Consider the following 72,089-nt stretch of genomic DNA (forward strand, 5'->3'; position numbering starts at 1 on the left):
ATTAACTTTTGAATTCAAATTTTGAGATACTTATTATATTGGTAACTTATCTAATCATTTAAGTTAGAGATTAAACATTTGTGATTTACGTAAATTGAACTGAGAAACCTGGTTATAAAAAAAAAAGGATTTGATCAAATAAAACTATTTGTAGAAAAACCACAAGTAGCAGTTAATTGGTTTTGCTAATACGGCGAGTTTATTAAATCTCAAGCATTCTGTGACTGTACATATCATCAAGTTGATGTCAAATCGAAAACCCTATAATAAAAAAAACTATATTTGAGTTAAAGGTTAATTGTAATTTGTATCCACTTAATTTCTTCAAGTTGTCGGTGAAGGCCGCAGGAACCTTAAAAATTAAGTTTATTTGACTTGTTATATTAATTATAAGATGGGTTAGCTATAATAGCCGTCATTAAAGATAGATTAATTAAGGAAGTTAAGAATTTATAATTCTGGACCGCCTAGATGTCACTAGATATGTCTAAGTTTTATATTCTCCTGGGTTGGTATTAGCCAAAGTATAGACAAAACAAGCTGCATATATTTAATTACTAAAAACTAATAATATTTAAATTCCTCATAGCTAACCACAATCGTGTGTGGCTTGTTATACATAATATTATAGAATATTGTAAGTCGCAAAGCACAAATTTAATTATATCTCAAATGTTCAATTTGTAAATAAAAATATTAAGATTTCAATAAATGGATTTTGAACAAATGTTTTATAAATCCATAATTGTGTTAAATTTTTATTAATTATTTGTGAAAATTTTGTTCGTTTTGACTGGGTTGATACATATAATATAAAAGAATCAACCTAAGGTGGACATCATAATGCAATAACGTCAAGGAGGGAATTAAAGAAATATCTCACCGACATCCCGCAAAATAAATTTGAGACAATTAATAATTTATTTCCTTGTGGCTTCAAATTGATGGACATGGACATGCATGGTGCTTTGAATATTTTAAGGCTAGTGAGTGGTACTGTTGAAGCTTTTTATTATTATTTTATGATTAAGTGTCTCAGCCAGTTTATAAGTACTTCAACCAATCTTTAAGATTCATTAAACATATCCTGGTCAGGTAAGTCACAAATGTAATAAATGATCACTTAATGTAACTCGAACACAAAATCTTTAGATAACCTAAGGTCTTGTCAAGTGTTACCATCAGGCTACAAGCCAATTGGTTTGGAGCTTTAATTTGATGCTAAAGTTTGTGTTTTGTGAATATTGGCCTTAGCGAAGATTAGGGTTTATAATAAAAAACACAATTAAGACCTATTTACTTTATCATTTGAGTGCATATGAAAGACATTGTATTTTGATCTTTTTATTTAGGGATTCCATCTAATTTAACCAAATTTTAATGATAATATCTATATGTATAGTTGTACACATAATTACTCAACTCATTTTCTTATTATCAAACACGTATTAGATAGTAAAATGAGGTGAACATTTTGATGTAGATATATGAATAATGAATTTGACTCAAATTGAAGTGTATTTTTTATCTCACCGTCCAAAATCATCATTTATGGTGGACTCTCCATCCACATTTAAGTAAACTCGCGACACCTAAAAACAGAACCAATTCACTCGTGTTAAATTAACGTTTCACACCTGCAACCAATCACCAAAATCCACGTATTATTACAACTGTTACTTGCCAACTCTTATTTCAACCAGTCATTCCCTTCCCAACCTGAAGGTCCTGAACCTAACCCCTTCCTCCTCCTTCTCTTCTCTCTAAAATTAACAATTAAATTACCAAAAAGCACTGAATGATTCTGATCATCATAACGGTCAACGATTATGATTACCGCCAAGACTTTAACCTACTATCTCTCCGAACACCCCTCAATATCAACTTCCGGGGAGCCACACCCAATCTGGGGCTCCACTGGTCATTCCTTTTCACATCCATAACCTCTATCTCGCCCTACCATCCTCTCACCTCTGTTAGCTCTCCTCATCCACGTGGTCGTCCCGTTTCACTTGGCAATCCCCGCTCTCCACAGCCTCCATGTCCGTATATTCCGCTACCATTTTCGCCGGAATCCTTCTCTCTAGGCTCCGAAATACGGGAGACTCGCTGGTTTTGGCGCCGCAGCAAGACGACTCCGCTTCAGTGGCTACTTTGCTTCATAATAGTGGTTGAAATATACTAGGTCAATCTGCATGATATTATCTGAGTGTTGCAAACTGTGTGAATAAGGTGAGTAGCGAATTGAGCGGAAAAGAGAAAGAGCATCGACTTCTTCTAGGGTCATCCACTTAAAAGATTGAGTTCTAATAGGCCTTCTATCAAACATTTTTTTCCTGTTAATTTACTTTACTGGATCCTGCAACAGATGCCAATGGTTTTATTAGTTTCTCTTCACTATGTATGTAAGCTGAATGGTAGGTTGTACATTAAAAGGATCTTTAATTATTCTCTTGGCACATCACATTGACTCAAAAGTCAGTGAGATGGTGAATTGTCAAAACCAAAATCAAAATCAAAGACAAGCTACATAATGGAATTCATAATTTCATAGTGCGAACTGACAAAGTGCTTCCATCAAGGATTTCCAATCTGTCTACACAAAGGACAAAACAACTGCTCATATTCATGGCTGTCAACAATCTTAATTATTATTCTCAAGGCTTTTCAGATCCACGTTTAAAAGAACGGTAAAATGAAAGTTTGACCAGTTACCACTACTTAATTCCATCATAATGAATATAGAACGTTTAACACGATTTAATGGGTGATTTGTTGAAGTTTTACTTTATATGCTTTACCTTCCACCCAAATGAAACAAAAACCTTAAAGCACCTTTCAACTTTTTTCACGCCCACCAATTTCATACGTTCTCTTCATGGCTCTATGACGTAGAACATATAACATATTAATTTTTAGAGAGGATTAAGTGTCAAAAGCTGAAACGCAAATATATTAACTTAAAATAGTTATAACTTTTGATCTGATAGAAGTTATAGGCTCCATAAAATATCAACAAAAAACTCACTTATTTTGAGCCTGTCGACGTGCCAACCTGGTTCTCCCATTGAGAATCATTTTCTGGCCTAAAATTCACTATTTTGACGCGTCTTGGGGTTGTTTAAATTTTTTGCCCCTTTTTCCTATTTTATTTAGGGTCATTTCTTATTTATTTTATAATTAATCAACAATTAGGATTTTATTTTTTAATTAATTTATATTTTATTTTCTTGTTTATTGAGAGTCTTGTTAGGGTTGGCTGTCACCACCCTATATAAACATATTATTCGTTTTTTTAAGATATAGAACGATGATTTTTAATTTTTCCTTCAAATTTTACAAATTAAGTTTCTATAATTGAGACTTGTTTATCAACCTTAACGATATAGTCATGTGCTAACCTTATTTTTACGCTAACTCGCTACATCACTCCAAACAACCTAGTTGTCGGAACTAATGGATAACTAAGCTACAAATATAAAACCATTATTTGTTGAGATGGAAATTATTTGTGAAAGTAAATGAAACTTTAATTTCATGCCTATCAACTTTGAGATAACATATGCCTACGATTGGGAAAATTTTGTTTGTAAATAACACGTAGTTGAGTTGTTAATTCAAGATTAGCGTGCTTATTGCCCGCGCAAGGCCATATTCAAGATGGCACGGAAGGGCAGTTGTTTAACTAATCTTAACCGTATGTCGGATGCTTACTTTAAGTTTGATTTAACTTGCTCATTTAAAATGCTTGCCATAAGTTTGTATTTAACTTGCTTCACGCATTCAACACGTTTTTAAAATGGGTGCTTGCTTTTAAGTTTTTCTCTTTTATTAATATTCTTTTGCCTTCGTCAGCTAGAATGATGAAACGGACATATTAAAAGACTAAGTTTTTTTTTTTTTTTTTTTCCTTTTTCACCTAAGTATATTTAAACTAGTTTACATACATTTCAACTAATATTTGAAACTTTAAAACTGTCGATCAGATAAAAGATTCAATGGTCATTTTTATTAGTTTTGGAGAGACTCAAATGCAAGAGTTCATAAAATTTTTTTTTTTTTTTTTTTTTTTTTTGTGTTATTAGAACATCTGTAATGGTTAAATTGTTCATTCAAATGATGTAAATCAATTGGTGAGGACGTGTCGAAAGTAGTTGTGCCACAGGCAGGAGTACTCAAAGGTAGCTATAGTCATTACTAACTTTCTTAGATCTTCCATCGATTTATATATTTACACTCAAATACATTATATTGTACTGCTAGCTAAACCACAAGGAAGAGATTCCTGCATCAATTCACAACACATTGTAATTTTCGAAAAGCATGAAACAGTCTTCAGGTGTTGGGGAAGATGCTCTTGCTCAACAATTTCCAAGTTGGTTGATTGTGACCCTATGTTGGCATATTTCTCCAAATTCTGAGAGATCCACTGTCACCAAACCCCGTTTTAAAAATTGCATTACCAATTGGAACAACAAAGCAACTCGTTATTGACTTGACTTGCTTTGTTGCCAATTACGACTGTTTAATTGGACAGTGTTTTCAGTGTACTTCAACTTAATCAATTCAAAAAATATTTGGATTTAACGAATTTGTCTGGCAGTAAGAAGATTGGTTCTTTTATTTGACTTTTTGAATTTAAATTTGTGATTACTTATTATTTATGACTTATCTAATTATTAAATTAGGGATTAAACATTTGTGATTTACATAAATTAAACTTGATAATCCGGTTATAAAAAAAAAAAAAAAAAAAAAAAATAATTGGATTTGATCAAACAACTATTTGTAGATTACCCACAACTAGCAGTTAATTGGTATGCAGACTACAGCGAGTGTTAATTAAATCTAAAGCATTCTGTGCAACTGTACATATCATCAAGTTGATGTCAAATCGAAAACCTTATAATAAAAAAAACTAATATTTGAGTTAAAGGTTAATTGTAATTGTTTCTCACTTAATTCTTCAAGTTGTGGGTGAAGGCCGCAGGAACCTTAAAAATTAGTTTATGACTTTATATAATTAATTATAAGATGGGTTACCTTATAATGGCCGTCATTAAAGATGAAATTAATTAAGGAAGCTAAGAATTTATAATTCTGGACCGCCTAGATGTCACTAGACATGTCTTTAAGTTTTATATTCTCCTGGGTTTGCTAGATTAGCCAAAGTATATGACATAACAAGCGCTGCATATATTTAATTACTAAAAACTAATTAATATTAAATTCCTCAAAGCTAACCACCAATCGTGTGTGGCTCTGTTATACATAATATTGATAGTAATATTGTAAGTCGCAAACACAAAATTATAATCTATCAAATAGTTCAATTTGTAAATAAAAATTAAGATTTCAATAAATGGATTTTGAACAATCATGTTTTATAAATCCATAATTGTGTTAAATTTTATTAATTATTTATGAAAAAATTTTGTTCGTTTTGACTGGGTTGAGTACATATAATATAAAAGAATCAACCAAGTGTGACATCAATAATGCAAATGTAACGTCAAAGAGGGAATTAAAGAAAATTTCTCACCGACACTCCGCAAAATAAATTTGAGACCAATTAATAATTATTTCCTGTGGCTTCAAATTGATGGATGTGACATGCATGGTGTTTGAATATCAAGGCTAGTGACTGGTACCAATTGGAGCTTTTATTTATTATTTTATGATTAAGGTGTGCGAGCCAGTTTATACGTACTTCAACTAATCTTTAAGATTTATTGAACATATCCTGGTCAGATAAGTCACAAATGTAATAAATGAACTTAATGATACTCGAACACAAAATCTTTAGATAACCTAAGGTCTTGTCAGGTCTTACCATCAGATACAAGCCAACTAGTTTGGAGCTTTAATTTTGATGCTAAAGTTTGTGTTTTGTGATTATATTGGCCTTAGCGAAGATTAGGGTTTATAATAAAAAACACATAAGACCTATTTACTTTTTCATTTGAGTGCATATGAAAGATATATTATTTGTCTTTTATATGGGATCCATCTAATTAAACCAAATTTTAGTGATATATCTACAGTAGTGTAGTCTTACAAGAAGCTTACAAAGGAGACATACAAGTTAACCTCCACCTTTATCTTCATCATTTCTCTCTCTCTCCCTCTCTTATCTATTTTCTTTTTCTTGTTTTTTTCTTTACTTTGTAGCTTCTTGTAAAGTTTTTGTAAGATAGACTTATTCTATATATATATATATAGTTGTACATTAATTACTCAACTCATTTCTTATATAAAACACGTATTTATGAGTAGTAAATGAGGTGAACATTTTGATGTAGATATGAATATGAATTTGACTCAAACTGAAGTGTATTTTAATTCACTTCCAAAATCATCATTATTGGCTGGACTCTCCATCCACATTTAAGTAAACTCACGACACCTAAAAAACAGAACCAATTCACTCGTGTTAAATTAACGTTTCACACCTGCAACCAATCACCAAAATCCACGTATTATTACAACTGTTTTTGCCAACTCCTTATTTAAACCAGTCATTCCCTTCCCAACCTGAAGGTCTGAACCTGAACCCTTCCCCGGTCCTCCTCTTCTCTTCTCTCTAAAATCAACTAATTAAATACCAAAAAGCACCTGAATGATTCTGATCATCATCAACGGTCAACGATTATGATTACCGCCAAGACTTTAACCTACTATCTCTCGAACACCCCTCAATTATCAACTTCCGTTGGAGCCACACCCATCCTGGGGCTCCACCTGGTCATTCCTTTTTACCTCCATAACCCTCTATCTCGCCCTCCATCCTCCTCCACCTCTTGTTAGCTCTCCACCGACGTGGTCGTCCCGTTTCACTTGGTCCAATCCCCGCTCTCCACAGCCTCTCCATGTCCGTTATATCCGCTACCATTTTCGCCGGAATCCTTCTCTCAACGGCTTCCGAAATACGGGAGACTCGCTGGTTTTGGCGCCGCAGCAAGACGACTCCGCTTCAGTGGCTACTTGCTTCCTCTGGAACACGTCCTTCCGGGCGTGTCTTCTTTTGGTCATATATTTTTCTACCTTCTCGCTTCCTCCACATGTGGCGTACTTTCTTCACCATCCTACGACGTCGAAAACTGGTGTTCTTCCGTTATTCTACAATTCAATTTTAACGCTTACGTCGTTCTTGTGGCTGAGTATTCTCAGTCCATTTCAGGTTTTAGTGATTCTGTTTACGACGTTGGTATATTCAGTTGTTTATGGGTACAGGTTTTGGACAGGAATAGGTTACCAAGAGCTTGTTTTCCGTTGGTTATAAACTGTCAAATGGTGCTTTTGGGATGCAACTTGGTGTGCCATATTGGAGTTCTCCTGCTGCATTTATGAAGAACGGAGGGTGTATGGGATTGGGGCCTGGGTTTTTAACTGTGTCTTGGATGCTGCGATTTTGCTTCTGTTTTGAAGTTCTATGTCCAGATGCATTTAGAGAAGAGAAAATTTGTTTAATGCAACCAGAGGGGAAGACAATGTCCACTTAAAGTTATTAGATCTTTTTTGCTCTCTAAATTGGGAAATCCAGTTTGTCTTTTGAGAAAAAGAAAAAAACTAGAAGACGATATTGTATGTAATGATGGGCATGTTGTAAGATTGTAAAAATTAATCTCTAGGCAAATAGGTCTGTTTGTTGAATGTTTGTATGTGGTATGTTACAGATAAAATTGCTGATTGTTGTAGTTTAATATCTTTCTTTCATTTAGAGACATCATTTATCCCACCACAAGTATAGGAAAGAGTAGTTGATTAAGGTGTTATACAGTATTAATTGGTCCACATCAATACCAATTAAATTGCAGAGTGGAAAACCAAATGTCTCAATCAAGAAAAAATTAATCTTGTCAATAGTGTTATCAATCGCGATATTGTGGGCTAAGCGTATACCAAGGGATAATAAGGGATCTAGCTTTTAGAGGGTGGAATAAAAAGAGACAATAGATGGTGGCCAAATTAAAAGAAAAGTAACAAGCAGACTATGGTAGTGGTCTGCCATACCAGGTCCACACCCATCTCCCTAGATTTCTCGAGCCCAGCTACAAGTTCCAATCTACGTTGTGAAGAGTGAGACTGATCGATTGAGAAAGTCAAGAATTGTATTTCTGCTATATCAAAAATTATTTACACTTGTAAGCATGAGCATGATTCATGTATGAGAGTTTCTGTAACGGGGTGATGATATTCCAGGATTCAGTCACTCACCACTCCGCATTACAAAACAACCATAAAGAAGAAAAGCTAGGTAACATTATCATTATCATTCCGGCAACATGATCTAACATAGTTAAACTCTGTATGGGTATAATTATTAGATTCATGGCCCGGAGGTTTTCTGACGAAGATCAAGATCATCATCATGATAATGCATCAAACTACCAGGAAAAAAAAAAAACAAAAAAACCAAGTGGGTCACAAAGGATAGCAAGCTGCTGATTCTTAATTCACAGCTACAGCTATGCCTTATCTAATTACTTTCAATGTTACAAGGGGCGTTCCGTTAACTTTTTTTTCTTTTTTTGGTTAACTGAAGTGTTGGATACAGTTTGTACATATCTAATCTTAACAAGTCCGAAGGACAGGTAAGCTACAATGTTTGTGGTAGATAGCCCAAGGTTTAAACCTATAAACTTAAAAAATTAGCAAATCTTCTTAACATCAAACAACTCTACGGTAGTTTCGTTAACTTTTTGGTGACAACTTCTAGGGAAAATCTACACATGTCATAGTCTCTCTGTCTGCTTGAAGAAATATTGAAATTGATATTTTTCGAAAAACCAATTGAAATAGGAAGAAAGAGACATAAAATTACACATTTAAATGAAGGGGCAGAAAGAAATAGACTTAAAATTACCATTTCTCATGCTATATTACTATAAATTTTAGGTTTTATATGGTGACAATTGACAAATCCCACTGCCAGTCATCTACTACAATGCGGGCTAGGGATGGCAAGACCCTGGGCCGCCAAGCTTGGTTTTCAAATACTGGGTCTGGCCGCATTTAATTTAATCAATATAATTAATTATTTTATTATATATTTTTTGATTATCAAATCTGGACAGGTCCGGATCGAGTTCTGGGTTTATTGTGCCCGCGTTCAGCAAGGTAATATAATCCTGTTGTAGTATTTCGGCCCAGGATAGCTACCCGATTGGGTGATGCTTTCCTTTTTCATCCCGGTTCCGTCAAAGATCATCGCTATTTTCAATGTTAAATACTCTCTATTTATTTTTCAAAAAAATTCTCTTAATCATATTTACTAGAGTGTTTTATTTGCATCCGTTTTTCTCCCAATTTCAAATTTAATTAGGGTTTATTTTACATCACATTTTCCCAATTTCTTAATTAGGTTCTTTGTTTATACCATTTTTTTTCCCAATTTCAATTCAAACTACTTTTCCTCTTCAGATTCATTCAGTTGTGTAATTAATTTTTCCTAGCATTAGGTATATATATCATCAAACAAAAATTTATTTTGAAGAAAAAAACATTTAATAATTAAAAAATTAGATTTAGGGTTTGGGTAAGAATTAAAATAGAGGTATTGTATTTAGAAATTATAATGTCAGTAAGGTTAAACTTGTCAAAACAAAATTGATATGGGGCTTAAAAATCTGTTCCTGTTGAGCAACAGTGTTGCTATTGAAGCCCAATTTAATGTGTTAGTCCCAGTTATCATCTTTTAAAAATTGAAATATAAAATAGTTTAATTATTAAAATAGATATTACTCTCCAAACAATACGTTCTTCATTTTCCTGATATAATAAGTAGAACCTTCATAAGAGAGACGGATGAGTATTGCCATTAGGAAAATTCTGCAAATATTAAAATAATGGTGTTGAAGCTTTTAGTGAAAACAACCGGTGAAAGATATGAACTTTTCAAAAAGCCATGTAAAGAATCCAGGAAGTATCATAATAGCTTTCACACAGTCAGCCTGAAGGCGGTATTTTAAGTAGAACTAATGGCAGTAGCTTGAGATCGTCGGCTTTTCCACAGAGCAGGTGAGTCTACTCCAACTTCAGCCTCCACGCTTGTCTTTATCTAAAAGACAAACTAATTAAAACAGTACAAGGTTGACCAATCTGGAGACTTCTTCAAGTAATTACCTGGGGTTATATGAGCTCTGGGGTTAACTAATTTAATTTTTATTTACATAATGAAAGATATTTGGCACAAGGCTGCGTGATGAAAGATAAATTAATTGGTGTTTTCCCATTAATGAAGTAAAAATTTGCACCAATTAGAGATACGTGATTGATAGCATTAAAATCACGGAAAATATATATGTGCATGATCTCCATAGATCAGTAATAAAACAATACAATAATGATTATGCAAGGATTAATACAAAAAAACAAAGAAATCAAAGACTTTTTAAAGTGGTATGATACTTGTAATGCAAGGCTTACGTCCACTATTATATTCTTGAATACGTTGAAACAATAATTTGATTTACAAAGAGTTTGTAAATTACTTTCTATGATTGATTTTTCGTCCTTAGAAATAGATTACAACTAGGTTTATATAGTGTCAGTTATACGGTTGAATCGGGGTTAAACTCAAATTTGATTAAACAAGGGAGTTGCGTGATCTTCCACCTTAATTATAAAAATTTTATCCACTCTAAATTACTCGCACAACACCATCTATAATACCACTTGGTCAACATCTCAAAATGCATTAAAAAAAATGAAACCCACCCACCGTTTACTACTAGTCAACAATCCTTGTAGTTTTATTACATCTTTATTCCTTCTTGATTGAGAGATGGAATAACAAATTTACATACGTGAATATGCAAGAAATCTAAGTTCACTTTACAAAATTGTTGCTTGAGCAGCATTACATTTCTATCTACTTTCTAATTGGGCATCATCTATAAATTCTAAGTTGAAAAAAAACTCCTTTCTATATGATGGGTATATTAAAAAGATTCTGAACGAATTAAAAACAATAATAATCTTGTACTTGCAGTAAGTTATGATTGTGCGTCAAATTCAGGTCATTTTTATTGTCCCACTAAATATGTTGAGCAGCATATATGCCTTCCTAATGTAAAATTTACGTCCTTGAAGCTAAGAAAAAGCCTCTTGTCTTCACGTAAATAAGCGGAATAGAGTTTAATACTCAATAGTGATACGTAAAACCTGGGTTTACTAAAATGAATTCCTCCGAACCTGACATAAAATATATGGCAAAACCCTGAAAATGGTTTAAGCTTATGATCAGATATAGAGACTTGAATAGCTTAACCATTTCAGATGCAGGCAAGCGTATTAACTCTAAAACTGTGATGGATACGTTCCAGTTGATATCGACTGCACTCCTCAAACGTGTAGATGAAGATCACAAGTTTTCAAGATAAATGCAATATCAAGAAATTAATGTATTAACATTTATTTTACTTCACGTTATCGCCCAAAATGACATGCTTTCCGACGGTCTGCCATGGTGAATTAGTCAGCCGACAGGGATACAACGCTACCAACTACACCGATTCGTTGCTTTCTTGTAATTTATGTGAAGGCTGTTGCGCGCTAAGTTACCAACTCCAACTTTTTGTTTCCCTCTTTTCCTTTTATGTCTACAGTTCCTGCTCTATAAATACTCATAACCCATATTAGCTCTTATCATAATCATACCAAGTTCTTAAATTTTCTCATTGTTCAAGTTTTCTTCTCTAGTCTTGTGTGTCTCGAAAGTGAAAGACAAAAAAAACACACAAACAATGGCTTCCTTGATGAGCTTCCTCATAGCTTTTTCTCTCATTGCCTTTGCCCCTTTTTGCTTCTGTGGCAAGGCCAACAATGGTTACCTCTACCCCCAGTTTTATGATCACTCATGTCCCATAGCTCAAGAGATAGTGAAGTCCATTGTGGCTAAGGCTGTTGCAAAAGAAACCCGCATGGCCGCTTCTTTGCTGAGGCTCCATTTCCATGACTGTTTTGTAAAGGTCTGCTACTTCCTCAAAACTCTCGTTTCATTTTCTTAAATTCATTCATAAAAATTTTCACAACTTCATTTCCATGTATGAATTGTACTTTACACTGTATGGTTAATTTTATAGGGGTGTGATGCATCAATATTGTTAGATAGCAGTGGCACCATAATTAGTGAGAAAACCTCCAATCCTAACCGGGGTTCTGCTAGGGGATTTGAAGTCCTGGATGAGATCAAGTCTGCTCTTGAGAAGGAATGTCCTCAGACGGTATCCTGTGCTGATATTTTGGCTCTAGCTGCCAGAGATTCCACTGTCTTGGTAAGCCTTAATATTTTAGCCTTGTTACTTTACCAAAATGGCCTTGCAATATGGCCAAATCTTACCAATTTTTGCATGTCCAGACTGGTGGTCCTAGCTGGGAAGTTCCATTAGGAAGAAGAGACTCCAGAGGTGCAAGCTTGAGTGGCTCTAACAATAACATTCCTGCTCCAAACAACACATTCCAAACCATTCTCACCAAGTTCAAGTTACAAGGACTTGATGTTGTTGATCTTGTAGCGCTGTCTGGTAAACTAGCTTACTGCAGTCAACTCTTATTTTGTGTTTCTAGAAACGAGGCACCTTCGAGTAATTTCTTAATTTTTTTGACGTAGGGAGTCATACAATCGGAAATTCCCGTTGCACAAGCTTCAGGCAGAGACTGTACAACCAATCAGGCAACGTTAAAACCAAAAAACGGTTCAGTTCAAGCAACCGGTTAACCGGATTTTCCACCCCTATAAAAATCACTTCCTGTTAAACAATAGTGTTGCTATTGAAGCCCAATTTAATGTTAGTCCCAATTTGCATCTTTTAAAAATTGAAATATAAAATAGTTTTAAATTTATTAAAAAAGATATTTTACTCTCAAACATTCAATACGTTCTTCATTTTTCCTAATATAAGTAAGAAACCTTCATAAGAAGAGGACAGATGAGTACGAGCCATTAGGAAAATTCTGCAATATTAAAAAAATGGTGTTGAAGCTTTTAGTGAAAACAAGCCGGTGAAAGATATGAACTTTTCAAAAAGCCATGTAAAGAATCCAGGAAGTCATAACAGCTTTCACACAGTCAGTCCTTGAAGGCGGTATTTAAGTAGAAACTTAATGGACAGTACTTGAGATCGTCGGCTTTTCCACAGAGCAGGTGAGTCTACTCCAACTTCAGCCTCCACGCTTGTCTTTATCTAAAAGACAAAGAAATTAAAACAGTACAAGGTTGACCAAACTGGAGACTTCTTCAAGTAATTACCTGGGGTTATATGAGCTCTGAGGTTAACTAATTTAATTTTATTTACATAATGAAAGAATTTGGCACAAGTTGCGTGATGAAAAGATAAATAATTGGTGTTTGCATTGATGATGTAGAAATTTGCACCTATAGAGATTTGTGATTGATAACATTAAAATCACGGAAAATGTGCATGATTCCGATAAGTCAAAATAAAACAATACAATAATGATTATGCAAGGTAATAAGAATAATAAAGAAATTAAAAACTTTTTAGAGTGTATGGTACTTGTAATGTAAAGCCTACGTATATTTATATTCTTGAATGCGTTGAAACAATAATTTGATTTACAAAGAGTGTTAAAGTTACTTCACGCTATTTTTTTATCTTTAGAAATAGATCTCTACATTTATATAGTGCAGTTATATGGTTGAATAGAGATAAAACTCAAAATTATATGAATTTATCGTCCAGATTACCACTCAACAGCACAACACCTATTATAATACCACTTGGCCAGCATCTCAAAATGCATTAAAAAAATTGAAACCACCGACCGTTTATAATTACTACTAGTCAACATCCTTTAATAACATTAATGGCAATAAACTTTTTGGTGACAACTTCTAGGGAAAATCTACCACATGTCATAGTCTCTCTGTCTTGCTTGAAAGAATATTGAAATTGATATTTTTCGAAAACACCAATTGAAATAGGAAGAAAGAGACATAAAATTACACATTTAAATTGATGGGCAGAAAGAAATAGACTTAAAATTACACATTTCTCATGCTATATTAAATTGATGGGCAGAAAGAAATAGACTTAAAATTACTCATTTCTCATGCTATATTACTATAAATTTTAGGTTTTTATATGGTGACAATTGACAAATCCCACTGCCAATCATGTACTACAATGCGGGCTAGGGATGGCAAGACCCTGGGCCGCCAAGCTTGGTTTTCAAATACTGGGTCTGGGCCTGCATTTTAATTTTAATCAATTATCATTATTTTTATTAATTATTTTTATGATTATCAAATCTGGAACAGGTCCGGATCGAGCTTCTGGGTTTATTGTGCCCGCGTTCAGCAAGGTAATATACTCCAGTTGTAGTATTTCGGCCCAGGTCAGCTAGCCCGATTGGGTGATGCTTTCCTTTTTTGCCATCCCGGTTCCGTCGGACAAGATCATCGCTATTTTTCAATGTTAAATACATCTCTATTCTATTTTTCAAAAAAATTCTTTAAATCATATTTACTAGAGTTTTTATTTGCATCCGTTTTTCTCCCAATTTAAAATTTAATAAGAGTTTTTATTTACATCACTTTTCCCCAATTTCTTAATCAGGTTTTTTGTTTATACCCCTTTTTCCCAGTTTCAAATTTAAAACTTATTTTTTCCTTCTTCATATTCATTCAATTGTGTAATTAATTTTTCCCTAGCATTAGTTATATATATTCATCAAACAAAAATTTATTTGAAGGAAAAAAACATTTTAATAATTAAAAAAATTAGATTTAGGGTTTGTGTAAGAATTAAAATTAAAAATTAAAATAGAGAATTATTATATTTAGAAATTATAATGTCAATAAGGTTAAACTTGTCAAAACAAAATTGATATGGGGCTTAAAAATTAGGGGTGGAAAAAAAAACCGAAAAACCGAACAGGATCGAAACCGAACCGAAAATTCGGCTTTCGGTTCGGTTCGGTTTGGATATTAAAAAAAAACCGAAAATCCGGTTCGGTTTCGGTTTTTGACACAATAAATTCCAGTTACCCGGAACCAATTTTCTGAACTGACATTTAAAAAAAAAATTATATTTTAGTTTTTTATTTTGCAATCCCTAACACTCACTAAGTCACTACACTAACTGTAACACTATAACACTCACTTCAGTCTTCACTCGGCAGCTCTACGCCTCCACTGCTCCAGTACTCAAATCTTAGACCTCACTACTCAGACTCAATCGCGCCGATACTTAGACATTCACCTCAGTAACTCTCAGTCTCTCACACTCTCAGAGTCTCAGTGACTCAATCTCAGTCTCTCACTCTCTCTCGGACTCTCAGTTCTCAGATTTGTGTTCTCACTTCTCATGTCGGAGTCACGCAGTCACGCCTCAGCCAGTAGCCACCGATCTTTGCTCACCGCTCTGTTGCTCAACAGTCGGCAGTCACCAGTCGCGATCACCATTCTTCTTCCTTCACCAAGTCTCCACGTTGTCGTCTGTTTCCGGTGGGTGACCTCATCTCTTTGGCTCTTTGCTTTGTATTTCTTGGTGACCTCATCTCTTTGCAATGAACATTGAACAGGAGGGCCCACGGCTCAGATATTTGATGTCCTATAACATTTTCTGACATGTTAAAAGTTTTCAGGGAACGTTTAGAGAGCATGACCTGAAAGATGAGGAGCTTTTTATTAAAGTTCTAGCTTCTCATTTGAAGGGTCCGGAGCTGAAGTGAAGATGCTAGAGAAGAAGGAAATTAAAAAAAAAAAAAAAAGTAAAGCTATGTGAATATGGCTCCTTTTTTGTTTTAATCGTCTGGGTTGAGAAGTTTGGTCTTTTGTTGGTATGATTTGTAATGTGTATCATTTCTTTAATTTGTGTTGATACTAATTTTGTTAATTTATTTCATCTAGAATAGCAGGCAAAGGAAGAAGATTTATATATTATGTCCCGTTGTGTTCATCTTTTTTCTCATGATTCAAGTTCAAATATTAAAAGATTATAACATGTTAAACTAGTAAATTTATATATTCTGTCCCGTTGTGGAGCAGATTTTGCATTTAGAACTAAATTTAGCTTTATTTGATGTGTATTAAAATTATATGAATTCAAATTCAATTACAATAAATATGAGTATATAACTTTAATTCAAGTAAAAAAAAAAAAAAAACCTGGAAAAAAAAAAAAAGGCCCAAAGTGGAGTGTGTGAATTATGCCAAAAAGGCAACCCATAACTTATGGGCCACAAGTGGAGTGTGCGAATTGGGCCGAAAAGGCAACCCATCATTAATCTTATTAACCGGTTAACCGAACTGAATTTTTGGTTCAGTTCATAACCGAAACCGGACCGGTTTCGGTTCAATTTATTTTTAAAACCAAAAACCGGTTCAGTTCAAGCAACCGGTTAACCGGATTTTTCCACCCCTATAAAAATCACTTCCTGTTAAACAATAGTGTTGCTATTGAAGCCCAATTTAATGTTAGTCCCAATTTGTCATCTTTTAAAAATTGAAATATAAAATAGTTTTAAATTTATTAAAAAAGATATTTTACTCTCAAACATTCAATACGTTCTTCATTTTTCCTAATATAAGTAAGAACCTTCATAAGAAGAGACAGATGAGTACGAGCCATTAGGAAAATTCTGCAAATATTAAACTAATGGTGTTGAAGCTTTTAGTGAAAACAAGCCGGTGAAAGATATGAACTTTTCAAAAAGCCATGTAAAGAATCCAGGAAGCATCATAACAGCTTTCACACAGTCAGTCCTTGAAGGCGGTATTTTAAGTAGAAACTTAATGGACAGTACCTTGAGATCGTCGGCTTTTCCACAGAGCAGGTGAGTCTACTCCAACTTCAGCCTCCACGCTTGTCTTTATCTAAAAGACAAAGAAATTAAAACAGTACAAGGTTGACCAAACTGGAGACTTCTTCAAGTAATTACCTGGGGTTATATGAGCTCTGAGGTTAACTAATTTAATTTTTATTTACATAATGAAAGATATTTGGCACAAGTTTGCGTGATGAAAGATAAATCAATTGGTGTTTTGCCATTGATGATGTAGAAATTTGCACTAATTAGAGATTTGTGATTGATAACATTAAAATCACGGAAAATGTGTGCATGATTCCGATAAGTCAATAATAAAACAATACAATAATGATTATGCAAGGATTAATATAGAATAATAAAGAAATTAAAAACTTTTTAGAGTGTATGGTACTTGTAATGTAAAGCCTACGTCTATTATTATATTCTTGAATGCGTTGAAACAATAATTTGATTTACAAAGAGTTTACAAGTTACTTACTACTGCTATTTTTTTATCTTTAGAAATAGATCCATCTACATTTATATAGTGCCAGTTATATGGTTGAATTAGAGATAAACTCAAAATTATATGAATTTTATCCGCTCCAGATTACCACTCAACCAGCACAACACCATCTATAATACCACTTGGCCAGCATCTCAAAATGCATTAATAAAAATTGAACCCACCGACCGTTTACTAATTACTACTAGTCAACAATCCTTTTAATAACATTAAATGCAATATCAAGAAATTAATGTACTAACATATATTTTACTTCACGTTATCGCCCAAAATGACATGCTTTCCGACGGTCTGCCATGGTGAATTAGTCAGCCGACAGGGATACAACGCTACCAACTACACCGATTCGTTGCTTTCTTGTAATTTATGTGAAGGCTGTTGCGCGCTAAGTTACCAACTCCAACTTTTTGTTTCCCTCTTTTCCTTTTATGTCTACAGTTCCTGCTCTATAAATACTCATAACCCATATTAGCTCTTATCATAATCATACCAAGTTCTTAAATTTTCTCATTGTTCAAGTTTTCTTCTCTAGTCTTGTGTGTCTCGAAAGTGAAAGATACAAAAAACACAAACAATGGCTCACTTGATGAGCTTCCTCATTGCTTTTTCTCTCATTGCCTTTGCCCCTTTTTGCCTCTGTGACAAGGCGAACGATGGGCATCTCTACCCCCAGTTTTATGATCACTCATGTCCCAAAGCTCAAGAGATAGTGAAGTCCATTGTGGCTGAGGCTGTTGCAAAAGAAACCCGCATGGCTGCTTCTTTGCTGAGGCTCCATTTCCATGACTGTTTTGTAAAGGTCTGCTACTTCCTCAAAACTCTCATTTCATTTTCTTAAATTCATTCATAAAAATTTTCACAACTTCATTTCCGATGTATGAATTGTACTTCACACTGTATGGTCAATTTTATAGGGGTGTGATGCATCAATATTGTTACATAGCAGTGGCACCATAATTAGTGAGAAAAGCTCCAATCCTAACCGGGGTTCAGCTAGGGGATTTGAAGTCCTCGATGAGATCAAGTCTGCTCTTGAGAAGGAATGTCCTCAAGACAGTATCCTGTGCTGATATTTTGGCTCTAGCTGCCAGAGATTCCACTGTCTTGGTAAGTCTTAATATTTTAGCCTTTTTACTTTACCAAAATGGCCTTGCAATATGGCCAAATCTTACCAATTTTTGCATGTCCAGACTGGCGGTCCTAGCTGGGAAGTTCCATTAGGAAGAAGAGACTCCAGGGGTGCAAGCTTGAGTGGCTCTAACAATAACATTCCTGCTCCAAACAACACATTCCAAACCATTCTCACCAAGTTCAAGTTACAAGGACTTGATGTTGTTGATCTTGTAGCGCTGTCTGGTAAACTAGCTTACTGCAGTCAACTCTTATTTTGTGTTTCTAGAAACGAGGCACCTTCGAGTAATTTCTAAAATTTTTTGACGCAGGGAGTCATACAATCGGAAATTCCCGTTGCACAAGCTTCAGGCAGAGACTGTACAACCAATCAGGCAACGGACAACCTGACAACACTCTTGACCAATCATATGCTTCTCAATTGCGACCCCGATGCCCAAGATCTGGTGGTGATCAGAACCTTTTCTTCTTGGACTTTGTTAGCCCAACAAAGTTTGATAACACCTATTACAAAAACATATTGGCTTCAAAGGGTCTATTAAACTCTGATCAAGTTCTCTTAACTAAGAATGAAGCATCGATGGAGTTAGTGAAAAAATATGCAGAGAACAATAAGCTTTTCTTTGAGCAATTTGCCAAGTCCATGATTAAGATGGGTAATATCTCTCCATTGACCGGTTCCAAGGGAGAGATCAGAAAGCACTGCAGGAAGATTAACAAATAAATAGCTTGGCCAATATCACTGTGAGTGTGACACCAATAAAGGAAAACAAGTTTTTTATGTGCATTTATCATCTCCCATTATCTGTTTTATGTTCTTTCTGTTCCTTCAATTGAGAAAATTCCAACTGTCAATTTTCGTTGTACCTATTACCAGTGTACTCTGAACTTGTAATGTATTCGGTTGATTTTGAGCTCGTGCTTAATAGAAATTTATGTTATTCTTCTTTTAAGTACTGAAAACCAAACATATAGTTTACTTCATGGGAAGCCCCTGCTGCACAATATAACTGAGTCTACTGTACTAAAGGAACTGAATTGATCTCATAATCATTTAATCTGAATTGGCAAGACTGGATGGTAAAGTATTCGGTCATTGAATTGGATGTTCATATTTTTTAACCGAAGATGTTTATATTAGCTTGCGCGCACCTTAACTAATCATTCGGAGACCTAAAGTTGATGATATGGTAAGTTCCTTCAGTGACCATCCCTATTAGGGTTTGTGGGGACTCGAACTTAAGAATCCATGTTGGACCCTTTGCTCTTTTACCATCTGGCCAGCAGGTAGTAGTTTGTGAACTTTTTTCTTAAACACGTCTCATTGTTGTTATTTCATTTCCTTAATTTTGTTCCTCACTGGTCTTTGTAATGCATTGCATAATATTTAAGCAAACTAAAAAATAACTGACAAGAATGAAATTATAATTTATTTGTTAGTTCCTAATCCTTCTCATTCTATAAATTTGTTTTCTATTACTTCAAAGATTGTACAAATTTATGCAATATATATATTAACATAAATTTGATAAATAAAAAAGAATTAAGGTTTATGACTTCTTTAAATAATTAATTATAATAGATGAGAAGTAGGCATTATTCTTTTTTGAGTAATACTACAGTTACCGACGGGTGTGCACCGAATTTATGCACAGAATGACGTGAAAAAATCCTGACCGTTGATTCATTATAAGTTAATATTACTCAACGATCAGGATTTTATCACGTCACTCGGTGCACAATTTCGGTGTACACTTTTCAGTAGCTCTATCATTTTCCTTCTTTTTTAGTTAATATAAAATCAAACCCAACCAGAAGGACCGGGCCAGGCTCACAGTATAAACAACCCAAACTTCAAGGGCATAAACGTAAAAGACTAATAAATCATCTCTCTTCTCCGTAGGGTTTATGCAAGTCTCAGTAATTCTTCACACCTTCAACACCATGAATGCACTCATTTCCCATCCTTCCAATCCGATATTAATGTAAAAAGAGTCTCCATTTTGAAATTCAAACCTTAAAAATGAGGTATTGAGGCCTCATTTCCTCACATTTATCTCGAAGTTTCAAATCTATCCTTCAAAACCCTTGAAGTTGTACTACCAATGCTAATCTCCCAAACACTCTGATTATTGCTCGGAAGTACTATACTCCCACCCAAAAGCCGTCCGAAAAAGTGTCTGCAATAGTGGACGAACTCTCAGAGCTTACACTCCTAGGCTCAGTCTCTCCTCCCTTGGGCCTAGTCCGGTCCTAGGATCGGTCATAGGACCAAGTTTTGGACTTGGGCCAAAATTCCATCTCTAGTTTTTATAAATAATTTTTTTTTCTTTAAATACATATTGCTTTCAAAGATGAACAATTGATTTCACACATCTACTATAAAAGACAGAAACAAGGTAAGCAAGAAGTAAAGAGAACAAAAATAATTATGGAAAGAGAGAGAAAATCAGGAAAAAATATATGTTTTAATCAAAATCATTACTAAAAGAATAAATTATTTAAATCAATTTTATTTATAAATAGAGCTTACAAAGATATCTAATGAACAATTAATCTTAGAAGTCTTTTTTTTTTTTTTTTTTTGGTTTAATTGGAGTAAATTGGGCATTATCTATAAATTCTAAGTTGAAAAAAAACTCCTTTCTATATGATGGGTATATTAAAAATATTCTGAACGAATTAAAAACAATAATAATCTTGTACTTGCAGTAAGTTATGATTGTGCGTCAAATTCAGGTCATTTCTATTGTCCCACTAAATATGTTGAGCAGCATATATGCCTTCCTAATGTATAATTTACGTCCTTCAAGCTAAGAAAAAGCCTCTTGTCTTCACGTAAATAAGCGGAATAGAGTTTAATACTCAATATTGATACGTAAAACCTGGGTTTACTAAAATGAATTCCTCCGAACCTGACATAAAATATATGGCAAAACCCTGAAAATAGTTTAAGCTTATGATCAGATATAGAGACTTGAATAGCTTAACCATTTCAGATGCAGGCAAGCGTATTAATTCTAAAACTGTGATGGATACGTTCCAGTTGATATCGACTGCACTCCTCAAACGCGTAGATGAAGATCACAAATTTTCAAGATAAATGCAATATCAAGAAATTAATGTATTAACATTTGTTTTACTTCACGTTATCGCCCAAAATGACATGCTTTTCGACGGTCTGCCATGGTGAATTAGTCAGCCGACAGGGATACAACGCCACCAACTACACCGATTCGTTGCTTTCTTGTAATTTATGTGAAGGCTGTTGCGCGCTAAGTTACCAACTCCAACTTTTTGTTTCCCTCTTTTCCTTTTATGTCTACAGTTCCTGCTCTATAAATACTCATAACCCATATTAGCTCTTATCATAATCATACCAAGTTCTTAAATTTTCTCATTGTTCAAGTTTTCTTCTCTAGTCTTGTGTGTCTCGAAAGTGAAAGACAAAAAAAACACACAAACAATGGCTTCCTTGATGAGCTTGCTCATAACTTTTTCTCTCATTGCCTTTGCCCCTTTTTGCTTCTGTGGCAAGGCCAACAATGGTTACCTCCACCCCCAGTTTTATGATCACTCATGTCCTATAGCTCAAGAGATAGTGAAGTCCATTGTGGCTAAGGCCAACAATGGTTACCTCTACCCCCAGTTCATTTCCTGACATTTATCTCGAAGTTTCAAATTCGTCCTTCAGAACCCTCGAAGTTGTACTACCAATGCTAATCTCCCAATCACTCTGATTTTTGCTCGAAAGTACTATACTCCCACCCAAAAACCGTTGGAAAAAGTGTTTGCAATAGTGGACGAACTCTCAGAGCTTATACTCTTAGGCTCAGTCCCTCCTCCCTTGGGCCTAGTCCGGTCTAGGACCAGGTTTTGGACCTGGGCCAAAATTCCATCTCTAGTTTTTATAAATAATTTTTTTTTTCTTCTTTAAATACATATTGCTTTCAAAGATGAACAATTGATTTCACACATCTACTATAAAAGGGAGAAACAAGGTAAGCAAGAAGTAAAGAGATAAAGAGAAAGGGAACAAAAATGATTATGGAAAGAGAGAGAAAATCAGAAAAAATATATTTTTTAATCAAAATCATTAGATTCATTACTAAAAGAATAAATTATTTAAATCAATTTTATTTATAAATAGAGCTTACGAAAGATTTTTAAGAACATCTTCAAAAAACTTTTTAAATAACTCAAACTCTTTATTATAAAGATTTTATTTATAAAAACAAGAGTCCAACAGACTCTTTATTTTTAAAATATAAATTAGAGAGTGAGTTTGACTCTCTATCCTAATTTTAATTAATAAATTATAAATTTCTATATATTTTATTTATTAATTCTCTCTCCCTTTAAGTTTTTTTCTTAAAATAAAGAGCACCTTTATTAAATTTAAAAAATCTATTAGATTTGAATAAAAATTATGTTTTTTATATTTTAAAATTAATAAAGATACTCTTTATTTTATTTGAAAGATGTTCTTTAAAATAAAATAAACAAAGGTATTTTAATGAACCATCGATCTTAGAAGGTTTTTTTTTTTTTTTTTTTTTTTTTTTTTTTTTTTTTTTTTNTGACTTACACTCCCTCCTCCCTTGGGCCTAGTTCGGTCCTAGAATCAGTCATAGGACCAGGTTTTGGACCTGGGCCAAAATTCCATCTCTAGTTTTTATAAATAATTTTTGTTTTTCTTTAAATACATATTGCTTTCAAAGATGAACAATTGATTTCACACACCTACTATAAAAGAGAGAAACAAGGTAAGCAAGAAGTAAAGAGATAAAGAGAACAAAAATAATTATGGAAAGAGAGAGAAAATATATTTTTTAATCAAAATCATTACTAAAAGAATAAATTATTTAAATCAATTTTATTTATAAATAGAGCTTAAGAATATATCTAATGAACAATTAATCTTAGAAGTCTTTTTTTTAATTGGAGTAAATTCAGTTACTTAAGCCCAAGCAAAATCCACCTACAATTTATCATCTCCTACATTTCTTGACTTGCAGAAAAGAATGGCAGTTGTGAATTAATCTGAGATGGGACTAGCGTCAGGCTTATGTGGCAAATGAATTCCAGCTGGGTGTGCAACGGATTTATCTATAGATCTCAATTCAAATTCGCTCTAAATTATTTTAATTAAGATTCTTCTGGCAAGTGTTTGATTAAGTCGGTGGACAGCACCTTTATTGGGGTCCAAAACTTGGATAAAATTGTGCTTTAAATTAATTAAATAAATAAACCAAGTACCACCACTGTTTCTACCTGCCATACTGGGTATAACCATAACCCATGACAGAGATGAGATGTCGACTAGTGACTAGCTCCCTGGACACTTCTTAATGCCTGGCAATGAAGATTGGGAGTAACAATTGCAGTTGGACAATATCTTTTAATGCCTTTGACAAATTCCAAATACAAAGGATTCCACTTTGTTCAAGAAAACCTTCCCTAGTTTGATACTCCCCAGTCCCCAGTCCCCAGTCAGATACATGTGATGAACTTGGACTGTATTCTGATGTTAATAACTACTCCCGAGTTTTGGGTGGCTTAAATAGTCTCCAAATTTAATGTTTTTCTCTCCTCACCTAAGTATGTGAATTATTTCCTAAATTTAATATCATGCCTCATTCATGTACTTTATAAATGCTCAGTTTCTTGCCTAACCAAAACTTTTTAAATTTTTTAAAATAGGAGTATACTTTATACCATAAGTTAAACATATGTTACATAACTAACTACTATATAAATCATAAATGTCAGATTTTAAGAAAAAAAGTCTCAGCAATAGGTTTACATACAGCCGCACCCACGTATGGGTTAAACAAAATTGTCAATTCTGTATGTCTAACTATTGTAAATCGATAATTTTTTATTATCTCATCTTCTGATGTTGAAATGAGGTTTGGACTGATGATGGTGGTTGCGGGTGGAAAACTTTTTGTAGCTCATTGTACCTCTCAACATCAAAATTATGAAGCTTGAAGAGTTTTTACTGCTTGGCGGTGAACCGGCTCTGGTAAAAGCCTTCAAAAGAAGGCTCTTTAGATGTCCTGAGAAAGAATGCATACCCAGCCATGAAGTACATGGAAGTAACGTAGAAACATATGGGCTCCATTACATCCCATGTGAGTTCCCAAAACGTCAGCCTCATGAATGCTGTTGTTTGGACTACCAAGTAGCCAAGTCCACACCACAGTTCACGACGAACCAGGAAGTCTGCCTTTTGGTCTATTGCGGCTTTCTGCTTCTCCAACTCTTCAAATTCCTTTCTTCTCGGGTCGTTTGAGTTGGCCTCTGGGACATGTATTAGACCCTCAATAGCTTTGGTTACCTGTAATCAGAAAACGGAAAAAAAAAAAGCAATATTGGGTAACTTTTCTTCTTTAAATATTAATTATTCTACTCTTGTTTGTAAGTAAATGAACGTGTATTGACAGACAAACAGTAAAACTCTAACGTCTGCCCTCAGCGGCTACATCAGATATTCTACAGCTTAATATGATTATGAAAATTGATCAAATAATAAAAAATTATCGGCAAATGACTAAGGGAAAGGGCAATTTGGTTATTGGATTCGGAATTTATCTCGGCAGGTACTAGCTGACGCACATCACTCGAGATAAACAACAAGAGATTAAAGCCCCAAAGTCCTAGTTGCCAATTTAGACCCTTCATAAAAATTAATTAAAAACTTCAACCCAACCATACCAAAACTTGAGGAAATTAATAAATCACAAGAAAAATTGAAAATAAATAAAACCCTGCATTCAACAAATCCTTTTTCTAGCCTCTTCTATGTGTGGTTCTCCAATTCTCATACGTCAAATATGAGATATTCATGTAACGTGAAACATGTAAAACATTTATGGAGTCTTTAAGTTTTTTTCAAATATATGTATTTTTCTCAAAACCCAAAAATGAAACGGACGAAGTAGCGTTTTTCATCTAATTAAAAATAATTTTGTCAGCATTCAAGACATTTTTAAATATTATCTAGATTGATTTATTGAAAAAGATAAACTTTTTGAGAAATAGAATGCTGTACAGCCGAGCATAACCGAAATTTGCGTTGTCGTCTCTATCTTTTTAAACTAATAATCTCTCTCCTTTTTTTTTTTTTTAAAAAAAGTAATTTAAAAAGCTTTTTGTATTTTGTTTTAATTTTCAAGTCTCAGTGATCGATACCGAAAACAGGGCAAAGGCATGGGAAATAAACCAAAACCTTAAACCCAAATCTGGTCACCTCAACACCTAACGTGGAACCCTTTTCACGTTTTAGATCTGGCCTGTGAAAAAAAACAAAACACAAAACAAAAAATAACCACAAAAAAACATATCAGTTCTCTATACCACCCAAATTTAAATTAAAAAAAAAATTCTCGTAAATCCAAAACCTAACTCCTCGGGACCATGGATCCTAATTTTTAACCTTATCTGTAAAAGGTTAACAAAATGAACAAATAATAATTTTATTATAATTAAACATTTAATAAATATTAACAAATAAATTATGGAAAGAAAATTACCTGTTCAGGTCTAAGATATACAACATTTCCCAAAACGATAACGTTTCCTGATTCGTCAAGCAATTTTGCAAACTGCAATCCCTGATTCGGATCCGAAACGGCCTCTTCGCAGACACGAACAAACTCCGAATACGGTATCCAAGGCTGCTCGATCGTTCTCAGTTTCTCTTTCACGACTTCAATATGAAACGCCCTCAGCAACTTCCTAGCGTCCTTCACAGACAAACTCTCCGCCTTCTCCGTCTCCAAACTCGGAGGTGGACTCAAACCGTCCAGTCGGATCCTATCTTTAGCAATGTCGATTGTTTTCAATTTCTCCATAAGACTCTCCCCTCCGATCGATGATAATTTCGGTTGAAGAATGGCTCTCTTGTGGAGAAACCTCCGGAAGATACCATTGTCTCCGGGATCCGGCGCAATGTTAGATTTGGCCGCGTTTTGAGAAATCCGGGTGGTTGTTGATGTGGTTGAAATGCGGCAATTGGTTAGCGCCTGAGTCGAGATTTTTGAAAGGCTGAAAAGACGATCAGCTAATGTCTTCTTCAACGCCATTGACAGAGGGAATACAAAATAATTTGCAAGAGCTTTCGTTTTAAGCACTCTTACGTTTCCCGATGATCTATACCAGTGTTATTTGGAGGCTTTATATAGCTGTCCCATACGGCAGGAAGTGGGTGGATCTAAAATAATAAAGAAAAAACAAAATCACGCGATTATTTGAGATAATAACGATACGAGAGAGAGAAATTAAGTGTAAACAAGTGACTAGAAAATGAACCGGGACAACTTCAATGGACGAGAAATTATTACTGCCTAAAGTTCGCGAATATTCGCACCAACCATTTACGCCTCTTAAACGTTAGATAGTAATATTCCCATGGAATAAGTTATTACTTCAATTTCAATTTCTCGAGAAGTTGGAGATATAATGGGGTGAATCTGATCATCGTACACGTGGTTGGCTAAGGATAAAAGAGCTGCACAGCCACAACCGTCTGATCATATGAAAATTAATTGATGAGAAAGTGACGTATGATTGGTGTAGATTTAAAGCATGACAATCAGTGATGACGTGGAATCGACCTGGCGGAACACGTGTAATTGGGAAGGAAAGATGATTCTTGAAGGTCAATAGTAATAATATAGGGTTGCTTACATGGAATAAGCTTCTCTGGAGCTGAGAAAGAAGTGGTATTAATTGGTCTTGCGTTCACGCAAACGTGTCGCCACATATTGTTCGTATCAGAAAAATCTAGGTTAGTTGGTTGCCATACACAACTTGATTTTTTTGAAAAAACGCCGCGTTTGACAATTTTGTTATAATTATTTTTTCATTTTATTTAAAATAAAGAACAAATTTTTAATTTTTTAAATAAATATAATTCACAAATTTTCTAATAATTTTGTAAAACAATAATTTTAGTAAAAAAGAATAATTTACTTAATAAAAAACATTTTATACAAAGTAACATAATATATCTGAAATAATGATTTAATAAATAACTGACACATGTTAATGCGAAGATAAGACCTCCAGCAAAAACAAATTTGAAATTGATGTGGTTTATGGTTATATGTGGAATGTTCTTTGAGTAGGTAATAGAAGCATATGGAATGTAATTAATTGCAGTTCTCCTTGGACAGAACAAGTCCCAAACAAATAGGGTTTCGATTATTAGAATCAATCCAATAAAGGGTACTCTCATTTTATTTACATTTATAATATGAGTCATGCTAGGCTTACAACTCAATCTTACAACTTTTTCTCACAACCTTTAATGTGACAGCTCATCACTAGTTCGTAAAATAGGTCCCGCCTACTTATATGGGTTTTACTTGCTCATTTACGAGCTAATCAATGACGAATTGCTACATTAGAAGTTGTGAGAAAAAGTTACAGATCTAACATCATTGTTATTGTTATAATATATAATTGCATGAAAATGTCAAAACTTTTACATTTGAGTAAACGATCTTTTCCCACCAAAATAATGGTTTAATGACACTTTCTTACCTATAGACTTTTAAAATACCACTTTACTACTCAAATTTATACTTTGTTTTCGATTCTGGCATCGTTGTAACCCACACCATCACCATTTTCTTCTCCGATCATCACTCACCAAAACCCCTCAAACTCTATTCCTATCGACCCTGCCAATCACCAACAATTGAGCGATTAGGGTTTTTCTAGCCACTCTTCACAAGTCACATTCCAATCAATTTCAATCACAAAAATCTAACATTTTACCACTAAAAGACTGATTGACTTCCCCTTTTCAAAAGCCCTAACAGTCTGAATCAATTTTGCTCTTTGTTCACCGTTAGAACATAAATTTAAATAATAAAACGGTATTATAAAAGTCTACTGGTGAGAAAATTTCATTAAACCCCAAATGGGTGAGAAAAAGTCGTTAACTCTTTACATTTTGATCGTCCAAGTTCGTAGTGGACAAGTTGGTAATGATGTCAATTCCAAATTGCTTGAAAAATGTTGAAAAATTGAGAAGCTTAGTCAATAACTACATTAATCAAGGGTAACGTAATATAAACAAACAGTGTTGGATTATAGTTTTATTTCTAAGCTTATGAAAGTGAACGGCCACACACGCTTTACACGCATTTATTTCATACGTAGTAAGAAAGGTGAAGAAGTGATGGTTGACTTTTGGAAATAGAAAGCTTAGAATTTACTGGTGATACGCAATATTTGTATTTAATACAAGAAAATCAATTGTTTAGTTTTAACTTATATATAAATATATATTTTTTAAAATAATTATGTTCTAATATAATTTTAGAAATTAATTTCATTTTTTTTTTCTATGAGTGTTTTGTATATAACTTAGAAATGTATTTTTATTTTTACCCTTTTTTATTACTTTGAAGAACGTACTTAGAAATATTGTTTTAGGTTAATTCCAAAAAATATATTAGTATATTCATCAAACATTAACAGAGTCCAATATTTCAACAACTTTTTACAGCAATCACTGAATAATCGGATTTTTTATTTTTTTTATCTTTTTGGTGATGTGATATCTACAAAGTCAATTTCAACGTTTATCTAGAGTTTCAAATTTAATTAAATTAAAATTTCTTGTACAACTTAATAATTCATTGATTGTTAATTCGAATATTTTAAACATTTTTATAATTCTTTATTTAATCTCCACATCTCTCCCTTATCAAACTAAAATCCTAATCTTTATTTAATCTCCAATCTTCCCCTTATCAAATTATATCCCTGTATAGTATGACTACGACTTCTTCTAGCTCCCATATATTTAGGTTGGCATAAGTCCATACAAATGAAATAAATGACTGATTTATTGTTAATATTTAATATCTATTTATTAGTATTTCAAATTAAATTTCTAAAAACTAAAAAACAAGTAGATAATGAGAGCATATTATAAGAATAATATTCTAAGACAGTCAACCATCACCAATTATTTTTCTAAAACTAAACCAATTATTTTGCGTAAAAAAAATAAAATAAAATTCAAAATAGAATAAAAATAGTGCTCTTAGTCTCAGAACTTCAGTGCCTTTGATAATTGATCCCTTCATTTTCCAAGAGTAAAAAAAAGATTATTGTACCCACAAATATATACCACAGTAAAAACTACAAAGAACTTAAGAACTACAATATGATAACNTTAGGTTGGCATAAGTCCATACAAATGAAATAAATGACTGATTTATTGTTAATATTTAATATCTATTTATTTGTATTTCAAATTAAATTTCTAAAAACTAAAAAACGAGTAGATAATGAGAGCATATTATAAGAATAATATTCTAAAACGGGCAACCATCACCAATTATTTTTCTAAAACTAAACCAATTATTTTGCGTAAAAAAAATAAAATAAAATTCAAAATAGAATAAAAATAGTGCTCTTAGTCTCAGAACTTCAGTGCCTTTGATAATTGATCCCTTCATTTTCCAAGAGTAAAAAAAAGATTATTGTACCCACAAATATATACCACAGTAAAAACTACAAAGAACTTAAGAACTACAATATGATAACCAATGTGATAACTCAGGTTTGGTGATTGTAATTTGTGATATTATGGAGTTCTTTTGTTGCATAATTACGTAACTTGCTTCGGTAATATAGACACGTTTTCTTATGCTTTTTTTGTAATTTTCAATTTTATAAAATGACTAGAGTATTAGATGCTTAAATAACACTAATCTTTAAGTATTGGAATATGGGAATAGGCAAAGTGCACTGTTTTACAAGACTGAAAATAAGTATCAAAGTTATACGACTAATTTTAAATTAAAAATAAATTTTTACTTAATTATCTTTCGTCGTATAATATTGTACGAAAAATATTATATAAAAATATTATATGTATAATATTATGCTATTAAAAAAGAATTTGAGAGTGATGAAATTATAAGCATTTGGCGTTGAGCATATTCGGCAGCTTACTTACGCCATGAACTGCGATGACTTTACCTAGAGATCATTGATGCTGGAGGAATAATTGCGTGGCGATAACTCAATAATACAAGGTATAAATTGGTTGATAGCAACTCAATAAGAATCGTAGAGATATATAATTTGACACGATTGGGATGCTCAAAACAGGATTTCTCTGTGAGCACCTTTTCATAGCAAATGCTTACAGGATTGCTATTCTCTACCAACTTGCTAATTAACTCATCTTCTTTAATACAACTCCAATCAACCCAAATCGGTAAGAGTCACACAATGGAATTTTTCAAGGCTGATGTGCAAACTTGACGACCATCATGTTGACGTATGGTGGTGAGAATTCCTACTTTTATTATAATGAAATAACCATATAAGACCGTAAAAGATTGGACTGATGATCAAGAATGTTTATTCTCTTTATTTGATTTTTTGGATTCAAATCACCTTGAGATTACCTACCACATTTGTGACTGGAGAATAGTTGAAGGAAAGAAATATAGAAAAGTGATTTTGATTATTATATAAAAATGATGTGATTATGAAGGGTGAATGTCGACTGGCAATGAATGATTGTGAATATTGGAATTTATTCTGATATAATTATCGAAGATAAGGCAAAAAGGTTACTGAATAAGAAACCAAAAATCGAGTCCCCTCTTTCAACCATTGAATTAGAATGATAAAATATCAAAGACAAAATGATCAAATAATACTCGGATTTGACGGCTCTGAGGACAGCATATTGTCCTGGTATTCCATTATAGGAGGTTGGCATTAATGTTAAACCTAAGTTGAGATATATATCAACTACTGAAGATTGAGAATCCAACCCATGTTATGAAAACTTTTTTATTCCATTTTATTTAATACAATGTAATAAATATTAAAAGTGATGCCAATCCTACAATGAAGTAACCTCAGCCACAGCCAGCTTCTCCTAGGCAACAGTACATGCATCAGCTACCCAGTTTTCATCACTCATATATCTCTTTGTTTCAAGGTCTCTTCATCCGTTTGGTCGAATAGCATATATTCTTGAGAATTATTGCCTCAACATGTTGTGGGGTGGACTTCTGCTTATCCCTCACAAATTCTCAATATGCAGAACCCATGACATCAAATGTTGATCCACTTCTGTTGTAGCTAGCGTGGCAAATTTATGGGTTATTTGACATATTTGAGGAGCTGGAATTCATTCTAACAGATAATGTTTCATAATACAAACCCTTTAAAGCAATTCGGTCTGCCATTGATTTATTTATAAATATTTGTATGAATTAAGTTGAATCTTGATAAGATTGACTTATTATTCCTTCTTCTTAATTTGTTAGGTCTGTTTGATATTTAGAGCGGCAGTTGTGTTTTTGTAGATAGGAGTGGACAACAAGATAGGTTTACTGTTTTAAATAAGTAACATATTCTTTGTGAAGAATCGGCGTTGAAGGAATGCAGACAAAAGATATCGTCATTAACTGGTGTTGCGTCATTAACCAAGAATTGTATGGGCTGTCCACTTTATTTGCAAGATATGTTGGAACAATTGTTGTGGCGATAAAATGAGCTTCCTTTAAAATATTTTCGAGACACTTTAAACTTCAATTCTACGTATTACAGCAATATAACACTTGACCTCTGGTTTAGTTCCACAATTTGAGCTTAAATACTGAAATATTTAGGGGTAGATGGGTCTGGGTACCCGCCCAAATTCAAAGAAACTGGAATCGGAACACGCTGGTTCCTTGGATTTGCAACCGAAACTAAAACCGATCGGTTCCTACTTCCCATAAGCCAAATTGGACCCTGATACATAGGTTCCGGTTATGGTTCCGGATACCTAGGTTAATTTTAGTTACCCCCAACTTTTTAAAAAATCACAAATAAACCCTCTAAAAATTACAAGTACACCCTCAATAATTTATAAAAATTACAATTCAGTCTTGATTATCCGGATCTCAATTTTGGTTCCAATTCTGGTTCTTGCAGGGGTGAAATCAAAACCGGAAACAACTGATTCTTGATTTTTAGGACCGGAACCTACCCTATGAGGGCTGGTTCCTGATAGGAACTGGAACCAAAACCACGAGTACCCGCCGGTTTCGATTCCGACCAGTTCTTTTGTTAACCCCTAGAAATATACGCCATGAAATTCCAAATTATTCAAGAAAAGTGCCAGAGATCCATTGATGACAGAGACCAGCTTACAATAGTTGTTAATTTATGAAAGGGACCTGTGGAAACTGAGTCAGCATGTCTTTCATCTGAGGTGGCTTTTAGGTCCTCCATTTATTTAATTAATTAGGTGACTGCGTTTTAGGAACTTGTTGTTTTGTCCAACGTCCATGAAAACGTCGACAACATTGATAATTAGAATTTGTTAAAATGAGAAACATGTGTTTGCGGTGATTGATTGAATTTCTGGTCCACACGGCAGGATAAGGCTGAGGCAGCAAAATTTATTAATAAATAGACTATACGCCTACTGGATATATACGAATATCAGTCTGAAGTGTAATTGAAGTATTCAAATCAGCCTATGCATCAATGTTGCTTTTCAATTTCCTTCTACTTGCCCCTTAAACATGGAATATCCGCGGGTATAATGAAGAAGCTAACCTTAAAATAACCTTCATCTTCAAGCACCTATAATTAGAATACAATAATACCCAGCAGGATTTCCCGAAACTCTTGCCTTTCAATTCATTATTTTCATTAACAAATAGCAAACACTATTATAGAATCTTTTAATTGTTTACTCATTGAATAGATCATTAAGGTAAACTAAATGTTCACGGGATTATCAAGGATCTATATCACCAGCCACAATCCAAAATTTACAAAAGCATCTAAGAATACAAACATCAAGCATTTTAATTTCCAACATGTTCTCTATTGCTAATAGGGATGATTACCGGAGGATATATCAAATTATTAACTTCAAGACCTTAGAGAATTAGTCGAGATGTGCGCAAACTGTCTCGGACAGCCCTGATTACACAAAAAAAAAAAAAAAAAAAAAATTCAGCCCAGAATGTTCAACTGTTACATTAGACTTTAAATAATGATAAAATTAAGATGTCAGGGATGAAAAGTTTTTTAAAAAACAATAAGAATAAGCTCAAGAATACAGATTATGAATTTACAAAGATATATCAGTAATTTAAAGTAAGGATTCGAACATAGTTAGGGGACGGAGCTTAATAACGTAAAGGAATGCAGGAAGTTTTAATCAGCAACAACAAAGCTCCAGTTAAATTTTGTCTGCTTCAGAGATAGACGTTTTATCAAAGTATGGCCGAATGAGAATATCATCAAGTGATAAAAATGATTTAAATCTATAGAGAAATTTATACGCTCTGCTAACTGCTATTCCCCTGGCCATGTTTTTCATGCTGTATAGAGTACCAAAGAAGCATTGTTTGTCATCCTGCCCTTTATCAGGTAGTACTTGTGCCATTTTCTCAGCATGCCGTTAATACAGGGATCCCCTATGTCCAAAATAGTGTTTCAAGACATCACATCTCCACCAAATAGAAGATCACATATCTTTTCTTCCAAAGGGACAGTATCCCTGGAATGAGAATCAGCCTGCATGCTTTTCCTTTCCTTCCTAAACGTTTCTGCATCACTAACTCTACCAAGTTTTTCAAGACCAGCTAGCAGAACATTGTATGTGCCTAATGAAGGATGAATCCCTTTGTTTTGCATAGTTTTGTAAATTTTAAGCGCTTTATCAGCACTGCCAGCAGAGAAGTAGACACCTATTAAAGCAGTGAAAGTAGCAGTGCACTTCTGGTCCTTAGGCAATAAATTAAAAATCTTTGCAGCAAAAGCAGGCCTTCTAGCACACCCAAGCCTATATATTAAAAGTGCACCATGATACACCCCTAGAGAATGTCCAGCTTTAGTCATTTGCTTGAAAATCTCCACCACCTCTGACAATGAATCTGATCTTGTTGAAATGCCTAGCAAGGCAAGATATGTAATCCTCTCAAGGTTTACTCCTAACTTTGAACTGTATTTAAAGGCCAATAAAGCACCATCCAGTCTGCCACAATCACAGGCCTCCTTGATTATGGTTGACATAGTGGCAGATTCCAACTGTATATTTTTATCCATCATTCCAGCAAGTAAATGGTCGATGGCAACAAGACTCTGCTTTTTTAAGAGAAACAATAAAAGACCGCCATCTAAAGATAAAGGAACTTCAGCATCAGTTCTTGCAAACTCGACAGCCTCCTCATTGTTAATAGATTCAGCAGAAAAATGAGGATGAATTTTCCTAAGGAGGACATCACTTTCACGAGCAACTTTTAAAGTTTGAAGCGCTTCAAGAAATACAGGGTAACGGAGTACAAGATAGTTTTCTTTCATATACTTGAGTATTTGGATCATTGTCCTTGTTTCCCCAACTTTGCAACATTTCTCGACCAAAATGTTACATGCAGCTTTATCAGGTTGTACCCCAGCTTCTTGCATTTTGCTGAAAATCTCAAGGGCTTCATCATATTTTCCTGGATTGCATCAAGAAACAAAAGGACTATTATCTTCTTCATAAACAAACACAGATACTGGATGGCAACCATCAGAATATGTATAACATAAAAATGCAACAAGAAAGAGTAAGTTTTGTAATTGCATATGCATAAATTAGCAACAACGCTTTCTTTCTTTTTTCCCAACAAGGTTTATAGGAAAGAAAAAATTTGATACCCTTGTTGATTTTATCTACATCTTTACAAACTTTTTATAATAATTCAGCGACAATTAATTAGGAAAATCATTAAACCATTTGGATATAGCGTCATAACTGTTAAAACTTGAAACCATTATATCTATATCTTTACAAGATTCATGAAACAACTTCACCCAAATCAAATCTATATGCTGGCCCAATAACCAGAACCTTAGATGATCATACAACGAGTTATGAAGGGTGAACCAACTGAAATGAGATCAACTTTGATAGAAGTTAAAGACTTTGAGATGGAAGTGGATTGAAGACGAAATCAGATAGCCAACATATTCTTATGTTAAAGCTAATCAACAACTGCTTCTTCATGGAACACCACAATCAAGTTCAAGGTTACATTAAGGAGTTCAACTAAGAGCAGAAACTAATATAAAGATGAAATGAGAGCAGCAAACAACTCGCCGTAAATCCATGTACATTATTGCAAAGAAAGATACCATGCCAACAATGATTAGCATGATCATTAAAAAAAAAAAACGAAAAGCACATATGGGGTGTACAACCCAAAAACAACATAAGCACATACACACGGACAATATAACGAACAATGGAAGGGCAATATTCACACAAACTAGCCAGCACTCACCAGACCCAACAAGGTAATCCATTAGTACAGTATATGTGTGACAATTAGGAGACAACCCAGTTTCAAGCATCTCCTTATACACATCAGTGGCCTCCTTAACTCTGTTATTAACAAAAAGAATCTTCATATAAGCTGTATACGAAACAACTGTAGGATAACGCTCTTTTTCTTTCATTTCTTCCCACACCTTCACAGCCCCCTCAACATCCCCACAATTAGAAAGCCAATGCATAACTGAAGTGTAAGTCACCGCATCAATTTTAATGCCCTTCTCTTGCATCTGCTCAAAAACATACTTCATAGACTCAATCCTCTTAGCTTCTCCGAAAATATCTAGCATAGTAGTGTAAGTGAAATGGTCATGCTTAAACCCTTTTGTTCTGGAAACCCAGTTGAAAAACAACCATGCCTTTTCCATTGGAGGATGGGTTTTCAGAACCTGATTTACCGTATAAGAATCCCATTTTAGAGACAACTTTTCTATCTGTTGCTGAGCAGAATCCCAAGATGAATACTTAAGAGTTGAGTATACATTTGCAATTTTATCCCTCATAAAAACCTTTGGGTTCACATCTTCTTGTTCGACTGGTTTTGTAATCTTTCTATAACGCTGTGTATTGAGTTTTGTTTGTTTGAATTGGTGAAGAGAACGCAGACCTTTAGGGTAATTGCCACCAATTGACACAAAATCAATTGAAAATTTAAAATATCTATGGACACAATAAACACTTCGCATAGGTTACAATCACACTACAAACTCTTCATAGATACAGTACTTACTTTCATAAATCCTTTGTGGGAGCGTAAGCCCCGGCAAACGGCTGTCAGTCAAAGACTGAACACAACGTTGAACGACAACGTTTCATAAGCACTTGATCCCGATGAGGTAATTTAATTTTGTTTCATATGGATATTAATTTAGTAAATTTATAATGAATAAATAGATTTCTCTTTTTTTTTTCTCTTTTTTTTTTTTTTTATAGCTCATGATGATTTATAAAAATAATCAAAAAATTATAAAGAAAATGTATGTTTATATAAAGTTTATTAATTTTTCCTGTTCTTAAAGATAATTCATTAACAATAATTAACTTAAAAAAATAAAATAAATGATGATATTGAACCTATACCAATGGTAGCAAGTAACGAAATTGACATGAAACCTCCGGTCAGACACCTCCCATGATAAAAAAAAAAAAAAAAAAAAATTGATTCTTAAACATGACATTAAGAAATTTGATCTAATAAAATTAATTGCCCTAAAAATAAAGCTGTAAGGATATATGAACGTTAATTTAATCTATTTGTATTAGATATTATAATTGCTGTGCAGTTTTTGAGTGTGATAAATCAATTATTCCTCGGTGTTTTATTTATTTATTTTTAAATAACTTTATGAGGAATAGGTTTAGAACAAGAAGACAAGATCAGAAGACCATATTCGGAGCAACATGGGGAAAGGATTCCTCCACGTTTAACAATATTTGTTCAATACTGAGATTAACTACAAGCATTTCACTGAAAGTGGTTTCAAAACATATTTTTATTGACTTTTCACAATTGGCCACCAAAAAGAAGTCATAATGAAGCCTAGGAACTCTCAATTATCAGAGAGTGTTCGTGCCAAAGTAACCAAACCCAGATGTTTCCTGCACAGTAATAATCGAAAATGGTTCTTGATGATGGTAAGCAAACAACTTCCAGGGTAACCCAAACATTGTCACATTCTATGGGAACCATACTAACATACTTGCAGAACAAAAGGTCTTGCATATTTTACAAGTTAATTGTGGCCTCCATTATCCAGGACAGGAAGCTGGTGAGCTTGCCTTATACTTCTTGAACTTTAAAGGACTTGTAACTTCAAACTTTTGCTGGGTAATTTTAGAAGATTGAGAATGTCCATTTGGTCGATCCTTAATTTGTGTTTGCTTTTAGCATAATTTGGGTTGTGGGACACATAATTTGTGTTTGGACTGTACTTCTTGAACTTTAAAGGCCTCGAGCTTGAATTTTGGATTAAGTGATCTTTTTTATGTAGCTAATAATCACTTAACAAAATTATTATTGTAATTTAATCATGCGATACTGTATACTAATCAAACTCAAGATGTATGAGTTTATAATTTATTACATTATAAAACAAAAATTCCTTGATCCCGAACTCGAAATGAAGCCCCTGCTACATAGTTTTCCTTCAATAGCACCCTTTTATTTTCTTTCTTTATCTGTTGCCTTCAATGATTCTTTTTCCTTGTTTTTTCCTTTCTTCATTTCTTTTCTTTTAAGTTGCCCTTAAAAGGAGTGAGTGCTTTTCCTTTTCTGTACATTTTTTAATTTGGCCTCGATATTTACATGGGATTATGTCGTTCTACTTTGCCCTGGAAATCTTAAATGGTATTCACCATAATTTGGAATGGGCTTGCAATTTGTTGGTCTTCTGAAATCTGGTTCTGTAAATCCCATAATATGGTTGAAGACTATGAAGATTGCACAGGGCTTGCAGTTTGTCTTTGCGATACCATGTTTCCTCTGTCCTGAAACACAGCTAATTTACAAGAAACGTTTTGTCATTCTTAATTTCACCTCAACTATGGTTACATTTGCTATCTGGGAATAACTTTTCCATGCTTTTTCTTAGTTATAATATCTTGCACTTCATCAAATTGTCACATCATTAGGATGGATATCTCATTCTACTTGATCTTCTGTTGCTAATTCATCATCAACCTAGATATTGAGCTTGTTCATATTAAATTGATTTTGTGGAGATTCTTTAATTGAATTTTTTTTTTTTTTTTTTTTTTAAATTTCTCTGGCGGAGGATCCCTGATAGGCATTCGCAAAACTCACTATTCCCAACTGTCGTGCCTTGCTGGTAGAATTAAGAAAAGATGATCACAAGTTGTAGTTTGATAACGGTTGGCATGAACTCGTAGAAGATTTCTGTATTCATGTTGGATTATCTTTTGGTCTTCAAATATCAAGGGAATTCAAATTTTAGTGTGCATATATTTAATTTAGCAACCTCTGAGATATAAAGTGTCCATGGGACACTTGTAGTAGCTTGGAAGAACCTAGTCATGCCAAGCAACGTCCCCTTGAGAAACATATAGAAGATATTAACTATGTTGAAATATTGGCTTCGAGCCCTTCCTGCCCAACTCCTAGTTCTATAAACAAGGCTTTTTATGAAAGTGTATGCTACAATTGCAATAACAACTCTAAATTTGGGGTTATTCGGAGAGCTTGCATCCAGCAGAGGAAGTGTGTCATTTGGAAGCAACATATTGTTCTACTCGAGATGTAGCAAAACAGCTCAATGATAGTGAGCTGACTGCTGCAGATGAAGTTGAACTGCATTTACGATCGTCTGACAGGAGGAGAACTCACAAGATCCGGACAAAGAACTGACCCCAGTAAGCTCTGTGAACTTAAGACACCTTATTATATGCATTCTCATTGGCTTTATTATCTCCTATTTTTTGAAGGTGTACATGAGTCATTAGGCAAACAAAAAGTAGAAGCAGAGTTGCATGACAGAAAGAAAACTTTCTTATAGAACTTGTATGAGGAATTGGAGAGCTGTAAGCCTGTAACAACTGTGAAAAAGTGCAAAACAGTTTGTGCAGCTGAATTGTTCAACTCCGATCATCCTTTTTTCGGGGTTATCTTCAGACTCGTAAAACATACGTACAGATTTTATATATTTGGTAAGACTTTTGAATTCATTTCCTTGAACACACAATTTTTCAATTCAGTTAAGAAGCCTGTATATTAAAAAGTAAAAATATTTAAAATTTTGCAGCACATTCCAGCTACGTCCATTTGCTGGAAAGTATTTAATGGTTTTAAAGGACATATCACACTTCTGGATTCAGATAGCATTTGCCAGTGGCTTGTCCAAACTCTTTCTAAGGATGGTAGAGTTGATTTGTACAAGGGTTGGTCTGAATACGTCCGGTATAATAATTTGGATGAATATGCTATATATATTAAAAATGAAATGACGCGATCACCCTTTTGCTGTTAGATTTAATGTTTGATTTTAAAATATGGGTTGAACGTTGATAGTTTTTAAAACAAGGGGTATTTGCTATACATTTGCCAAACATAGGGCAGCCAATTGTGATTCGGCCTCCTTTGTTTACCATTTCTACAGTTGAATTTCTCTTTGATTAAAGTACAGAAAATTATAAATATGAAGCTAACCATAAATACAAATCCGAATATTATGTATTATCAATCCATCGCCATTGCATGACTCATTGTTCCCATTTTTATTCCAATTATAACCTCAACAAAATCCAAAGGCTCTACTTCCTCCAGCTTGAGCAGATGTAATCCTCAGAGATAATTGTGCAGCTGCAGCTGCTGGTTCTGAGCCTTGATTACTATAGCTGCTCAATCAGGATGACGAGCGTCAAAGGTGCTAAGTACGTAGCAAGTTCATGGTCACAAATGCATCAAACATAAGCATAGACTGAGAGGCTCTCTTCTTATTCTAAAAGAGACTAACTTCATTAAAGATGACTGTAATATCATGAGCATGTTTCATTTCACATGGAACCATTCATCACGATGAAATGATTATGCACTCAGGACTGTTGTCAGAAAGATCGAAACTCTTGCAGTCAGTAATCTATTTTTTTTTATCCTAATCTATATTGAAATTTTGGGACGGAAATAAAGAAATAAAAGTTTTAAAATTAAGGAACGTGGAAAACACTTCCCAGAAAAACACACCCATATGCACCTTAAACATATAGCACACCGAAGTGCTTTTAAATTTAGGATTTGACTCTTAATTTGAAGCAACAACATTCACATATCAGTCTAAAGGGTACTATTACAGTGCTAGGAGATAACGTCACCCTTAGTTGGACCATTGCATATCTCAGATGGTCTAATGGTCCAGTTGGGTTTAATTACCCCTACCAACATAACAACTCCCCAGTTCAAGCTAGTCATTGTAGAAGAATGAAGACTACAAGTCTAATATCAACTTCGTGATTGTCCAATCATGCCCTTATAATAGAATAGCACTTGACAATAATTTGGCACATGAGCAATATCACATCATTGAAGGCAAACAATGAACAAATTATGATAAACTAGAAGTTCAAATCTGAAAACATTAACACTATGCCTGTTTATAAACACAATAACTTTTATAAAGGATCAATTCAAAACCAATTGATCCGTGGTGTAGAGTTAGTAGTTCTTTACCTAGCACATCACATAATAATATAACAATCATGGGGAAAGTCATCAGTACTATTACCAGAAGGCTTCTTCAATTATTGAGGTATTTGATTTATCTTCTGTAAAATCACTGTCCTGGCCCTTCTTATATCACTGCTACACTTATCAGCATGTTTACATAAAACCTTACTAGTTTCCATGAAAACTTCCAACTTCTTCTTTATCTCATCGATGGCAGGCTTCACGACATCTTCTTCTCTGAGAGCGAAATCAGCATTGTTCAATAATGACTCCATCTCAATTTCCAATTTGTTCACAAATATTCGTATATGAGCCAACTCATTGATTTTAATGAAAGTGCCAATCTCCATCGAACTAACAAAATTCTTCTTCCCTTTCAGCGCACTCTCATACCCCTTCCAGAGAGAGTCACACCATTTCCCCACTGAACCAATTGGAACAGCCAATGCACCAGCCAAAGCTGTAACGAAAGGAGGAGCGGCAATGGCAGCTGCCACCACTGAGAAAATTAATACAGACACAAATGCAAAAACAAACAAGACTTTCGACACCATCCTCCATGTTTTCATGGATTTCAGTTTCTTCTTAAGCTTTCTTTTTCTTCTCTGCGATTTATGAAACATAGACACCTGCTGCTTATACACCAACTGAAACAATGTAAAGAACTCCTTTGTGAATGGATTCCCAGCTTCCTTAAACTTCTTTAGTTCCTCCAATGTCTTGACATACCTTTTCTCATCAACCCCATCCTGTAATCCCATTTCTTCCTCAAACTGCTTAACGGCAAGCTCAATAATTAATTGGCTGTTTCGAGCACGCTTAAGGCAATTCTCAAAAAACAGTGCAAAAATCTAAGATCTGGATGCTACTCTCAAAGTACTCTTCAACCAAATCAAACAATTCTTGATTATTCCCTATATCTTTCTTCCATTCTAGAGTTACTTTGGCCACTTCTTGGTTCATATCAAGAAGAGATCCAGTGACTTCTTTGAGTGAGTCAAAAGACAAGGAACGAACCTCAACACCGGTAGTAAGTGATGTGATAACACGGCTGGTATTTTCATCAATAATATTATCAAAGGATTGCAAGTCCGGATCAAGTGTACAAGCGGCCTCATATGAGCTAAGATCAGCTGAGAATTGGGAATCAACGTTCATTTGGAGGGCTGGTGGCGTTGCATCACTACCTTTCTTCTTGCTAGATTGTCCTTCCATCATGGTGATCCAATTGATTACAGAGGAAAAACCCAGAATTGTATTTCAGGGACTTATTATTACAGCTTTACTATGAAAAAGAATCGGTATGCAAGCTTGGGGTACTGAATATTTTAGCTTAAAAAACCCCAAAAAACTAAGATCTTCAGAACCGAAATGGAAATCCTTTAACTTGACTAAGATGACAAAGATATTTATGATAAAGAAAGAGTATATAATGTCAAAACTAAGTAGAACCAATAAATTAAAGCTGAACCAAATTGCACCAACCACTACTCTAAGAAATCGAGTCAAACTTAGATCCAAATAAAAAACAATGGCGTATTAGAAGAATAATGTATTTTTCTATGCCTTTAATTCATATATATATAATATAGGTTAAAACTAAGGCGTTCAATATTTTGTCTTTCACTGTTAATTTTGTTAATTGAGAAAATATTTGAATTTACAGATAGTATATGCTCACATAATTTTTTTTTTTTCATTTATCATCATATCAACCGACCTAATTAGATTCTTAACGGCTCGTTAAATGAAAGGGCATCGCGACAATCAGTTAGTCCAGACACCTCCGCACCAAAAAAAAAAAAAAAAAAAATATTGAAATTTGGGAATAGACAAAGTGCATTGTTTTATAAGACTTGACAAGGCTGAAAATAAGTGTCAAAGTTGTATACCTGTAGCGTTTAATATAAGAAAAGAATTTGAGAGATATGAAATTATAAGCATTTGGCACTGAGCATATTTAGCGGCTTACTTACGCCATGAACTGTGATGACTTTACCTAGAGATCATTGATGCGGGAATAATAATTGAGTGGCGATAACTCAATAATATAAAGTATAAATTGGTTGATAGCAACTCAATAAGAATCTTAGAGATATATGATTTGACACGATTGGGATGCTCAAACAGGATTTCTCTGTGAGTACCTTTTCATAGCAAACGCTTACAGGATTGCTATTCTCCACCCACTTGCTAATTAACTCATGTTCTTTAATACAACTCCAATTAACCCAAATCGGTAGGGAATTTTTCAAGATTGATGTGCAAACTTGGAGACCATCATGCTGAGTTACGGTGGCGAGAATTCCTAATTTTATTGTAATGAAATAACTATATAAAATTGTAAGGGATTGACTTGGTGGTTAAGCAGGTTCGTTCGCTTTATTGGCTTCCTGAATTTAAATCACCTTGTGGTTACTTACCACATTTGTGATAGAGGAATAGTTGAGGTAAACGTAAACTAGACTAAATATCATAGTTAAAAAAAAAAAAAAAAACATATACCTAGGAGTGGTAACTGTTTCTCATGTCCATTTTTTTATTCCTTTAAATGGGGTATTTAAAAAAGAGAAAAGATTAAATGTTGAAGGAAAGAAATATAAAAAATGATTTTGATTTTTATATAAAAGTGATGTGATTATGAAGGGTGAATGTTGATTGGCAATGAATGATTGTAAATATTGGAATTTATTCTGATATAATTATCAAAGATAAGGCAAAGGGTTACTGAATAAGAAACCAAAAATCGAGTCCCCTCTTTCAACCATTGAATTAGAATGATAAAAAATCTAAGACATAATGATCAAATAATACTCGGATTTGACGGCTCTGAGGACAACCATGCATATTGTCCTCGCATTTCATTGTAGGAGGTTGGCAATAATGTTAAACATAAGTTGAGATAAAAATCAACTGCTGGAGATTGAGAATCCAACCCATAGCATGAAAACTTCTTTCATTCCATTTATTTCCAATCCTACAATGAAGTAACCTCAACCACGGCCAGGTTCTCCTAGGCAACAATAATAGGGACATCACATGCCTCTGCCCTCAGCTACCCAATTTTCATCAATAATGTATCTCTAATAGGGTATATTCTTGAGAATTATTGCCTCAACATGTTGGGGGGTGGACTTCTGCTTGTCCCTCACAAATTCTCAATATATAGAAAGAAATTTTGGCTCCGTTTAGTTCACAATTTTGTGTTTTTGGGAAAAGTTTTTTGAAAAAAAGTTGAATTGGGCGGGTATTACGATGTAGGATTTACAAATTCTAAAATACCCCATATGTTTGTTTATTTACAAAACACCCCCTATAATAAAACATTAAAAGTTAACAAAAACACCCCCAATCCACCCTCAAATACGAATAGTCGGCCACCACGGCCGAAGAGTGGCTGGAGTCATAGTATCGATGCATGACTGGTTGAATCTTGTCGGTCGTGCACTGATATGGCCAGAAAAGGCTAGATCGGTGCACTACCAGCCAGATTCAACCGGTACTGCGCCATCCTATCAGATTCCGACCATTTTCCGACAGTGGTGGCCGGAATCTGGTAAATGTGGATTATTGGGGTGTTTTTGTAATTTTAAAAAAATTATTTAGGGGTATTTAATTAAATTAACAAATTTAAGGGGTTTAAAAAAAGTTGAATAATATTGATAGTAGTATTCCCAAAAACTCTAGTTTTTGGGTATTTTACTGTTTAACTTTTTTGGGAATACTACTTTTAGTATTCCCAAAAATGCAACCAAAGTAGTATTCCCAAAATGCAACCAAACGAAGCCTTTGTTTGTTGAAATCGTTTGAACCCATGATATCAAATGTCGATCCACTTATGTGGTAGCTAGCGTGGCAAATTTATAGGTTATTTTGACATGTATTAGAGGAGCTGGAGTTCATCCCCAACAGATAATATTTCATAACACAAACCCTTAAAGCAATTCGGTCAGCCATTGATTTATTTATAAAAATGTGTCTGAATTTAGTTGGATCTTGATAAGATTGACTTATTATTCCTTTTCCTTAATTTGTTAGGTCTGTTTGATATTTAAAGCAGCAACTGTCATGTTTTAGTAGATAGGATATGGGTCTATTGGACAACAAGATAGGCAGGGGTGTGGAAATCCGGTTAACTGAATCGGATTGCACACTTTTCAAACCGAATCGGTTTTTTGGTTCAAAAGATAATCCGAACCGAAACCAAACCGAATTATCCTTTGAATCAGTTATTAACTAAATCAAATTATCGTTTCGATTATCGGTTAACCGGTTTATAAACCGATTTTAATAAAATTTGAAGTTGGACTCTTTATAATAACATATAATAACAAGGACACCAGATGGGTGCCTCACAGCCGTCGACTTCAAATACCCCAAATCACAATCCAACTTACATAACAAGCAAACCAACACCTGAGACGCACAGAATTAGTCTCAGATTAAGACATCTCATAAGCAAAAACACAGACGCAGAGCTTCCAAACAAACCCTAAAGCTAAAAATTTATCAAACCATCAAAGAAGAAGAAGGCTAAAGTCCGATCATGGCATTCTCTTCTCGCCTCTTATCCAAATCCAAACAGAAAAGTAGTGAAGGAGAAGAAATGGAGAAGATGAAAAAGAAAAAGAAACAGAAAAGTGAAAGAGAAGAAGACGAAAAAGAAAAAGGAAAGTGGAGAAGCAGAGGAAGAGAAGAAGAGGAAAAAGAAAAAGGAAATTGGTGAAGGAGAGGAAGAGGAGAAGAAAAACTGAAAAAAAAAAAAAAAAAGTAATGAAAGGAGAAGACAAAAAGAAAAATAATTGAGTGAAGAAGTAGACCCAAGAAAAAGTGTAGGAGAAGCAAAATGCAGTCTGCATACACAATACCCAAGAAAAAGTGGGGAAAAAAAGTATATATATATTTTTTTTTTCAAAACCGGTTTAATATTGCCCTTAAACCGGTTAATCGAACCAAAAAATCAGTTTGATTATTTTTGAAAACCAAAACCGAACCGGTTAATCTGGAAAACCGATTAATCTGGAAAACCGATTTTCCAGTTCAGTTTCGATCCGGTTTCCTGGTTCAATTTGGTTTTTAGTTGTTTTTTGCAACACTAAAGATAGGTTTAATGTTTTAAATAAGCAACATATTCTTTCTGAAGATATCGTCTTTAAGTAGAGTTGTGTCAGTAACCAAGAATTGTACGGGCTGTCCACTTTATTTGCAAGGTATGGTGGAACAATTGTTGTGGCGATAAAATAAGCTTCCCTTAAAATATTTTTTGAGACACTTTAAACTTCAATTCTACGTATTACACCAATTTAATACTTGACCTCTAGTTTTACACTTCCACAATTTGAGTTTAAATACTGAAATATATAGGGGTGTGCCCAGGTCCAGGTACCTGCCCAAATTTAAAGGAACCGAAATCGGAATCAGAGCTGACCGACTTCTTAGATTTGGAACCAGAACTTGAACCAATTGATTTCGATTCCTAGAAGCCAAGAACCGGTATCCTGGTTCATTTTAGTTATCCCATACTTTTTAAGAAATGATAAATAAACCCTCTAAAAATTACCAAAACACCATCAATAGTTTATAAAAATTATAATTCAATCCCAATTTCTAGGTGGGTACCCAGATCTTGGTTCCTGTTCTGGTTCCCAACTCCTGCCAGGGTGAAACTAGAATCAATCAATTCTTATTTCTAGAACCAGAGCCTACCTATGAGGGTTGGTTCTGGGTAGGAACCTGAACCCCAAGTACCTGCCAGTTCTTTTGCACACCCCTAGAATATACGTCATAAAATTCCAAATTATTCAAGAAAAGTGCCAAAGATCTATTGATGACACATACCAGTTTACAATAGTTTTTAATTTATGGAAGGGATCTACGAAATCTGAGCCAACATGTCTTTCATTGGAGCTGGCTTTAGGTACTCCATTTATTTAATTAATTAGGTGACTGCGTTTTAGGAACTTGTCGTTTTGTCCAATGCCCATGAAAACGTCAACAAAATTGATAATTAGAATTTGTTAAAATGAGAAACGTGTGTTTGCGATGATTGATTGAATTTCTGGTCCACACGGTAGGACAAAGAGAGATCCATTATAGGCTTCCTGCTTCTGTGTCTCAACAAGGCCAAGGCAGCAAAATTAATCAATAAATAGACTATACACCTACTGGATATGTTCGAATATCAGTCTAAAGTGTAATTGAAGTATTCAAATCAACCTATGCATCAATGTTGCTTCTCAATTTCCTTCCACTTGCCCCTTAAACATGGAATATCCATTCATCCTCAAGCACCTACAATTAGAATACAATGATACTCAGGATTTCCCAAAACTCATCTTTTAATTAATTATATTCATTAACAAACATTATATAGAATCTTTTAATTGTTTACTCATTGAATAGATCATCAAGGCAAAGTAAATGTTCATGGGATTATGAAGGATCTATATTACCAACTGGCATTTGGGGTTTGAATTTTGGGCTGAAGCTACTATAATGGCTTGTTATTTGAAGAATCGATCTCCTACCTCTTCTGTTAAAGACATGACTCCATATGAAGCCCTGTACGGTAAGAAGCCTAATCTGTCTTTTATTCGAGTTTTTGGTTGTGATGCATATGTGCATGTGCCAAAGGAGAAGAGAAACAAGCTTGACAGTAAATCTGAGAAATGCAAGTTTGTGGAGTTCAAGGATGGCATCAAGGGTTACAAGTTGTGGAATCCTGTGAGTAGAAGCATTATCTACAGCAGAGGTGTTGTTTTTAAAGAGGTAAAACAACCTGTGGGAGCTCCTGAAGATCCTGAATAGTCAAAGAAAGTCCAGTTTGATGTGACTACAGTAGAGCAAGAGAAGGAGGTGACTCCTAATATTGCTACAGAGATTGCAAATGTAGAGCCTACAGAATCTGATCATGAAGATAAATTTGATAGTGTGGCTGATGAGGTTTTGTAGATGGTTCAGAGGATGATTCTGATGATGAAGTTGTGGTGTCGCCAACTTTGAGAAGATCTACAAGAGTTAGAAGTGCGCCAGTTCGTTTCTCTCTAAGTGTCTTGAGTGGATTGCATACTTTGAATGTGACAGGTGATGAACCTAGGAATGTAAATGAAGCTAGAGCCATGGAAGATGCAAATCTGTGGGAGCTTGCAATGAATGAAGAGATGCAGTCACTTTACAAGAATAATACATTGGTTTTATGTAAATTGCCTAAGGATAGAAAGGCAATTGGTTGCAAGTAGGTGTTCAAAAGAAAGCTGTAGGCAGATGGAACAATTGCAAAGTATAAGGCAAGGCTCGTTGCAAAGGGATTCTCACAGATTGAGGGTGTTGATTATGGTGAGATTTTCTCTCCTGTGGCCAAGTTAACATCAATTAGGTATGTTCTATCTATTGGTGTTGCGTATAATCTTGAAATTGAGTAACTTGATGTAAAAACGACATTCCTACATGGAGATTTAGAGGAGGAAATTTACATGAGGGAAACTAAGGGGTTTGTATGTAAAGGGAAGGAAGACTTGGTGTGTAGGTTGACGAAGTCTCTGTATGGGCTTAAACAATCACCAATGATGTGGTACCAGAAGTTCGACTCTTATGTTCTTCAGCATGTTTTTAACCGTAGCAATGTGGATCACCGTGTGTATGTAAAAAGGTTAGAAAATGTCTTTGTTATTTTAACCTTATATGTAGATGATATGTTGCTGATAAGGAATAGCAAGAAGTTGATAAACTCTGTGAAGGGTTTGTTGGCTGCACAATTTGACATGAAGGATCTTAGAGCTACAAATTTTATTTTGGGTATGCAAATTACAAGAGATCGTTAGAGTTGCAAATTGTGGTTAGAGTAGAGAAAGTACATTGAGGAAGTGTTGAAGAAATTCAACATGGTAGATTGCAAACTTGTGAAGACTCCTATGATGTTGGGAGTGAAATTGTCTACTGATCAATGCCCTAAGTCTGAGGAAGATGCTAAAGAAATGACATACGTGTCGTATGCTAGTGATGTAGGTAGTTTGATGTATGCCATGGTGTGCACAAGTCCTGATATTGCACAAGCAGTGAGAGTTTAAGTTGTTTTATGTCAAATCCTGGCAAGGAGCATTGGAGTGCTATAAAGAGGGTTCTTAGATATCTGCGTGGGACCTCTGATTTAGCATTATGTTATGGGGACATGGCGACTCGGGATGAGCTAGAGGTGACAAGTTTTGTGGATGCTGATTGGGGAGGTGATCTCAAGTGGGTATGTATTCACTCTATTTGGTGCTGCTGTTTGTTGGATGAGTAAAAGGCAAAGTACTGTGGCTTTGTCATTGACTGAGGCAGAATATATGACATTGACACATGTTGGCAAGGAAGTTATGTGGCTTCAAAGATTGAGTTTAGAGCTTGGTTTCAAGCTTGATGTTGTGAAGATAGGTTGTGACAATCAATGGGCTGTTTACTTAGCCAAGAATTCTGCCTTTCATTCGTGATCAAAACACATTGACATACAATACCATTTCATCAGACAAAAGGTAGAAGGAAAAATTGGTGTTGTTAGAAAAGGTGATACACTTGTTAATGCTATAAATTTTCTTACCAAGGCTGTGAGCTTAACGAAGTTTACACGGTGTGTTGATGAGGTAGGCCTTCATTGTGTGAAGTATTCGTCAAGTGGGAGAATGTTGGAGTTGTCGACTACTTCAGCATTATTGGGTTACGCAGACGTATTCGGGGGCCTCGCTCCCCAGTGAGTGGGCAGGGGTGGGGGGGGGGGGGGGGGCGTAGCTCCCGTAGGCGGTTTAGGCTTTTCAATGTATAACGCGGTAGGATTTCTTTAGTTATAACTCCTTCTTGGGTTGGGCTTAGGAATAAGAATCCTTGTAAACTAGTTGTCACTTAAACAGTATATAAACATATTTTTCTCTTGTTATGAGCGTGATAGCAAATCATAGGACAATTTATTTCATTGTAAATGAGAGAGAGAAAGAGGTGAGGAAATATTGAATAATATTGACTCGGCGGACGTAGCCCATATTGGGTGAACCAGGGTAAATCGTGCATGTTATTTTCTCTGTGTTTATTATCTATGATTTGCTTTATTGTTGTTTTGTTCTCGCTGGTGTCTCTATTTCGTTCAATGTTGTTCTACTTTTCCTTGGAAATTCTAAATGGTATCCACCATAATTTGGAATGGGCTTGCAATTTGTTGGTCTTCTGAAATCTGGTTATGTAAATCCCATAATATGTTTGAAGACTATGAAGATTGCACAGGGCTTGCAGTTTGTCTTTGCGATTCCATGTTTCCTCTATCCTGAAACACAGCTAATTTACAAGAAACGTTTTGTCATTCTTAATTTCACCTCAACTATGGTTACATTTGCTAGCGGAGAATAACTTTTCCATGCTTTTTCTTAGTTATAATATCTTGCACTTCATAAAATTGTCACATCATTAGGATGGATATCTCATTCTACTTGATCTTCTGTTGCTATTTCATCATCAGCTTAGATATTAAGCCTGTTCATATTAAATTGATTTTGTGGAGATTCTGAAATTGATTTTTTTTTTCTTTTTAAATTTCTCTGGCAGAGGGTCCCTGATAGGTCATTCGGAAATTTGGAGATGAACTTTCTTCTACCGCAAAACTCACTATTCCCAACTGGCTGGTAGAATTAAGAAAAGATGATCATAAGTTGTGGTTTGATAACGGCTGGCATGAACTCGTAGAAGATTGCTTTATTCATGTTGGATATCTTTTGGTCTTCAAATATCAAGGGAATTCAATTTTTAGTGTGCATATAAAGTATCCATGAGATACTTGTAGTAGCTTGGAAGAACCTAGTCATGCCAAGCAACGTCCCATTGAGAAACATATAGAAGATATTAACTATGTTGAAATATTGGCTTCGAGCCCTTCCTGCCCAGCTCCTAGTTCTTCAATAAACAAGGCTTTTTATTTGGGGCGGATGCAACTCTAGTTGAGGGTGGGCATAATTTTTTTTTTTAAATATTAATATGTTCAATTTCTAGATTTTGGCTTATCTTAATATAAATATTAGTAGACAAAAAATTAATGTGCAATTAATTTTTATTTTAGCTCACCCTAATAGAAATTTCTGGATATGTCCTGCCTTTTATGAAAGTATATGTACAATTGCAATAACAACTCTAAATTTGGGGTTATTCGGAGAACGTGCAACCAGTAGAGGAAGTGTCATTTGGAAGCAAAAAGTTGCTTTAATTGAGATGTAGGAACACAGCTGCTCAATGATAGTGAGCTGACTGCTGTAGATGAAGTTGAATTGCATTACGATGGTCTGAGAGGAGGAGAACTCACAAGATCCGGACAAAGAACTGACCCCAGTAAACTCTGTGAAGTTAGACACCTTATTTATAATTTTATATGTTTTGAAGGTGTACATGAGTCAATAGGCAAACAAAAAGTGGAAGCAGAGTTGCACGACAGAAAGAAAACTTTCTTAGAGAACTTCTCTGAGGAATTGGAGAGCTGTAAGCCTGTAACAACTATGAAGAAGTGCAAAACAGTTTGTGCAGCTGAATTGTTCAAGTCCGATCATCCTTTTTTCACGGTTATCTTTCGACCATACAACATACGTACAGATTTTATATATTTGGTAAGACTTTTGAATTGAATTCCTTGAACACACAATTTTTCAATTCAGTTAAGAAGTCTGTGTATTAAAAAGTGAAAATATTTTCAATTTTGCAGCATATTCCAGCTACATTTGCTCGAAAGTATTTAAATGGTTATAGAGGACATATCACACTTCTGGGTTCAGATAGCATTTGCCAGTGGCTTGTCCAAACTCTTTCTAAGGATGGTAGAGTTGATTTGTACAAGGGTGGGTCTGAATATGTACGGGATAATAATGTGGATGAATATGCTATATATATTAAAAATGAAATGACAAGATTACCCTTTTGCCCTTAGATTTAATGTTTGATTTTAAAATATGGGTGGAACGTAGATATTTTTTAAAACAAGGGCCATTTACTGTACATTTGCCACACATAGGGCAGGAAATTGTAATTCGGCCTCGTTTGTTTACCATTTCTACAATTGAATTTCTCTTTGATTGAAGTACAGAAAATTATAAATATGAAGCTAACTATTAATACAAATACAAATCCAAATATTATGTGTTATCAATCCATCGTCATTGCATGACTCATTGTTTCCCATTTTTATTCCAATTATAACCTCAACAAAATCCAAAGGCTCTATTTCCTCCAGCTTGAGCAGATGTAATCCCCGGAGAAAATTGTGCAGCTGCAGCTGCTGATTCTGAGCCCTGATTACTTTAGCTGCTCAATCAGGATAACGAGCGTCAAAGGCAATGAAAACTAGTAAAAACAGAATTTATTCACTCAAGCATATTCCTCATGACTTTAAGGTGCTAAGTACGTAGCAAGTTCATGGTCACAAATGCATCAAACATAAGCATGCATAGACTGGGAGGCTCTCTTCTTTTTCTAAAAGAGACTAACTTCATTAAAGATGACTGTAATATCATGAGCATGTTTCATTTCACATGGAACCATTCATCACGATGAAATGATTATGCACTCAGGACTGTTGTCAGAAAGATCGAAACTCTTGCAGTCAGTAGTCTATTGATAAGCCCCCTATCAACAAGGTCTATCAATACAAGGGGCACAAGGGCAGAGGGGTGTGAGACGTGTGAAGCAACACTAAAGGTGCTCTCTAAAAGTTGTTTTGCCAGTAGGATTCTGTTAGAGGAAATGCACGTGGCAGGAGGGTACGTGGAAGGAAATGGGTAAAGGTCATTAGTATAAATAGGCAGTTAGAATAAGAATTAGGCATTCTGATTATTCATTAAAAGGTTGTCAATGGAGGCCCCTAGCTCCTCGAATTGCTAGGACTTTCTTTCCTTGTTTTTTTTCTTGTGTTGAGGGTGATTTGGGATTGACCGATCTCTTGTAATCTTCAATTAACATATTAATTTTCAAAGAGTTGGTTTACAGTTTGTTTATTGATTTTCTGGGCAGTCTGTGTGTGAATTTTGGTTGTTTTATTGCTGGGTTCCCATCAATTTGGTATCAAAGCCAGTGTTTGGGTAATGGTAAAAGCAAAAATGGAGCAAAGAGTTAACGGAATTGAAAGGGAGATGGGTAACATGAAAGAAGAAATGGGTAGCATCAAGGGGTACCTCCTTGAGCTGCGGGAATGGACGAGGAGTAGGGATGAGAAGGACGAAAATAAGAACACGGAAAAAGGAGAAGAGACACCAGAAGGATCCAATAACCTTGATCGATTGAAGGGAATCGAAAATAACAAAGAGGACCGTAAAGGAAAAAAACTGGAACTACCTGTGTTCAATGGCGAAGATCCTCTAGGATGGACTTTCAGAGCCGACAGATATTTTCAGATGAACAAATTCCAGGAAGAGGAGAAGGTGGATGCAGCAGCGGTTTGCATGGAGGGACGTGCGTTGAACTGGTATCAATGGGTTGACACCCGAGCACCGATACTTTCGTGGAGCTTGTTCAAGACAGCGATAGTCGAACGCTTCAGGCCTTCGTACCAGGGGACAGCCTACGAGGCTCTGGTAGCTCTAAAACAAACAGGGACTGTGACTGAGTTTAGAGAACAATTTGAGGCACTGTCAGCTCCTTTGCGTGAGGTTGGGGAAGACCTCCTCATGGGCATTTTTTCAAATGGGTTGAAGAAGGAATTGCGGGCTGATTTGAGATTGTGCAGGCCCAAAACACTAATGGAATTAATTGAGCAGGCCCATTGTATTGAAGAGAGAAATTGGGTCTTAGAAAGGACCCGACCCAAAACTAATAGAGTTTACCCAGCCCACATGCAGAACCAGACCAACCAGACCCAAAAATTAGACTTTTACCACCGCGTTTCGTCAACTCCAGATCTAAGCCACAGCCACTCATATGGGTGGAACCCAGCGATGAAAAACGCAGATACCATACAGGGGGTGAGAGTGCAAAATCGAAGCTGGGAAAGGGGGGGAAAACCCGTGAAAGGGGGACCCACACCATTCAGAAGTGATGGATTTCGTCGACTAACGGAGGCCGACATCCAGTATAAACGTGAGAGAGGGTTGTGTTTTCGCTGTGATGAGAAGTTTGGCCCGAACCATCGGTGTAAAAATAAGTCTCTACAGGTTTTGTTATTATGGGAAGAAGAAGAAGATCCAGAAAAAGAAGAGATAACGCAAGAGGTTGACGAAGAACCCACCTCAGAAGGGAATCCGCTTGCTCTGTCTATGAACTCCATCGTGGGGATGACTTCAGACAAGACTCTTAAGCTCAGAGGCTTATTGGGAACAGAAGAGGTAATTGTGCTTGTTGACAGTGGGGCTTCCCACAATTTTATTTCACATGATTTGGTACACAGGTTAGGTTTGAGTGTGGAGAAGGGGAAGGCTTTCGGAGTCATGGTGGGAAACGGTTTCACGATTAGGGGAGAAGGAATTTGCAGAAAAATTGCGTTGATGATACAGGGTATAGAGATACAACAGGATTTTTTTCCCTTTGAATTAGGTGGAGCTGATGTCGTATTGGGGGTTGCGTGGCTGAGCACTCTCGGAGACGTGTGTGCTAACTGGAAAAACCTGACTATGGCATTCGCCCGAGAAGGAAGGAAGGTCACATTAAGGGGAGACCCTTCTTTAGTAAAAACCGTAGTATCACTCAAAGCCATGCTGAAATCTGTACAGAACACAGGAGCTGGATATGTAGTTGAGTTTTGTGCCATTGAGAGCAAAGATGTTACCGAAGTGGAACAAGTGGACCCGAGAGCCCTGGAAGTGGTGGAAGAATTCAGCCAAGTCTTCAACCCACCGACCAAACTACCTCCCAAAAGACCCACAGACCATGCCATAATCCTCCAGGAGGGGGCCAGACCCCCTAACATACGTCCCTATAAATATCCCTATATCCAGAAAAATGAAATCGAGAGATTAGTGGGGGAGATGTTGATCGCAGGATTAATACAACCAAGTACCAGTCCTTTTTCCAGTCCTATTTTGCTAGTGAAGAAGAAAGATGGAAGTTGGCGCTTTTGTGTTGACTACCGCGCCTTGAACAACCTCACGATCCCGGATAAGTTCCCCATTCCCTCAATCGAAGAATTATTGGATGAACTGGCCGGAGCTACAATTTTTACTAAATTGGATCTGAAATCCGGGTACCATCAGATCAGAGTCAAGGAAGAAGACGTGGCTAAGACAGCTTTCCGGACTCATGAGGGGCACTATGAGTTCCCGGTAATGCCTTTCGGATTGACGAACACACCTTCTACTTTTCAGGCCTTAATGAACACCATCTTCAGGCCAGTTTTAAGAAAGTTTGTCCTGGTTTTCTTTGATGATATACTTATTTACAGTCAAGATTTGCACTCCCATTTGGAACACCTTCGTCAAGTTTTTCAGATTCTCAAGGAAAATGAGTTAGTTGTCAACCATAAAAAGTGTTTATTTGCGCAACCAAAACTTGAATACTTAGGCCATCTGATTTCAGAAAAAGGGGTGGAAGCTGAACCGCAGAAGATTGATTCGATGTTATCTTGGCCAGCGCCACGCACCATAAAAGGGTTAAGGGGATTCTTGGGACTAACGGGCTACTACCGTCGTTTTGTCAAGGGGTATGGACTGATTGCACAACCATTAACACAACTGCTTCGGAAAGATTCTTTCAAATGGACTGAAACTGCTCAAAAGGCATTTGACGCTCTCAAAACAGCAATGACAACGGTCCCGGTGCTCGCTATTCCTGATTTTGACTTACCTTTCGAAGTACATACCGATGCCTCGGGGCAAGGAATGGGGGCTATTTTAGTCCAAAAATCACGCCCAATTGCCTTCCTTAGTAAGGCTTTTTCTTGTCAAGCAAAACAGAAATCGGTGTATGAACGAGAACTCATGGCTATAGTATTCGCTGTTCACAAATAGAGTCACAATCTCATTGGGCGTAAGTTCATTGTTAGGACAGATCAGCGTAGCCTTCAGTTTCTGACGGACCAGCGGGTAAAAACTCCAGAACAACAGAAGTGGATTTCAAAACTTATGGGATTTTCCTTCGAAATTCACTACCAACCAGGATCATCCAATCAAGTGGCAGATGCACTATCCCGAAGAGAGGAGGTAAGTGAGTTAACTGCTATATCCGTGATCCATTTTTCAGACTTTGATGAATTAGCTTCTGAAGCTGAACAGGAACCGAAGCTACAAATCATTATGCAGGATCTGTTATTCGACCCTACTAGCAGACCCCACTACCGTCTCCGAAAAGGCTGCCTACTTTACAAAAACAAAATTGTTCTTCCAAAAAGTTCCAAGTTCATTCCCAAGTTGCTTGAAGAGTTCCATGGTAGCCCGAGTGGCGGGCATTCGGGGTTCTTTCGCACGTATAAAAGAGTAGCCAGCCTTGTTTTTTGGGAAGGGATCAAGAGGGATGTCCAAGAATTTGTGAAGCGATGCAACGTTTGTCAACTCAATAAACACTCTGCCCTTAAACCAGCCGGCCTTCTCCAGCCCCTACCCATTCCCACTCAAGTATTTGAGGACATTAGCATGGATTTCATTGGAGGGCTACCTAAGTCTTGGGGCCACGATACCATTCTAGTAGTAGTTGATAGACTCACCAAATATGGACACTTCATCCTTCTGTGCCATCCCTACAATGCCAAGGAGGTGGCAGCCCTTTTTGTATCCGAAATTGTAAGACTCCATGGTTTCCCTAAGTCGATTGTCTCTGACAGAGACAGAATCTTTATTAGCCAATTCTGGCAAGAACTCTTCAAGGCATCAGGGACTACACTGAAATTCAGTTCTGCCTACCACCCACAAACAGATGGTCAAACAGAGGTAGTCAATAGATGTGTGGAGACCTACTTGCGGTGTTTTTGTAGCTCTAAACCCAAGCATTGGTCCCGTTGGCTTTCGTGGGCAGAATATTGGTACAATACAACGTACCACAGTTCCACTCGGATGACCCCTTTCAAGGCTCTCTACGGTAGGGATCCTCCTACTCTATTCAAGTTTACCGATTGTCCGTCTGCGGTAGAGGCAGTGAATCAACAGATGTCCGAGCGTAACTCCATATTGGAAGAGCTCAAACAGAATTTATCCGTTGCTCAGGGGCACATGAAAGAGAATGCAGATCTGCACCGCCGAGATGTTACTTTTCAGCCGGGGGATCAAGTGTTTCTGAAACTCCAGCCTTATAGATTCAAATCCTTGGCCACAAAACAAAATGAGAAGCTAAGCCCTCGTTTTTATGGCCCTTTCCCAGTCATAGAACGAATTGGACAGGTCGCATATCGACTGAATTTGCCAGCAACTGCTCGCATACACCCAGTTTTCCATGTGTCCCAGCTCAAGGGTAGCCTACACAGCTCCGTTCCGATCCAACCTCTTCCCCAATGCCTCACCGAAGATTTGGAACTCATGGTTCAGCCCGAATCTGTTTTAGCAGTCTGCTCTTTATTGGATGGTACTAAAGTGGTGCTTATAAAATGGCAGACCCTGCCCTCGTTTGAAGCCACCTGGGAAGCATATGACCTCATCAATCGACAATTTCCTCTCTTCCACCTTGAGGACAAGGTGGTTTTCCAAGGAGGGGGTATTGATAAGCCCCCTATCAACAAGGTCTATCAAGACAAGGGGCACAAGGGCAGAGGGGTGTGAGACGTGTGAAGCAACACTAAAGGTGCTCTCTAAAAGTTGTTCTGCCAGTAGGATTCTGTTAGAGGAAATNCCCTTAAACCAGCCGGCCTTCTCCAGCCCCTACCCATTCCCACTCAAGTATTTGAGGACATTAGCATGGATTTCATTGGAGGGCTACCTAAGTCTTGGGGCCACGATACCATTCTAGTAGTAGTCGATAGACTCACCAAATATGGACACTTCATCCTTCTATGCCATCCCTACAATGCCAAGGAGGTGGCAGCCCTTTTTGTATCAGAAATTGTAAGACTCCATGGTTTCCCTAAGTCAATTGTCTCTGACAGAGACAGAATCTTTATTAGCCAATTCTGGCAAGAACTATTCAAGGTATCAGGGACTACACTGAAATTCAGTTCTGCCTACCACCCACAAACAGATGGTCAAACAGAGGTAGTCAATAGATGTGTGGAGACCTACTTGAGGTGTTTTTGTAGCTCTAAACCCAAGCATTGGTCTCGTTGGCTTTCATGGGCAGAATATTGGTACAATACAATGTACCACAGTTCCACTCGGATGACCCCTTTCAAGGCTCTCTACGGTAGGGATCCTCCTACTCTATTCAAGTTTACCGATTGTCCGTCTGCAGTAGAGGCAGTGAATCAACAGATGTCCGAGCGTAACTCCATATTGGAAGAGCTCAAACAGAATTTATCCGTTGCTCAAGGGCACATGAAAGAGAATGCAGATCTGCACCGCCGAGATGTAACTTTTCAGCCGGGGGATCAGGTGTTTCTGAAACTCCAGCCTTATAGATTCAAATCCTTGGCCACAAAACAAAATGAGAAGCTAAGCCCTCGTTTTTATGGCCCTTTCCCAGTCACAGAACGAATTGGACAGGTCGCATATCGACTGAATTTGCCAGCAACTGCTCGCATACACCCGGTTTTCCATGTGTCCCAGCTCAAGGGTAGCCTACACAGCTCCGTTCCGATCCAACCTCTTCCCCAATGCCTCACCGAAGATTTGGAACTCATGGTTCATCCCGAATCTGTTTTAGCAGTCCGATCTTTACTGGATGGTACTAAAGAGGTGCTTATAAAATGGCAGACCCTGCCCTCGTTTGAAGCCACCTGGGAAGCATATGACCTCATCAATCGACAATTTCCTCTCTTCCACCTTGAGGACGAGGTGGTTCTCCAAGGAGAGTTCTACCCAAGCCCATGAAAGACCCATGGACCAGCCCAAATTATTGAGTTATTGGAGTGGGTTCCTATCAAGACCCATGTTGAGTAGCAATGATGCTCACTTCCGATTCTAGGGTTGTCACTTCATCTTTGGNTCTTGAGTTTTATTCCCTCAAGTCTTTTGTGGTCAATAAAATTTTAGATTCTTTGTTTTACTTTTATTGTTAAACATGTTTTTTAAGAATGTGAAACCGTTTGTTGTGAGGGTTTCCACACTATGCTTTTAAGAAGATGCAGGTAGCGCTTGATCTTTCAATTAATGATTCATTTTCTTAATCTATTTTATTTAGATAAAGAAAGGTTGCTATAGCCATTCCATCTGGTTTGCACATAAAATGTTTATGCGAGTCCAGAACAATATTGAGGCCCTAGATTCAAGCTGCCATACCAAAATAAGCCGCAGATAGATGTAAGTGTGTTACTACAAAAGAGTTGGAGAACATCTCGAGTCTTCAGTTTTAGTATATCAGTAAATTAGTGTGGTGGATTCAACATTATGTTCTTCATAGAAGGAATGCATGTGTAGCATTGTGATTGGACCTTTTGAGGTATGTTATAATGTATTGACCCAATAAACTCATCCTTGGTTTTTTGTAGTGTGGGACAGGAAGATGGGTCATACACAGTTCAACTAGTGCTGGTATCTATTCCAGGTATGCCAATCAAAATCTATATAAAATATCGCATGATAGCTTCCTGGTGGGCAGTCCGATTACTCTGAACTCCCATTTGACAAAATTCAAAGATCATGAGTTGGTGAAGACTAAAGGCATTCTGATGGTCAGGGCTGTTTGTTATCCCTCTTGCATCTGAAGCGCTTGAAAAATTGTTGTCTAAAATTAGTCATAAGGTGTTTTAGCTCATTATAGACAGTAAAACGAAGCACAATGCTGTGTTTGGAAACAGTTAGATCAGACCTTATCTGTCAGCTAACAAATTTAACAGTTGAGCACATGGGATTGCTTGGAGATTTATTAGTCAGAAATTGATGCTGTTTATTTTCACCAATGGAGCTTGCCGATTATCGAAGCTATGAAAGTAGAAGATCTTTGTTTTAGATCCAAGTCTCTGTGTTGACCAAGAAGCAAAACCAAATCCATCTTGTTCGTGGCAGCAGGGATGTGCTTGGCAGGTTGTGTTTGTTGTTTGCAGTGTGTAGGCATCAAAGGGTTGGGATATGACAGGATTTTCCATCATGTACAAACGAGATTGACTTCAAGAGCTATACTTAAAATGTGTTCTTGGTTTTGATATTCAAGATGCATATGAAGGTTGAAGCTTCTTCTCCAAGTACATCCTTATCAGGACTCCATTTGTTCTTAAGGTTTGAGGTCCACCAAGCCATACTGCTATCCAGTTCCTGAAGCATGTTGGCAACTTCGGGGAACTCTTTTTTACTTGATTTCTTTGTTGTAATGATCCAAACAAGCGCGAGAAACAGTAAAAAAGTGGTGGTGCCATTAATATCACCCATTAATGTAGACTGATTCTGAATTGCTATTACACTGATTAATAGCAATTACATTACTTTGATAAAGCTTGAGCAGTTTTTGATGATTCCATGTTACTGGATTGGCATTTATGGGCCAGCCCCATAAGGCAGCACATTATAAAAAGATCTCTCTATTTCAAAAGCAGCATATAGAACTCTATGCATTGGAATTACAACAGGCGTTCAAAACAATGAATCAAGTTAGTTGCTCTCTCCACATTAAGTAGTTACACCGACTTCTATTACTACTAAAGAATTCGGATGAAATTTTTGCTTTTTCGACAATGACATTGCTGTTGCAATCAATTCTATATGAGACATCCAGTCCTTCCAAAATCAGATGGTAAAGTATGTTCTCAGAAGGAATAGGAACTTGCTCTTCATCTTGGTCGTCATCCAAATCTGAAGTATTACCCAATACATTGCCACTTCCTATCTTAACAAGGCCATCATGAGGTCGATTCCGCTGGGAAACTGATCTGATATCCCATGAAAGTACCTCTTTGATTAAGCTTTGAAACTCATCAGGTGATGCATAGAGTGACTTCTTTTCCTGAAACAATCGAAATGCAAATTAACCTCAAAGTGAAGAAGTGGACATTTTTTTGGGCGTTTAACATTGTGGAGACTAATTGTTCGAAAAAGTCTAAGCACAAAAATAGGAATAGCATTTCTAAGGTGCGAATAAAAGAATCCTGATGTGGCAAACTTAAGCTTTGTGTGTTGTGCCAATTTTATGGCAAAGATTAAGCATAAATAAAAAGATGTTTAATATATCAAAACAAAGATGAAACCACTTACTACAGTGTCCCAACAATCAGCAAGTGTGGAAAAGAATGCCTCGGAGAAGCTGACAGAAGCTATGACTAAAATATTGTCCACCTTTTGGAAAAAGAAAAAATGAAAAAAAAACTGCAAATTATTCAGAATGAAAGGAAACCAGTGATGTAGGCAAGCAAAAAAGAAAAAGGGAAAATGAAAAGAGAAGATTCATCTAATATCACACAGATAATTCAGTCTATGAAAGTTGTCCCTCCAACACAAAAAAGAAGCAAAACATTAAATATCTTCAAAATAGTACAGGCTTTGATGAACACATTAAGAGGTGAAGGTCGTGAAATTGATATATATCTTTTCAACAAAAACGTTTAAGAGAAATAAAAGCAGGGTTTGGGATACGGCCTGCCCAAATCTACACCAAACGTCAAACTGAACCGAACACTAGCTCCACCCTCACCTCCTTTCTCTACTTCATCTATTATAACCTCTAAGGCATATTTGCCTGAGATTTTCAGTTCATGTGCAGCATGGAATAATGATGAATAGCAGATAATGAAATGGAAAAAATGGCAACAGCTTGTCAAAGCACATGATATCTCCTCTTAATAACTAATTTATGAACGCTTCAAACTAGTTTTAAACCAATTTATACACCAGAATACATCTAAAGCAGGATATGTCAGCCATAGATAAATCAGCCACCCAGGGCCAAGTCTAATGTGTTTGTAAACCCCTGGATATCAAGGATCTATATCCCAATTATAAGTAGCTCCTTTTAAAAGTATTGAGAATCACAAAGCACGAAAACGACAAGGAAGATATAACATTCAAATACATAGCTTCCAATATATATAAAAAAAAAATGTATTAAACCTAAAGGATTGTATATATTATACCGTTACCCACTCTGGCACTGCTGCTCCATGTATGCTGTCACAGTATGGTAGATACGGTTTGATATCGAGTATCGGCTGTTGATAAAGCATAAAGAATGAGCATGACCTAATAACTAAAATCATCAATAGCACACATAAATGCACTTAGTTCACAGTAAGACAAATTATAACCAAGAAACAGGCGAATCTGTTCATTATCTAGCTTAGTTTGGGTAGTAAACATAAGCAATGGAAAACTTACAGTCCCATCAACCAGATCCACACCAGATAACAGAACCATATTTCCTTGCACTGCCTCCACCTAGGGGACACAGAATATACTCATTAATATATAACCCTTTCCATATGCATATTTTGTCTTTTGTAAGAGTCATAAGTTCATGACATTGCATGAGGAACAATAAATATATAACATTTGATTTACACAGACCGACTTTCTGTATAAGAGGATTCAGACAACCGAATCAAGAATGGTTTTATTTAGATACAATTTTGAATTGAATCCTTAATGATCAAATTGGTAGAAGGGGTGGAAATATTAAAGAGATGAAAACAAAGCGATGAAAGATCAATTTGTATATATGGCTTTATTTATAACCTCTTTAGTAAACACTTGTCAGTCTAATCTGAGAGGACCTAGAAATGACAACGGGGGTGAAAAATGTGTCCCATACCCATTTTCAATCCTTTCCATCATTACCAAAAGAAATTTATAATCCACAATAATATTTCCATCCCACACTTCTCTCCTACCAAACAAAGCCCTAGAGCTACATACAAATGCAAAACGCACACTTGCACACACACACACACACACACGGAGATAGAAAAGCCTCATGTTTGTGTAAGTCAAGACATTATGGACTACTATCCTTCATCAAGGTTGAGCAAATCAATCATGGCCAACTACAAGTTCAACAAAACAAACACTTTGAATATTTGTTGCCTTCAAAAGAGAAATGCAGCCAATCAATTTTAAAGAAAATTTTGAGGAATGCTCGCTACCCATATAGTTTAAAATTGATTGCTACAATCATACCGAAACATGATAATTATGCTGCTAACAAACAATTACGAAATGTCCACTGAATTTAGTTTTCCTAAACCTTCTTGTAAGCATTTGGGTGAAAGATCATGGTAAATTCCCTTTCTCCGAGTTTCACAAAAGTAAAACCCCCACATGGAGACCTAATTAAACTTAAAAAGCTACAGATTTATACATGCTTGCATCAGTATATAGGAAACATTCATGCTTGTTAAAAGTTTGCACCTTTGCAACAGTGAGCCCAATAGGGCAAGGCCGATGTGGAGAACGTGTAGCAAAGACTCCCATCCTTTCACCTTTTAGTCTTGGTACTCTCACCTGAACATCAAGCCAACTTTTTATAGACATTTAAAGATGATAAGAAACAATTGTTTATACCAAAGTACAGTACTGCGTACCTTAGCCTTAAACTTTGATTTCGATGGATGCTTCCATAACTTCTCTAGATCTGTATTTAAATGAAATACATATATAATCCAGCAATGAGAATATTCTCCAAGACCCTCGAGAGAAGCTGGAGGGACACGAGATGCATCAAACACCAAACAAGCCCTAGCAAGAAGAACAAGTAAAGGTTGCCTCGGTGTCCCATTTCTGCAAAAATGAAAAGTTTATCTGATTAAACAAGAATTTAGACATGCATTATCAAATGCACAAATGAAAAATTCCAATCTCAAGTTCATTTTATATGACACCTTTCAAATGTTAAGAACCAACCCAATTCAGCAAAACATCATATTTACACAACCAACCAAGAATTTATCATGAAACAACAAAAAATCCAAGCTTTTGACATGAAGGAACAATTCCGTCAAAGCTTTGATTTTTCCACTTCTTTTGAAAAAAAAATATTTTCTTTGCTCTTAATAGTTTGATTCCACAAGTGTGACAGCATATTTTCAGACACCTCATCCAACAATATCAAAAGAGCAGGAAAAAAAAAATTACAAAATTGATTTCCTAATCAAATCACCTGGTAGAGAAGCAAGACTGGACAACACCAATAGGAGCCATGGGATAAGACGTTTGTTCCACATTTTGAGACTTGGGTCGCGCTAAAGCTTCCCTCAAAACCTACAAAAGCACTTTTTTAATCCAACAAAAGCACTTCAAGTAAGTATTTTTCTAAATGTTGAAGCACAAACACTGCTCACCTGTTGAGCTCTGATACGACCTTGTCTCTCAGCAGCACATTTTTGTAAGGCAGAGTTCAAAGATCTCTCTAACCCTTTAATCTTTCTCCATATGAAAACTGAAAGGTCACAAAGAAACGACACAGTGAGAACATAAACTAAATAAATATATATAAATAGCTTTAATGGGCAGAGAAAGTGCCAGAGATGGCAGTGGAAGCAGAAACTGCTGCAACTGCTACGAAGATTAAGCGTTTGGAGTGTGTTTTGGAGGTCATAGTTTGAGTTGAAGTCGACCCGGATTCTTCTACCAGACGACTTTCTCAGTTGCGTTGTATTGTGTTGTGTTGCTGTCGTCAGGGGAAGGGCGTAAACCTGTTAGGCTCATTTAGATGACGGCTTTTTGAGTCATTTTGAGATATTACGGTCTTTGTTGGGATAAAACCAAAATTTGGGGGTTTTGGATATCTTTTTTTTTATTACTAAACTGATACACGGGGCACTTATTATGATATTGAGATATTTTCATTTAAGGTTGATTATTTAAAAATTAAAATAAAGAAATTTTATACGAAACCAAAGTACCATTCAAATTAAGAAAAATAATTTATTATATTTTAATTTCTTGATGGGTTAAATGACATATATACCCTTAATATTTGTTATCTACATTCAAAATCAACTAATCGAATGAATGACCCTAAGTTGATAATACTTTGATGTTTTTTGTCCAATTGTGCTACACACGTCAAGTAAATATTCACAATTCATCGTCAAAAAATATGTTTTTATATGGTATTTATATGTAAATATAATGATTGGATATAGTAAATGATATAATAATATCACACAAATCATAGAGATAAGAAATTAATCCTGAATATACGCGATAAAAATATGTAATTATACATGATATTTGCGCGATAAATAATGATTTAATGTGATAATAATGTCTAGTCATTGCCACATAGTTATTTTAATTAAATAGAATTTTGGTTTTAGCTCTCACTTCCACATTTTTTGTGTGATCTTCTTTTGAGTTTTGTTATATATTAAGGTATGTGTTTTCATTTAAAACACTCTTTGATTTGTTTTATTCAATCTTAATTATGGCTTCTCTTTGAGCACTTCAAGTTCTTCCAGTTCAATCTATCATCACCACCACCATGAGTTTTGTTATATATTAAGGTGTATAAATGGTATGCAATATATCCCTTTTTCTATATAAATTTTATCTTCTTTTTTTTCTTCCGGCGAATGGTTCTTAATATGGGTTTATATTCTTACTCTCTAGCAATCCTTATAAATTATCAACAGCTTTTTTATAAATCGATTATATGTACAAACAACCAATTAATATTACTCGTGTATGTCATGCGTGCAACTTTAATGCGATGAATGTACAAAAATTATTTAACTCAAATTAATGTGTGTTTTCCTCAACTACCCACTTCTCAACAGTTGCAATTGTGGAATAATTTATGGAGTCAATAACGCATTTTTTTTTCATTAATAAATGAGATACTTGATTAATATAAATGAAATTATGTGTGAGTGGCCTTTTGTTATAGTTGTAATTGAGAAAATTTTTTTCTTATAAATGTTTATGCATACCCTTATATGAAACAAGAAAGAAAATCCTATACTTTAAGGGTTGGAAAAAAATGGAAAACCAAATGGATCATAAAATATATACACGATATGGATGTGTTAGTACCAAGTCCAAGGAAGAGCTCAACCCAAAAGATTGACTTGATGGATGAGAGAGCCCTTAGGCTTAAGTACCACACTTGGTAGGTGTGAGATTCTGATGTGGGATCTTAACATTGCAGCCCCTTCTCCTTCAAGAGCCGATGTCTACGGCAATTTTCACTCTATTGATACTGACCCGACAGTAACCCTTTCCCCCTTTGGACAACTTTAATCTTCACTCACCTATCAATTATTCGATGCAACACCCCCTTTTAAGGAGAGCCCAGTGCACCTTAATCTAACATATAAGTAGCCTTTTCCACAACCAAATTCTCAACAAAAAATACCAATGTTAGAACTCAAGTCCAAGGGAAAATCCAACCCAAAAGGTCGGCTTGATAGGTAAAAGAGCCCATAGACTTAAGTATCACACTTGGTAGGTGTGAGATCCTAATATGATGTTACTAGAATTTTAGGCGATCATGGAAGAATTTTCATGCATGATTTTGTTTTGTTTTTGTCGCATGCAATACGTGACGATTTTTTATGATTTGATTGAATTAGATTAGATTATATGAAGATTAAAATGATAATACACACACACACACACACACATATATATATATATGAAGATTTAAAATACAGGAAACCAGCTTAAAATATTGAATTAATTTAACTTTTTTTAGAGAAATTCTAAAAAGTAGGAGATGTGATAATTCACTTTCACGATCATAAATTAATCATAGTTATTCATAATAATTTAATACTTAATTATTATCAAGACAGGTTATTACCTATCCTTAGAGAGAATCATTTTTTTTTATTAATATATTTTATATAAGAATTTTTAGAAACTATTAAATAGCTTATTAATAAAGAAAGTTTTTGGAATAAATTATGAATATTTTCTGAAAATTACAAAATCCCCCCATAGGGACGTTCTTGACACTTCTCTTTTAGTCAACCAAAGTAGAAAGTACCAAAGCCACTAACCCAGCTTATACAATAACAAAACAACACTCTCTCTCTCTCTCTTTGAAGCTTATTCCAAGTACGTTTCTTGCTCTCTTTTCTCTTCTTTGTTCTTTAAATTCATTATGGTTTAGCCGTTTTCTGTTTCATCAAGTTTTCTACATTCAAATGTGGAAACCAGTTGCGAGAGTTCTCTTATTTGTGTTTATGGTGTTGTTGCTGCTGTTTTCTGCTTCTGATTTTCACAACCCATTTTCTGGAATTGAAAGCAGAGCCAAATCCAACCTTCATTTATTGATTTTCAACTCATCTTTGCATATCAATCACTTGTTTCATCATTTCCATGCACACCTTTTCAGGTACTCTAATTTCTTTGCCATTTGACTTTTAGTTAATGTCATGTTTTGTAACATTCAATCATGAATTAGTTACAAAATATGAACTTTAATGCAGTGATGTTTTAGTAAGTTTAGATGAAATGTAATGTGGTGAAAACTATGTGCAGAAAAGTAGTTAGGATATCTGCAAGTGCTGCAAGTTCAAATTTGGAGGGTGTAAATATGACGAAGGATTCTTACATCCGGAAACCATTGGTGGAGGAGTTTACATTTCCTGCAAATTCTGCTCCCTTCAATAGCTGTCATGCCTCTACCATTGTTGAGGTTATGTAATTTGATGGAATTTTTGGTCTTTGTAAGTTTTGCTTCAATTAACAGAAGTTAATTGGACTATTCTTGTTCTGCAGGTTGATAAAGGCCATTTTTTGGTTGCCTATTTTGGGGGCACATCAGAGGGAGCACCTGATGTTAAAATTTGGTTGCAGAGATTCAAGGTAATAAGTTATTATCCATCGTCTTAGATTTACGTTATTACCAATATTTCATTTTACTTCATACATTGTGCAATTGGGCTTGTTTGGTTTGTGATCCCAAAATAATTTTGAAAATCTAAGATACAATTCAGAAGAGAAAGCTGTTTCGAGAGTTCAAAGCTATAGCAAACTCAGAAAAGGACTTTTATTCATTTTCTTATGTTTAGGATTGTATCTTAAGACTGATTTTTTAGAACATTTCATTCCATTTCAACCGAACATGTTTTCACAACATTTCTTGTTTCCATTATTTTTGGAAACGAAAAAATTGTATTTAAATTTTATATCAAACAAAATGAAGTTATGAATTTTGTTGTTTCCATAACTAGAAACTCCATTTCCCCGTGGCTATGCTTCTTGTAAAGTTCTTTCTTTTTTCTTTTTTCATCTACTTAACTATATTCCTTGTGGATAGCAATGACATCAAATTAAACTGTAATTAGATTTAAAAAAATAAAAATAAAATTCATGGAATGCTTTAGCATTTAAAGGATTCTTTCCCGTTCTCCCTCTCGTCCTTGTTCTATGTTCTATGGTTCTTTTAACATTGTCTATTTAAGATCTAAATATCAAAGTTAAAGTCCTGGCCTAACAGCTTTGCTTCCGGATCAAGTGATTGTTTAACATGGTATCAAAGCTAGAAGTCTCTAATTCAAATCACTAAATCAAATTTCTTCTTCTGGTTCTCTCAGTTTAGCAAGCTGTTGACATTCAGTAGATCTAAATTGAATCCATGTTATATTTGAAGAGGCTGTTAGACATAAACATTAATATTAAACCCTTACCTTATAGCTTAAGCTTTCAGGTCAATTGACTTTCAATTTATGCATTCAGTGCTAAATTCATTCTTAAATTTCTTAGTATTGCTGTCTGTGCATTATAAGACGGTATTTATTTCATATAATTAATATTTTGTTGGCAGGATGGCCGTTGGGAATCACCAGTCATCGTTGATGAAGAACCTAATGTTCCAATGTGGAACCCCGTACTGTTCAAGCTTCATTCAAATGAATTATTGATATTTTATAAAATTGGCCAAGAGGTTCAAAAGTAAATATTCTATTCTACCATCTTCTGAATCTTCATTATTAGTATAACTGCAGTCAAGCCTAACAATCTCTAATTTGTTTTTTCCTTTGATTTTTGAGAACATTTATTCAGAAAGCTTTACATGTTTTAGGATACTACTGAATGCTCAAAAGTAAATAAATAAACTAAACAAACAAATTACTATCAATGGAATATAGATATGCCAATAATGATACGAAATTCTTGCAGTGACATTTTAAATTTTATTGCCGGATAACAATTTAGATGCCACATTTTGCAAAGCAGAATATGGATCCATGGTTTTACTGTTAAAGAATTAAAAAGAGAGAAGCTTTGATAAGGTAAAAAAAAACGGTTGGCTAGAAGTAGTGAAAAAGGCTATTTAGCTTTATATTTTCTTGGTGATACCTAGAAGATTGATTATGTTTTATGCTGGAAATTGAAGAGCTTCTGTTATTTGAGTTTGCATTTATGAAAGATGCATGCTTTTTCATTTGTGTTACTGAAGTGATATTGTTAAGACAGCTCTACCTGTGATGTGCTGTTGTATTCTCTTCTATATCTGCATTATTACCTCCCTAACTACCTCTGGTGAACTAATTAACTGCCACTTTGTCCTGTTTATCATTTGGTCAAAGATGTGCTTTCTTCATGAACCTCTAGATATTTGGATATGTATATTGGAGAGCAGGGTATTGCAAAACTTGATACCTTGCTATTCATCTGATTGATTATACTTGCATGCATATTGCCTCACCATATCACACGCTGTGGACATACAAAATTCTATTACCATAGGCTTTTGTCTATTTCAGTTTCTAAGCTGATTAAAAACTCTTAAAGAAGTTTGGCATGCCTTCTTACACGTTATTGTGATGAAATTTGAATATGTGAGAAGTTGATTAGATTTTTTGTGGTTCTAAAGAGGTTGTGCTAAAAGGAATTGTTTTTTCTCTTTTTTTTTTTTTTTTTTTTTGTTTGTGTGTGTGTGTGTGTGTGTAATGTAGAACGGCTCACATGAAACATAAAATGTCAAACTTATAACATACAGTCAACTTGTAATGTATACAAGTGTGGCGTTTCATGATAGGAAAAAATTGTCCTGTTATGTTACAGGACTTGGTACTTTAGTAGAAGCTGGTTTTGTCCTTCCTTCTTTGCAATATTACAGTGAAATTGAAATCTCTGATATGTTAACAGTTGAAGTAGATAATATCAATGACTTACTAGCTTTTTCAGTTTTTAAATTAATTACCTGTGATTCTTCTAATAATAAACTTTCTCTTCATATTTTCATCCATATTATTTTTAATATAATGACAAATTTTGGATTTATGATGATTTGCTCTTTGTGGATATAGCTGTGGCCTCATAATTGTGATTTTTTTGGGGAAAAAAGATCACCAACTAATTGTTATTGGAAAGAAAAAAAAAAAAGATTTTTGTGGTGGATGCTTTAGGATAACTTTTTTTGTATTGGGTGTTCTGAAATTGAATAAACTGCTGTCGCATCTTCATTGCCTTGGCTTGCTGTTGGCTCAATGAAATCTAGATGGAGTGGATGCATGAAGCGTTCGTATGATAAAGGTGTGACTTGGTTGGAAAGAGAACAACTTCCTCCTGGAATATTAGGGCCATCAAAGAACAAGGTATAATTAGGATTTAATATCTTATATATTATTTTTTTAATTAAAAAAATTAATTTTATTGTTATCATTGGGTGCCGTTATCAAACTGCTGATAACTCTTATGCAGCCCATCTTGCTGGAACATGGGCACTTGCTCTGTGGATCATCTGTTGAAAGTTGGAACTCCTGGGGCTCATGGATGGAGGTTGTAATGACAAACTACAGGAGTCTTTGAAATCTAATGAAGTTCTTTAAATGTAGATAACAATATTTATGAGTTTCATGCAACAGGTGACAACAGATTCTGGTAGGTCGTGGAGAAAGTATGGTCCTATTTACATTCAAAATGAAACTCTTAGTGTGATTCAACCAGTTCCCTTCCAGACTGCCAAAGGAAAGCTGCGCGTTTTAATGCGTTCTTTTGAAGGCATTGATAGAGTTTGCATATCAGAGTCTGACGATGGCGGCAAAACCTGGGGCTTTGCAGTGCCTACAGAACTTCCCAACCCCAATTCAGGTTGATTTTTAAATTATGTTTCTGCATTACATATTGCTATAGAAGCCATGTTATTACTACAATTTATAAGATTGATGAGAAAGAACAACATCCTTTTTAACGCATGATTCAGGAAAAAAGATTCAATAGATACTAAGTAAATATAAGTTGTAAGAAAATGAATTCTCTTGTTGGTAGGACTTCTTACCTGCCAATATTGCTTCCAGCTTATAGTAGTTTTTTTTTTTTTTTACAATTTGCCAGGCATTGATGGGGTTAAGCTGAGTGATGGACGTTTGTTACTTGCATACAATACAATCTCAAGGGGTGTGCTTAAAATTGCCCTTTCAAGTGATGATGGTGATTCATGGCATGATGCTATGACATTGGAGGAATTTGGCAATGGAATTCTCGTATCCTGCTGTTATCCAGGCTAGTGATGGAATGTTCACATCACCTATACATATAATAGAACACAGATTAGGAGTAAAAAAAAAAAAGGCATTAATATGTGGAAATGGCATGGTATGCTACCAATCTGATGACTTTGCTTTCCTTCAGATTCATCATTTTAATTGATTAATTATATCATCAACTATTTCTTTTTCCTTTTAAATGGTGTCTATCATGTAACCAGAGATTTTTAATGTCTTTTGGGGATCTATTTTTGCAGCATGTTGTCCTTCAGCCAAACTGATGCGGTGATACGTTATTAAGTAGAAGGTTAGTTCCTCTTGTTTGTGTTAACATAGCATGATGTACAATTCTCTAATGCTTAAATACTATTGTTCTGCCCTTACCTATAGTCTGAAGTGTTTCAGTAGAGTGCTAACTTAACTGGTATCATAGCCAAATTGACCTAGTAGTCTAAAAGTTTGATGTTTGATATTAGTTGCGTTTTATCCAAGTGTTAAGAGCTTAAATTCTCCTTATCTTTGACATAAGTTTTTGAGTTCACTGCTGACAAATGATCCTTGTTGGTTTCTGTTTAATGTATGATACATCCTTGATTCAAAGCTAGCTATTATTCATAGGCGTGAATCAATTTGCTTGGCCCTAGTTGTTTGCATAAAGCTTTCTTGAGTTGAATGCAAGGAAATAGTATAGTGATAAGACGAAGACTAGTGAATTTTTAACATGCTGCATGAGCTCTGT

General features: G+C 35.3%; 6 protein-coding genes and 4 pseudogenes across 6 annotated transcripts in view; 6 read left to right on the top strand and 4 right to left on the bottom strand.

Moving 5' to 3' along the window:
* Positions 1 to 6,651: 6,651 nt before the first annotated feature.
* LOC116129164 lies at positions 6,652 to 7,470 on the top strand (annotated as a pseudogene).
* A 4,271-nt stretch (positions 7,471 to 11,741) lies between these two features.
* Positions 11,742 to 12,759, top strand: LOC116129165 (peroxidase 72-like). The gene is made up of 4 exons (XM_031414915.1): positions 11,742 to 11,972; positions 12,087 to 12,278; positions 12,362 to 12,527; positions 12,614 to 12,759. Exons 1-4 carry the CDS (start codon positions 11,748 to 11,750, stop codon positions 12,757 to 12,759), a joined length of 729 nt encoding a protein of 242 aa, XP_031270775.1. The 5' UTR covers positions 11,742 to 11,747.
* A 5,098-nt stretch (positions 12,760 to 17,857) lies between these two features.
* LOC116129176 (peroxidase 72-like) lies at positions 17,858 to 19,176 on the top strand. The gene is given in 5 exon segments (XM_031414924.1): positions 17,858 to 18,101; positions 18,217 to 18,351; positions 18,353 to 18,409; positions 18,493 to 18,658; positions 18,745 to 19,176. Coding segments are annotated over 5 exon segments (996 nt in total). The 5' UTR covers positions 17,858 to 17,876; the 3' UTR covers positions 19,158 to 19,176.
* A 4,992-nt stretch (positions 19,177 to 24,168) lies between these two features.
* LOC116129131 (calcium uniporter protein 2, mitochondrial) lies at positions 24,169 to 26,580 on the bottom strand. Its single transcript, XM_031414888.1, has 2 exons — positions 25,972 to 26,580; positions 24,169 to 24,776 (listed from the first exon to the last, which is right to left on the bottom strand). The coding sequence occupies exons 1-2, from the start codon at positions 26,521 to 26,523 to the stop codon at positions 24,435 to 24,437; spliced, it is 894 nt and encodes a 297-aa protein (XP_031270748.1). The 5' UTR covers positions 26,524 to 26,580; the 3' UTR covers positions 24,169 to 24,434.
* Positions 26,581 to 33,452: 6,872 nt separating this feature from the next.
* Positions 33,453 to 36,545, bottom strand: LOC116129124 (pentatricopeptide repeat-containing protein At2g01390). Its single transcript, XM_031414881.1, has 2 exons — positions 35,761 to 36,545; positions 33,453 to 34,935 (listed from the first exon to the last, which is right to left on the bottom strand). Exons 1-2 carry the CDS (start codon positions 36,494 to 36,496, stop codon positions 33,929 to 33,931), a joined length of 1,743 nt encoding a protein of 580 aa, XP_031270741.1. The 5' UTR covers positions 36,497 to 36,545; the 3' UTR covers positions 33,453 to 33,928.
* Positions 36,546 to 37,429: 884 nt separating this feature from the next.
* LOC116129166 lies at positions 37,430 to 38,801 on the top strand (annotated as a pseudogene).
* A 1,173-nt stretch (positions 38,802 to 39,974) lies between these two features.
* On the bottom strand, positions 39,975 to 42,424 carry LOC116129170 (annotated as a pseudogene).
* Positions 42,425 to 60,399: 17,975 nt separating this feature from the next.
* Positions 60,400 to 64,646, bottom strand: LOC116129126 (tRNA (adenine(37)-N6)-methyltransferase-like). The gene is made up of 9 exons (XM_031414883.1): positions 64,428 to 64,646; positions 64,247 to 64,344; positions 64,066 to 64,166; positions 63,491 to 63,686; positions 63,318 to 63,410; positions 62,289 to 62,348; positions 62,048 to 62,122; positions 61,173 to 61,253; positions 60,400 to 60,924 (listed from the first exon to the last, which is right to left on the bottom strand). The coding sequence occupies exons 1-9, from the start codon at positions 64,501 to 64,503 to the stop codon at positions 60,568 to 60,570; spliced, it is 1,137 nt and encodes a 378-aa protein (XP_031270743.1). The 5' UTR covers positions 64,504 to 64,646; the 3' UTR covers positions 60,400 to 60,567.
* Positions 64,647 to 66,915: 2,269 nt separating this feature from the next.
* LOC116129127 overlaps positions 66,916 to 72,089 on the top strand; it is a 5,929-nt pseudogene continuing 755 nt past the window's right edge.
* LOC116129168 overlaps positions 72,072 to 72,089 on the top strand; it is a 3,516-nt gene continuing 3,498 nt past the window's right edge. The window contains exon 1 of the mRNA XM_031414917.1: positions 72,072 to 72,089. This exon is cut by the window's right edge and continues 45 nt beyond it. Within this exon, the coding sequence (XP_031270777.1) occupies positions 72,072 to 72,089 (18 nt within the window).

Source organism: Pistacia vera, unplaced genomic scaffold (genome assembly GCF_008641045.1).
Source record: "Pistacia vera cultivar Batoury unplaced genomic scaffold, PisVer_v2 Contig208, whole genome shotgun sequence".
Taxonomy (NCBI): Eukaryota; Viridiplantae; Streptophyta; class Magnoliopsida; order Sapindales; family Anacardiaceae; genus Pistacia; species Pistacia vera.

What these genes read in the sequence shown, in the direction of transcription:
- LOC116129165 (XM_031414915.1), top strand. Translation starts at nt 11,748, where the DNA reads ATGGCTTCCTTGATGAGCTTCCTCATAGCTTTTTCTCTCATTGCCTTT. An exon ending in TCCATGACTGTTTTGTAAAG is followed by an intron (nt 11,973 to 12,086) that starts GTCTGCTACTTC and finishes TTAATTTTATAG; the next exon opens with GGGTGTGATGCATCAATATT. An exon ending in CCAGAGATTCCACTGTCTTG is followed by an intron (nt 12,279 to 12,361) that starts GTAAGCCTTAAT and finishes TTGCATGTCCAG; the next exon opens with ACTGGTGGTCCTAGCTGGGA.
- LOC116129131 (XM_031414888.1), bottom strand. Translation starts at nt 26,523, where the DNA reads ATGGCGTTGAAGAAGACATTAGCTGATCGTCTTTTCAGCCTTTCAAAA. An exon ending in TATATCTTAGACCTGAACAG is followed by an intron (nt 24,777 to 25,971) that starts GTAATTTTCTTT and finishes TTCTGATTACAG; the next exon opens with GTAACCAAAGCTATTGAGGG.
- LOC116129124 (XM_031414881.1), bottom strand. Translation starts at nt 36,496, where the DNA reads ATGCGAAGTGTTTATTGTGTCCATAGATATTTTAAATTTTCAATTGAT. An exon ending in GGATTACCTTGTTGGGTCTG is followed by an intron (nt 34,936 to 35,760) that starts GTGAGTGCTGGC and finishes GATGCAATCCAG; the next exon opens with GAAAATATGATGAAGCCCTT.
- LOC116129126 (XM_031414883.1), bottom strand. Translation starts at nt 64,503, where the DNA reads ATGACCTCCAAAACACACTCCAAACGCTTAATCTTCGTAGCAGTTGCA. An exon ending in AATCAAAGTTTAAGGCTAAG is followed by an intron (nt 63,411 to 63,490) that starts GTACGCAGTACT and finishes CTTGATGTTCAG; the next exon opens with GTGAGAGTACCAAGACTAAA. An exon ending in TTGGGCTCACTGTTGCAAAG is followed by an intron (nt 62,349 to 63,317) that starts GTGCAAACTTTT and finishes TGTGTCCCCTAG; the next exon opens with GTGGAGGCAGTGCAAGGAAA.